Source organism: Oncorhynchus masou, chromosome 27, assembly GCF_036934945.1.
Source record: "Oncorhynchus masou masou isolate Uvic2021 chromosome 27, UVic_Omas_1.1, whole genome shotgun sequence".
Classification (NCBI taxonomy): Eukaryota; Metazoa; Chordata; class Actinopteri; order Salmoniformes; family Salmonidae; genus Oncorhynchus; species Oncorhynchus masou.
The window spans coordinates 24,995,072-25,067,160 of NC_088238.1; the positions used below are offsets into that span (position 1 = coordinate 24,995,072).

The 72,089-nt window shown below is 43.9% G+C and overlaps 1 protein-coding gene across 2 annotated transcripts; it reads right to left on the reverse strand.

Moving 5' to 3' along the window:
• Nucleotides 1-15,260: 15,260 nt before the first annotated feature.
• Nucleotides 15,261-53,245, reverse strand: LOC135515882 (neuroepithelial cell-transforming gene 1 protein-like). 2 transcript variants are annotated; one of them, XM_064939698.1, is made up of 10 exons: nt 53,003-53,245; nt 37,977-38,043; nt 33,660-33,722; nt 20,228-20,512; nt 19,346-19,408; nt 18,951-19,124; nt 18,491-18,748; nt 18,211-18,381; nt 17,649-17,835; nt 15,261-17,525 (listed from the first exon to the last, which is right to left on the reverse strand). In XM_064939698.1, the coding sequence occupies exons 1-10, from the start codon at nt 53,143-53,145 to the stop codon at nt 17,080-17,082; spliced, it is 1,857 nt and encodes a 618-aa protein (XP_064795770.1). In that variant the 5' UTR covers nt 53,146-53,245; the 3' UTR covers nt 15,261-17,079. The 2 variants fall into 2 exon arrangements, with proteins under 2 accessions (XP_064795770.1, XP_064795771.1); XM_064939699.1 differs by lacking the exons at nt 33,660-33,722; nt 37,977-38,043; nt 53,003-53,245 and adding an exon at nt 23,738-23,971.
• Between the last annotated feature and the right edge of the window lie 18,844 nt (nt 53,246-72,089).

A 72,089-nucleotide genomic window follows, 5' to 3' on the forward strand; every position in this document is an offset into this window, starting at 1 on the left:
AGGCACATGGGCTACTAACAGCTTACTACACAACATACACTTAGTACCACTTTCTTAGCTACAGTATACATATCTCCCTGTCACGATCGTCGTAAGAAGCGGACCAAAGTGCAGCATGGTGTGAATGCATCATTTTAATGGATGATGAAAACACGAAGTAAACTGAGCAAAACAATAAATGAACAACGACCGTGAAGCTATATGCCAAATGTGCTGACACAAACACTACACATAGCCAATCACCTACAACCCACAATGACAAAACAGGCTACCTAAATATGGTTCCCAATCAAAGACAATGACTAACACCTGTCTCTGATTGGGAACCATAGCCTGTTTTGTAATTGTGAGTTGTGGGTGATTGACTATGTGTAGTGTTTGTGTCAGCATGATTATTCATTAGCTTCATGGTTGTCACTTTGTTGTTTTGTAGTGTTCCGGTTTTCCATTAAAATGACGAACACTTACCACGCTGCGCTTTGGTCCTCTCCTTCGGCCACAGAAGAAAGCCGTGACACTCCCTGGCATATTACATCATTTATGCAGCGGCATACAAGACATTTTTGGACTCACCTTGTTGTGTTGTGCTCACTTGAACAGGAAGGTGGTGGGCGGTTCTTCGTGGCAACTTTTGTCATCAAAGTCTGGCATTCTCTGGATTTATGGTGTTTTCAAGACAACTGGGACCTCGGGGGGAAAAAGTTGTGAATCATGATGACGTCATTGATCTCCAGGTTGTAGCTCTAGAAAGAGGCCCGAGTTCCCAATTTACAATACCGAGTTGGAGTAATACCGTTCAAAACGTATTTCCCAGTCGGAGCAAACTTTTTTCTGGAATTCAAAGTTGTCTTGAACTCACTAAAGTCACATTTTTGCAGCTAACTGTTGTTTTGAGTGCAGCACAAATCATGCTTCATTGAAAGCATGGCCAATGTTGAATGTTAATCATTTTAAACATTGAAAAGAGAAACTTAATCCCAGATTTGGGACCACAATGTCACTCCACTGAATAGCAGACTAGTGATTGCTTTGCAGTGCTGCAGTTAGCCACTGTCACAGATTCCTTCCAAACAATATATTGTTGAATTTGCAATTTCCAACTTGTTGTGTAATGTCCATGTTCAATGGCCGATGAGCACTGATATGTTTAATCTATCATTTCTATTCATCATTTCTCTTCATATGACAAGGATTAAAAAGGTTTTGCCAGTATATTGTCGACATTTAATCAAACTACTGTAGATATAATTTGATTTAACGTAATTTTATCTGTGACCAATGACCTTGAGCCTTCCTGGATGGGCACTTCTAATGTAACTCTATTGCAACACCCAAGGACCTTGAATTTTCAAGCTCTCCTTGCAGATTGTCCTCATGAGTGACAGAACACTGAGTCAATCACGGCGTAACTAGAGAACATTACCAACCCCTACGCTCCGTATTTTCCTCTGGCCCAGCACCACAGAAAGCACTGAGCTAGGCTGAAACGCCTGCATTTTGGAGCTGCCTTTACTCAAGAAAGTAAAAGAGAGACCATGTTTGTTTGTGGCTTTCTTAACTCAATGCTTATTTGTATTTTTTTAATGTTGTTTGCAGACTGACATGTGTCACATATTAATGCCAAAATAACATGCAAAACAGGTAAGCTCCCCCCCCCCCAACAAATGTTTAAATATTAAATGTGGGGTTCAAAACAGGCTCTGCCCCACCTGCCCTGAATGACGTGTCGCCACTGTCACTGAACCATCCATATAAGAACCTGCTGAGGCCAAGACACCATTAGTCAAGACAATCTGAGCCTATAGATATTGAAGGAAATGTAGATTCATTTTCGGGGCCTCTGTGATTTGACAGAAAGAGCAGACTAAAACAAAGGTTTTAGGAGTTCTTTTAGCACTTCTCACCAATAACTTGTCTGCAGTGTGCGTGCCTCTAAAATAGTATGATGTGGATCTAGATGGATGTATGTACAGTGGGGCAAAAAGTATTTAGTCAGCCACCAATTGCGCAAGTTCTCCCACTTAAAAAGATGAGAGAGGCATGTAATTTTCATCATAGGTACACTTCAACTATGACAGACAAAATTTGGAAAAAAATCCAGAAAATTACATTGTAGGATTTTTTATGAATTTATGGTGGAAAATAAGTATTTGGTCACCTACAAACAAGCAAGATTTCTGTCTCTCACAGACCTGTAACTTCTTCTTTAAGAGGCTCATCTGTCCTCCACTCATTACCTGTATTAATGGCACCTGTTTGAACTTGTTATCAGTATAAAAGACACCTGTCCACAACCTCAAACAGTCACACTCCAAACTCCACTATGGCCAAGACCAAAGAGCCGTCAAAGGACACCAGAAACAAAATTGTAGACCTGCACCAGGCTGGGAAGACTGAATCTGCAATAGGTAAGCAGCTTGGTTTGAAGAAATCAACTGTGGGAGCAAATAGGAATTAGGAAATGGAAGACATACAAGACCACTGATAATCTCCTTCGATCTGGGGCTCCATGCAAGATCTCACCCCTTGGGGTCAAAATTATCACAAGAACGGTGAGCAAAAATCCCAGAACCACACGGGGGGGCCTAGTGAATGACCTGCAGAGGGCTGGGACCAAAGTAACAAAGCCTACCATCAGTAACACACTACGCCGCCAGGGACTCAAATCCTGCAGTGCCAGACGTGTCCTCCTGCTTAAGCCTGTACATGTCCAGGCCCATCTGAAGGATGTCAGAAGGTGAATTCACCAATTTGTAAGTCGCTCTGGATAAGAGCGTCTGCTAAATGACTTAAATGTAAATGTAAATGTAAGTTTGCTAGAGAGCATTTGGATGATCCAGAAGAAGATTGGAAGAATGTCATATGGTCAGATGAAACCAAAACATAACTTTTTGGTAAAAACTCAACTCGTCCTGTTTGGAGGACAAAGAATGCTGAGTTGCATCCAAAGAACACCATATCTACTGTGAAGCATGGGGGTGGAAACATCATGCTTTGGGGCTGTTTTTCTGCAAAGGGACCAGGACAACCGATCCGTGTAAAGGAAAGAATGAATGGGGCCATGTATCGTGAGATTTTGAGTGAAAACCTCCTTCCATCAGCAAGGGCAATGAAGATGAAACGTGGCTGGGTCTTTCAGCATGACAATGATCCCAAACACACCGCCGGGCAACGAAGGAGTGGCTTCGTAAGAAGCATTTCAAGGTCCTGGAGTGGCCTAGCAAGTCTCCAGATCTCAACTCCATAGACAATCTTTGGAGGGAGTTGAAAGTCCGTGTTGCCCAGCAACAGCCCCAAAATATCACTGCTCTAGAGGAGATCTGCATGGAGGAGTGGGCCAAAATACCAGCAACAGTGTGTGAAACCTTGTGAAGACTTACAGAAAACGTTTGACCTCTGTCATTGCCAACAAAGGGTATATAACAAAGTATTGAGATAAACTTTTGTTATTGACCAAATACTTATTTTCCACCATAATTTGCAAATAAATTCATTAAAAATCCTACAATGTGATTTTCTGGATTTTTTTCCTTCTCATTTTGTCTGTCATAGTTGAAGTGTACCTATGATGAAAATTACAGGCCTCTCTCATCTTTTTAAGTGGGAGAACTTGCACAATTGGTGGCTGACTAAATACTTTTTTGCCCCACTGTATATGTGTGTGTGTGTGTGTGCGTGTGTGTGTGATAACCATCTGTGAAGTTGTTTGTGAGCATTTATGCCAGTCTTGGCAGACAGTTGGGCCGACAGAAATCATAGCTCCTCTCATTGCTGGCCTCAATATCTCAGCATATAAGGGTTGGTTGATTACACACTCACTACCACAGGACAGCGTTACAAATGTCTGGGAAAGGGAAATGCTTGACGTAGCTATGCAGGCATCCAAGAAAAACTCCACTTCAGCCTGAGCAGAGTGAGTGGTTTAGACCCCTAAAGCCACAGGCTTTCACAGAGGAAATTAAAGGACTGGTTCAAGAGCAACATGTAGCCTACCTGGTTGTCACACCAGAAATGGGCAGAATACTGGGGGAATAAACACAGATTTGAACTATAAGGCATCTAATAATGTTCTGCCACAAAAAGCATGTATTTAATGCTTTTTTTGGCTGCATTACTAGTACATTCCCAAGATGCAGTTGGCTGGCGATACTGTACCAAACTTTGTCCCACCTCAAAAATCAAATGGTCTACATACCGTTTGATCTTAGGATCTTAATTTGATCACCTTGTTGCAGTAGAACTTTCCTGCCATGCAGGACATTTTAAACTTGAGGTTTAAAAAGTCTTCGTAAGCTTGCAATTTCCGCTTTTACATTTCAGATTTACGGAAAAATATATCAACCACCACAACAACAAAAAATCCATTAATCATAAAACACATAATAATTCACACTATGTCATATATGTGCAGATCATGTGCAGTTCGTCTTCTCTCTCTCTCTCTTTCTCTCTGCTGTGTCACTCATTTTACACCGAGTATACAAAACATTAAGAACACTCTTTCCATGACATAGATTGACCAGGTGAATCCAGGTGAAAGCTACAGTATGATCCTTATTGATTTCACTTGTTAAATCCACTTAAATCAGTGTAGATGAAGGGGAGGAGACAGGTTAAAGAAGGGTTTTTAAGCTATCAGACAATTGAGACATGGATTGTGTATTGTGTGCCATTCAGAAGGTGAATCAGCAAGACAAAATATTTAAGTGCCTTTGAACGGGGTATGGTAGTAGGTGCCAGTTCTTGTGTCAAGAACTGCAGCACTCAACAGTTTCCCGTGTGTTTCAAGAATGGTACACCACCACAAGAACATCCAGTCAACTTGACACAACTGTTGGATGCATTGGAGTCAACAGAGGCCAGCAGCCCTGTAGAACTCAAAATGTGCCACACAGCTTGCAGAAAACAATCACTTTCAAACTAGGGATTTCGTGGCTAATAGAGGAGGAGCAAAAAGATGGCTGCCCCCATGCACTCACCACAAATGCCTGGTTTGCTAAGTTTTCTGTACGGTCCATTTCTTCTCCTTTAGCCCTACTCTTCTTTGTATTGTCATTAGCCAGTGTACACCGGCAATATGAAAAAACTTTAAAAGTATATTGAGCTGATTTATTGGCATGTTGAATCATGTCGCTCACCATAGTTTAAAAACATTTAGTGGATAGTGGTCAAACAATGACCGTCTGAATTCAACATCTTTTTGCATTAAGGTAAAACAGTAATTCTGCTCATAGATTATGCATTTATGAACTACACATTGACACATCCAACCCATAGAGGGAGGTTTAAAAATAATTACTGTAGTCACCAAAATAGCCTGTGTCTCTTTAAAAGCAAAAGACACATTTCAGTTGAATGCATTTAGTTGTGCAACTGACTAGCTATCCCCTTTCCGTTCCCCATATTCCACAAACATTTCCCAGACATATTGAAAATCATTAGATATGACCTAAATGTGGGGGAAAACAACGCAACCTCTGCATAACACCATAGATTTATGCTCAACACGCTTATATAACACAACACTAGTAAAATGCCATGTGTGTAAAGAGGCCAGACATAAACCAGGACAGGGGTGTTGTGACTGGTATGAAAAATGGCATTGGCACAAAAGCAACGGGGGAGGAGACAGCAAGGGTCATGAGCATGCCATGCACTGCCCATTAGGCACTTGTGATGATGGCAAACTAATCCCCAATGGTGGAAAAAGTACTCAATTATCATACTTGAGTAAAAGTAAAGATACCTTAATAGAAAATGACTCAAGTACAAGTGAAAGTCAACCAGTAAAATCTAAAAGTCTAAAGTCTAAAAGTATTTGTTTAAAAAAATACTTAAGTATCAAAAGTAAATGTAGATTCTAAAATATACTTAAGTATCAAAAGTAAAAGTATGAATAATTCTAAATTCCTTATATTAAGCAAACCAGATGGAACAATTATCTTGTCTTTTAAATTTATGGTTAGCAGAGTCACACTAACGCTTAGACATAATTTAAAAACAAAGTATTTGTGCTTAGTGAGTCCTCCAGATCAGAGGCAGTAGGGATGACCTGGGATGTTCTCTTGATAAGTTTGCGAATTGGTCCATTCAAAATGTAACGAGTACTTTTGGATGTCAGGGAAAATGAATGGAGTAAAAAGTACATACTTTTCTTTAAAGCAAAAGTAAAAATTGTCAAAAATATAAATAGCAAAGTAAAGTACAGATACCCCAAAACAACAATTTAAATACTACTTTAAAGTATTTTCACTTAAGTACTTTACCCCACTGCTAATCCCTTTGGTTTTGTGAGTTAACCAAGGTGTGTTGTATCTGGGTTACTCACCTAAAGCCACACCTGCATGTTTATACCCTTATATACATCTTCCATTTAAACATTTTCTATTTATATATTTGAGAAGTGGGTGAGAGTGATTACACAGAAGTATCATGCTTCAAAAACTAGGTTGGAAAGATAATGCTGAGCATCAGATTGATATGAACCAGAAAATGTTATAGCTGTCAAGATGACAATTGGTTACATATTAAGTGTCATGTCTTTGGCTATGCCCGGATTAAGTGAGATGACATGCTAATCATGTAAACGTAATTAACTAGAGAGTCGGAAATAATGTTTATAGAGCTGTTATCTTCCGAATAAACTCTTAAAGACCTAGTAATATTTTACATTAATAGCAGTCAATATTAATCGTCATCTTAATTCAGTCTCATCTGAAAGTTGTAAATTCTTAGTTATCTGCACGAACCCTGGCTAACAAGTTGAATCAGCAATGCAAAATTGGGTTTAATTATGTATTTACTAAATACCTAACTAATCACACAGAATTACACATACACATAATTAAATCATAACTTGATTACAAATTACGTCATAAAGGAAAACGTCCCTAGCGGGCGGAACAGATATGACAGCTGGTTACACAAAAGAAAAGGGTCTGGGTTTGAGTGAAAGAGCGGGAAGACGGAGGAACAAAGGGCGAAGCTGAGCTATCGTAAATACAGTATCTTATGCATTCTAAATTACCGCCCATTTGGAAAAGGAAAATGCAATAAATATTTACTCTGAGCTGCGCTTCGGTAGGTTGGTGGTAGATGGGAGGCCGTGTTGCCCAACCGAGTCCTTGAAGAAGAATGAATTGAAGAATGTCTCTGGTTGTCAACCCCCAGGCCAACGTCATGACATAAGTTAGCTGAATAGCACACATGACTCAGTCACAATTAAGGTTATCCCATTGTCAATAGAGATTACTAGTGACCTTCTACACTTGAAAGCATGATTAAGGACTTCTAAATGTCAGTGGTGTTGAATTGTATTAATTTATTTTTTATTTAACCTTCATTTAACTAGGCAAGTCAGTTAAGAACAAATTGTTATTTACAATGACGGCCTACTTGGTATTTGGTGGTATTCTGCACTGTATCTTTTGGAGCTTAAGAAATTAAGGATTTATAACTGCCATTAGAGCAAGACAAAGTTGAAGTTAAATTTCAGACTGAAACAGGTTCATCTTATTTTGAGTCAATTTTGAGCTGTATTTCAGGGTGAATTCACTCACCTGAGGCGACTGTCTATGGCGGAAATCACTGAGACTGTTTGTCTTAGAGGAAAATGCATTTAGCTGACAGGTCCTTTTAACACGGTGTTAGTGGTGACTGAACGTGCCTTTTAATTCTACACTCTGATGCCCTGGTATGTTAGGGTGTGGACGGAGGACTGTCTTTGTGACAGAAACATGAAGGCTGGCTTTCAAATGGGGTGTCTGTGTACCCATGTGACCTGGAGTCCATAGAAGTTTCCTTAAGCACTGGTCTCAAGTCATATGTTATATTTAGCTCCAAACTATTTCAGTTTGAGGAAAACTGATCCTAGGTCTGTGCAAAGTGGGTAATTTATACCTTGAGAGTCTGACCCACTGACATAACAAAGAGTTTAGCAGTTTCACTCTGTTCTGACTCGCGGGCACTATAAGGGAGGCAACGCTGTTGAGGGCTTTTCATCAAACATAACCCTTGTTCTGTAATACGTATGTACTTGTGTGTAGGGGAGGCTGACCTTTTGGCTGTTCATGGGCTTCACTTACTACAATTCAGAACCGATTTGATTTCAAAGGACTCTTTGATGGTGTGTGCATATGATTTACATTTTTCACTGGGGGGTGGTGAGAATTGAGTTGGGGAGCTTGTGGTTGGTTGGTTGCACTCGAAAAATACAAAACAGTTGGGTCAAAGTGCTAGCCCGGGGGTAGTGCACTGATATGGGAGTGGGAGTGTGTATAGAGGAGAGAGTGTTATCGCCTTTCCCCATTGTAGTCTTTGTCAAGTTGGTTTGGTTCTGAAATTGAGTAACAGTGTCACTTCCATGGCACTGTTAAGGTAATATGTACATGTAACTTAGTCACTTAGTAGAAAAGTTGCTGCTTCCCTACCTGGTCTGAATCGTATCCCTGTGTCTCTTTGTCACCCCAGGGGTAATAGAGAAGTAGGCATTCTATCCGGAAGAGTTAGGATGTGTGCTGCATGGTGGGGGGTTTAGGATGAGTGTTACCGGATGGAGGCGTGATCAGTTACTGCAATGAGCCACAGCTGTCTATCTCAATCAGCTCCCCCAAGCTCTTTCAACTACATGTCCCCATGAGCTGCTGAGAGGAATATTTTTTTAGGGTGGATGAGAGTTTTCATATATGTTTGTTTGTGCATTCTTCAGGGTTCACATATCAACATTTAGTAGAGATTATATGGTATCATGCAATAGGGGATTTTTGCCATGGTTTGCGGAGGCGTACTTTGATAGATTGTTAGGGCTTCAACTACGTGGCCTAAAGAGACAACTTCCTGCCATGCTGGTTTCAAGCCAGCTCTGTTGAATGCCCCCTGACCCAATGACTTTGACAACTGATGCCACTGTGGTATCACAATCACTGTCTGATATGGTCTCTGCATATCTCTCCATATCAATGTCTTTCTCCATATCAATATCTACAGGTGGAACAGTATCCAGAGCAATGCTTTGACACTGTAGCCTCATGTAGAATAATATGGTGTAACTGTCTGCTTCAAAGACCCTGCATTGAATTGCATACATCCACACCTCAAAAGTACACACTTGAGACAAAGCCCTGTTACACAACCGCAGTTGTTACTGTTAATGGGGAGCTTGGCAGTTTTATCGACCACTTTAAGCCAAACGTTCCCTTGTTTGTTTAGAAACACCTTAAGCACAAAAGACAACAGCGAACGCCTGGGAGTTTTCTCCCGAGTGACTCCCCTCCTCCCTTCCTCTCTAAAGACGAAGTAAGACTGTGTATAATAGTGTTGCACAACGATGGATGTTACCTAGTTCTCCTTATTGGGGGTCAAAGGAAAACACAAGAAAGGAAACATGAGTTGAACACAGTGATGAGGATGTTGTAGCACTTTCAGCGAACTTGGAGCCTAACTACCCCTCAAGCAGTGAGTTGACACTGGTTCATGTTTAGTCTCAGTCAGAGTTGTTAAATGACAATCACTGCCAATCATTTCTTTTTTTGACTTTCTTTGTAGGAATCCAACCGAAAAAGCACAAAATATCCCTTTCCTCAAGCAGATAAAAACAATATAAGTAAATGTTTTAGTTTCTACTGACTACAGACGCTTGATAAGATCCTTCTTACATTACCTCACTGGCAAATAAAGTTAAGTGTCCATTCATTGAATTGTGACAATTATGTTCTTGTTTATATAGGGCCTGGGTTAAAGTAAATATGCAACAGCAGGTTTGCTTTGTGGAGAGAATGAGCGAATGCTCTGAGAATTCTCCTATCACTGAAAAGCAGACATGAGGCCATTTCTCAATAAAAGCTGAACCCGAGCTCGGCCCTGCCAAGCGGGCACTGGCTGCACAGAGACCAATTAAAATGGCTGTAAGTTAAACCAGTCTAACAAATGACTTTATGCTGCTGGACATGAATGTGTTTACAGTGATGTCTGCAATAAACTCCCTATCTCTCTCTCTCTCTCTCTCTCTCTCTCTCTCTCTCTCTCTCTCTCTCTCTCGCCCATAGCCCACAACTTAACTCCATACTTATGTTGGCACTATATTACCAATCACATTATTGGACACACACATTATACACTGACTATACCAAACATTAGGAACACCTTCCTAACATTGAGTTGTACCTCCCCCTTTTGCTCTCAGAACAGCCTCAATTCGTTGGGTCATGGATTCTACAAGGTGTCGAAAGCGTTCCACAGAGTGTTGCTGGCCCATTTTGACTCCAACGCTTCCCACAGTTGTGTCAAGTTGGTTGGATGTCCTTTGGGTGGTGGACCATTCTTGATACAAACGGGAAACTGTTTAGTGTGAAAAACCCAGCAGCTTTGCAGTTCTTGACACATTGTCTCAAGGCTTAAAAATCCTTCTTTAACCGGTCTCCTCCCGTTCGTCGTCACTAATTGAAGTGGATTTGAAAAGTAACATGAATAAGGGATCATAGCTATCACCTGGATTAAACCTGTTCAGTCTATGTCATGGAAAGCAGGTGTTCCTAAAATTTAGTATACTCAGTGTATATCTCCTCTTTCATAAAAAGCACTTGATTGATATCTAAATGTGTGAACAAAGGATTCCTATTTGACTCTGTCATGTCTTATTGCCCATCTAACATTCCCTCATCTCCCACCCCTTCTAATGCGACTAGCCCCGAGGCCGATCCCTCTTTTTCCCCTGCCCCGCTACAAAGTTTCTCCCTGCAGGCAGTCACTGAGTCTGAGGTGCTAGAGGAGCTCCTGAAACTTGACCCCAAAAAACCATCTGGTCAGATGGTTTAGATCCTTTTTTCTAAGGTTGCAGCCCCTATCATCGCCAAGCCTGACTCCGACCTTTTTAACATGTCTCTCCTTTATGGGAAGTTTCCCATTGCTTGGAAGGCAGCCACGGTTTGTCCTTTATTTAAAGAAACGTGCTATAGGCCTATTTCTATTTTGCCCTGTTTATCAAAAGTGTTGGAAAAACTTGTCAATAATCAACTGACTGGCTTGATGTCTATAGTATTATCTCTGGTATGCAATCTCCGCTCAGGCTATGGATATGTCACTGCAACCTTAAAGGTCCTATATGATGTCTCCATTGCCCTTGATTCTAAGCAATGTTGTGCTGCTATTTTTATTGACTTGGCCGAAGTGTTTGATAAAGTAGACCATTCCGTTTTTGTGGGTCGGCTAAGGAGTATTGGTGTCTCTGAGGGTCTTTGGCATGGTTTGCTACCTCTCTCAAAGTGTGCAGTGTATAAATTCAGAGCATCTGCTGTCTCAGCCACTACCTGTCACCAAGGGAATACCCCATGGCGCGATACTAGGCCCCATGCACTTCTCAATTTACATCAACAACATAACTCAGGCAGTAGGAAGCTCTCTTATCCATTTATGTGCAGATGGTACAGTCTTACACTCAGCTGGCCCCAAATGTTGTGTTAAATGCTCCACAACAAAGCTTTCTTAGTGTCCAACAAGCTTTCTCTGCCCTTAACCTTGTTCTGAACACCTCCAAAATAAAGGTAATGTGGTTTGGTAAGAAGAATGCCCCTCAGTAATCACCAGTGTGATTACTACCTCTGAGGGTTTAGAGCTTGAGGTAGTTACCTCATACACGTACTTGGGAGTATGGGTAGATGGTACACTTTTCTTCTCTCAGCACATATCAAAGCTGCAGGCTAAAGTTAAATCTAGACTTGGTTTCCTCTATCGTAATCACTCCTCTTTCACCACTGCCGCCAAACTAACCCTGATTCAGATGGCCATCCTACCCATGCTAGATTACGGAGACATAATTTATAGATCGGCAGGTGAGGGTGCTCTCGAGTGGCCAGATGTTCTTTACCATTCGGCCATCAGACTTGCCACCAATGGTCCTTATAGGACACATCACTGCACTCTATACTCCTCTGTAAAGTGGTCATCTCTGTATACCCGTCACAAGACCCGCTGGTTGTTGCTTGTTTATAAAACCCTCGTAGGCCTATTTGAGATACCTACTGCAGCCCTCATCCTTCACATACAACACCCGTTCTGCCAGTCACATCACATACAACACCCGTTCTGCCAGTCACATTCTGTTAAAGGTTCCCAAAGCACACACATCCCTGGGTCGCTCCTCTTTTCAGTTCGCTGCAGCTAGCGACTGGAACGAGCTGCAACAAACACTCAAACTGTACAGTTTTATCTCCATCTCTTCATTCAAAGACTCAATCATGGACACTCTTACTGAAAGTTGTGGCTGCTTCACGTGATGTATTGTTGTCTCTACCTTCTTGCCTTTGTACTGTGGTCTGTACCCAATAATGTTTGTACCATGTTTTGTTATGCTACCATGTTGTGCTGCTGCCATGTTTTGTTGCTACCATGTTGTTGTCATATGTTGCTGCCATGCTATGTTGTTGTTTTAGGTCTCTCTTTATGTAGTGTTATGGTGTCTCTCGTCGTGACGTTTTTTTTAAACGTTCATATCTATTTTTTTTCTCCCAGCCATCGTCCCCACAGGAGGCCTTTTGCCTTTTGGTAGGCCGTCATTGTAAATAATAATTTGATCTTAACTGACTGCCTTGTCAAACAAAGGTTTAAAAAAAATCCGGTCTCCCTTGTCATAACAACCTATATGAACCCCAAATTTCCACTGTTACCATGACCATGGTATTAAAAGGTTTTGATGGTCCGTCCGTTAAGTCCCCCCTTTCAGGGGGAGAATTTTCTGTAAATACAGTCAGTGGTGTTGTGAGGAATGGAAGATCTGGGGACAGACTGAGGTACAGTGCAAGCAGAAAGTATTCAGACCTCTTCTCTGTCCACATTTTGTTGCGTTACAGCCTTATTCTGAAATGGATTAAATAAACAAATATCCTCATCAATTTACACGCAATACCGCATGTTTTAAGAAAATGATCTAAATGTATTAAAAATAAAAAACAGAAATACCTTATTTGCATAAGTATTCAGACCCTTTGCTATGAGACTTGAAATTGAGCTCAGGTGCATCCTGTTTCCATTGATCATCCTTGAGATGTTTCTACAACTTGGAGTTCACCTGTGGTAAATTCAGTTGATTGGACATGATTTGGAAAAGCACACCCCTGTCTATATAAGGTCCCACAGTTGACAGTGCATGTCAGAGCAAAAACTAAGCCACGAAGTCAAAGGAATTGTCCGTAGAGCTCTGAGACAGGATAGTGTCGAGCCACAGATCTGGGGAAGGGTACCAAAAAATGTCTGCAGCGTTGAAGGTCCCCATGAACACAGTGGCCTCCATTATTCTTAAATGGATGAAGTTTGGAACTACCAAGGCTCTTCTCCTGACCCCTCCTGTCTCAATCTCCAGTATTTATGCTGCAGTAGTTTATGTGTCGGGGGGCTATGGTCAGTTTGTTATATCTGGAGTACTTCTCCTGTCCTATCTGGTGTCCTGTGTGAATTTAAGTATGCTCTCTCTAATTCTCTCTTTCTTTCTCTCTCTCGGAGGACCTGAGCCCTAGCACCATGCCTCAGGACTACCTGACATGATGACTCCTTGCTGTCCCCAGTCCAACTGGCCGTGCTGCTGCTCCAGTTTCAACTGTTCTGCCTGTGATTATTATTATTTGACCATGCTGGTCATTTATGAACATTTGAACATCTTAGCCATGTTCTGTTATAATCTCCACCCGGCACAGCCAGAAGAGGACTGGCCACCCCACATAGCCTGGTTCCTCTCTAGGTTTCTTCCTAGGTTTTGGCCATTCTAGGGAGTTTTTCCTAGCCACCGTGCTTCTACACCTGCATTGCTTGCTGTTTGGGGTTTTAGGCTGGGTTTCTGTACAGCACATTGAGATATCAGCTGATGTACGAAGGGCTATATAAATACATTTGATTTGATTCCTAGAGCCGGCCGCCCGGCGAAACTGAGCAATTGGGGGAGAAGGGCCTTGGTCAGGGAGGTGACCAAGAACCCGATGGTCACTTGACAGAGCTCCAGAGTTCCTCTGTGGAGAACCTTCCAGAAGGACAACCATCTCTGCAGCACTCCACCAATCAGGCCTTTATGGTAGAATGGCCAGACGGAAGACACGCCTTAGTAAAAGGCACATGGCAGCCCGCTTCAAGTTTTCCAAAAGGCACCTAAAAGACTCTCAGGTTATGAGAAACAAGAATATCTGGTCTGATGACACCAAGATTGAACTCTTTGGCCTGAATGCCAAGCGTCACGTCTGGAGGAAACCTGGCACCATCCCTACGGTGAAGCATGGTGTTGGCAGCAGCATGCTGTTGGGATGTTCTTCAGCGACAGGGACTGTGAGTAGTCAGGATTGAGAGAAAGATTAAGAGAGCAAAGTAGAGAGAGATCCTTGATGGAAACCTGCTCCAAAGCGCTCAGGACAACAACAATAAGCACACAGCCAAGACAACGCAGGAGGACAAGATTTTGAATGTCCTCGAGTTTCCCAACCAGAGCCCGGACTTTAACCCGATCAAACATCTCTGGAGAGACCTGAAAATAGCTATGCAGCGATACTCCCCATCCAACCTGAAGAGCTTGAGAGAATCTGCAGAGAATGGGAGAAACTCCCCAAATACAGGTTGTGCCAAGCTTGTAGCATTATAACCAAGAAGACTCAAGACTGTAATCGCTGCCAAAGGTGCTTCAACAAAGTACCGAGTAAAGGGTCTGAATACTTATGTAAATGTGCTAAGTTGAAAAAGAAAAAATCTACATTTGCAAACATTTCTAAAAACCTGTTTTTGCTTTATCATTATGGGGTATTGTGCGTAGATTGATGAGGGAAAATAAAACAATTCAACCCATTTTAGAAAAAGGCTAACGTAACAAACACATTGTATTTTTCTCTGATAAAGAGGGACGAGGGCTGGTTTGTTTGGGAAGAGGAATTCATCACAACTCTGAAAGTGAAACATTTTTGCTTGTAGTTGCCCATGTGAGGAAATGTGGGTGAATGTTTAGAGAAAATTTCCAAATTATGAGCTCTGCATTGTTTAGTGGGGTCATCACAGCTCCATGGAAAGTTAAGTCATTTGTCTGTTAAAACCAAGACTAAGAGATGCCATAATGTGTGTAATGTAATGTGTAATCATTGTCGTCACGCCATTAACTATCTAAACAATTCAGAGAACTCAAAAACAGTTGCCAAGACAGCAACCGAAAGCCGATGACGAGTGTGTTTACGTGACACGTACAGTTATTCAGTCCATTTTTTGGAAGAAAATAGAAAGATAGTAACTCAGGAAGTCAGATAGAACTCTTACACAGATCTTTATTATAGATTTTTGTGATGCTTTTACACCACTTACATACAGGCCATGGTAGTCATATCACAGCCATTTACTAGCTCGTCACTTTTCAGTACAGTTCTTTACCATCCCCTTTTCAAACAGTCAAACCCTCTACACTCATTTTCCTTCTACAAAACACTTTCACAACACCTTCATCTGTTTTCGCCCTCAAACATACATAGTCTTTCTTTAAATTTCTCTCACTGGCTTTTTGACCAGTGCCTCTAACCTCCATTTTGGACAAGGCACCACATCCCAACTCACTCGGAGCTCCATCATTGCGTGGCTAGTGGCTACACACACCTTGAAAAAAAACCCCCAACTTCTCAGTTCAAACACGTTCAACATTTCCATCTTTTTTCCCCCACATCTCTTAAATCTTCTTCTAACATACTTTTTTGCTTTTCTCAACCCATCTTTGTGGTTTCTTTCAGCTATACGTCATCTCCTCAGTAGATCCCAACCCATCAGACAAGTATGTACACGCTCCTGCCACTACCGTGGTTGGGTAGTGGCCGTGTCAAAAACTAAAGCTCCATGCAAGATTGCTACATTGAGTGATAGATTTTCATTCGGAAGAGTCAGCTTTTTAAACCAACATGGCTCAGTTTAAATTGTTTTTACATGGTAGTAAAACAAAATGTCATTTGATATGTTTTTTTTTCCCATTAAAATGCGATTTGATTAAAATGAATGCCATCAACTGCAGTAGATGCAAAAAGGTGTCCAGAACATAAAAAAATATCTGTTATTAGGAATGTACACAAATAAGACCCATCCTCCAGTACACCTACGAATCAGACTTATCAAATCGTTTAGTTTTCAGTTTCGTATACATCTCATCTATTGTGGGAACTCTTCCCTTCTATCCATCTCACATCCCCAAAAAGTGTTAAATAACTTTAGCTAAAAGCTAGAAACAGTGCTGTTTTTTATTTTATTTGACCCCTTTTCTCCCCAATTTCGTGGTATCCAATTGTTTAGTAGCTACTATCTTGTCTCATCACTACAACTCCCGTACGGCTCGGGAGAGACGAAGGTTGAAAGTCATGCGTCCTCCGATACACAACCCAACCAAGCCGCACTGCTTCTTAACACAGCGCGCATCCAACCCGGAAGCCAGCCGCACCAATGTGTGGGAGGAAACACCGTGCACCTGGCAACCTTGGTTAGCGCGTACTGCGCCCGGCCCGCCACCGGAGTCGCTGGTGTGCGATGATACAAGGACATCCCTACCGGCCAAGCCCTCCCTAACCCGGACGACGCTAGGCCAATTGTGCGTCGCCCTACGGACCTCCCGGTCGCAGCCGATTACAACAGAGCCTTGAGCGCGAACCCAGAGTCTCTGATGGCACAGCTGGCGCTGCAGTACAGAGCCCTTAACCACTGCACCATAAACAGTGCTGTTTTAAACAGAGCTACAGTAAGTTCAGATTGAAAAAAAGGGAGTAAAAAAAATATCAAACAGTAAACAGGACAATATGCACAACTTCTCTCTAATTACTGAAAGCCAAGCAGGCCTCTCCAGAATACTGAATGGCATGCACTTAGCCCCTTTGTAGACAAAACCAAACAGTGGAGGGATGGAAGAGTAAAGTAAATAGCTGCCAATGGGGACAGTAACACAAAATACTGTTGTAATAATAAAACACACAGACACTTAAATAAAAAGTCCCACGGGGAGGGAACACCCAGCCCCCCCCCCCCCCCCCACTCTGCTCCCCCCTCCTTATGTACAAACATATTGTCCGCTCGCCAAGGAGTCCATTTTCTCCCCTCTAATTACACCATGGTCTCCTTCCTCTTCCCTAAGGCACTGAGGGAGCGCTTGTCCTTTTTGGTTTTGTGTTTGGGCGACGGGGAGGATAGTGGTGATGAAGAGGAGGATGAGGAGCGGGAAGAGGGAGACGATGAGGTGGGACTGGGGGTCTCGTCCCCGCATAGAGAACTGGAGGCGGATGTTGCACCTGCGGGCATCAGAGGGCAGTTCTCGTCGGCTTCCTCCGTGTGGATGATGGAGGAGATTTTGGAGGAGCGCCGCTTAGAGTGGGCGTCGGCTGCCGGGGAGGAAGTGGGCGTGGTGACGGCGGCATCGGCGGGGTGGTGGACGGAGATGGCGCTGCGCAGGCAGTTGAGCCACTGCTGCTTGTGGAAGACGTCGTTGACCTGCAGCGTGTGGGACTGGCCCTGAGACGGGTCATGGAAACGCACACGGAAGATGTTCTTGGCTAAGGAGATGAACAGAGAACAAGACGTTAGATTAACCATCAGTTTCAGTTACAGGCTTTAACCTCCAGATAGACATGGAAGGTCATAGGGGAGGGGTCATCGGTGAGGGGTCAGGGACTCACCTTTGTCTGAGTTACTGAATGCTCCTCTGAAGGAGCCACCCATTTTGACATCTCCATCCTGCAGGTCCTCAAGCACCAGGTCCTGCACCGGGATTGGCTGCCGGTACACCTGGAAACAGTGGTGCTCGTTCCGCGTCACAGACCGGGTCATCACCAACAGCTCTGTGAACAGGAACACATGCAGCTTCTGGAGGGAGGGAGGACAAAGGAAAGAAGATAAAAAAAGAAGATTAAAATCAGATCATTGCCAACGTTTTGTTTAATTTCAGGCATAGTTTCTCACATTCTCATCTGCCAACAGATTATTATTATTTTCCTGAGGACTTATCATTGATAGATTCTCATGTGATTATGTAATTAATGTGTTATTCAGGTTAATTTTTAATGGAAAAAGGTCCAAGTTTTGGCCCCGACTGCCTTATTTGGGGGTGCAGAGCTCAAGTTTGTGCATGTGAGGGTTAGAACGAGCCAGGGAAGAATCATTGCTATAGGTGGATTGCAGTGCGAGTGTGCATATTTTAGCATTATAATGTGTGTGTATGCGTGTGTGTTCTAAACTTACTGTTCCGCTCTTGTTGCGTAGCTCGCCGTGACACAACAGACTCTTGCACTGGTCGATACGCGGGTCTCTTTGCCTGTCATCCAGATACTCCAGCTTGTCTATGTAGTACTGGCTCTCTGACTCACCCTTCTTCATGTTGATGTCAGACAACACATCCTGGATGATGGTGATCTGGAGACACACACGCACACTGTTATAGTCACAAACGGATAGGATACAATGACATATTTGATGTTTCAGAACGCTGAATTCATAAATGTTTGTGGGCGTCTCCACTCACCGCTAGCTCCAGGTGGGGCGTGTCAGGGTGCTCGGGCGCCGTGTGTTTGAGGATCTCCTTGAGCAGGAGGGGGTATTTAAACAGGCGGGAGCGGGGGATGTCAAGGAAGCTCCACAGGTCCAGCTTCCTGCTGAAGGGAGACTCCAGGCAGCGCTGCAGGAAGTCCTGCACCCTCCGGTCCTGTTTCTTCTGGTCCAACAGGGCCTTGGCCGCCACCTGGTTACTGCAGTAGTCTCGGTATGCATTCAGCCCTGGCAACTGGAGGGGAGAGAGATGTACCGTACCGTTAGCACCGTACCGTTGGCCATTCTCTGCTAGATAAACATACAGATACGTCATGTCATAAAGGGGCATCTTTATGACATCTTCAACACGTTGGTTCCTGCTAGATAAATACTTATACAGGTAGAGGAAGATAGAGAGAGGGCAAAGTTGAGTGGGCACAGGCCCTGGTACGTACCCAGCTGACGACGATTTGTCCTATCTGTCCCGCGGTGCCGTCGGGGCCGGTGGCTGTGGCCAGCTGGGCCAGCAGGTCCTCGTGGAGGGGGATGTAGGCATCCAGGTCCCCGAAGATATGGCTCAGCTCCTCCTCCGACATGATACTCAGCTTCAGCATGGGGTCGTGGTACGCCTGGAGGAGAGAGAAAATAGAGCCGAGCGGTCATTCAACGGCTAACGGTTTGTTTAGAAAGAGAGGGGGAGGCTAAGTATAGCTCTGCAGGAAAGGTTTCAGTGAGATAGAAATGGAATCCTTGCTTTTTATAGCTAAATGGGTAGAGGAGAGCTGCCAACTAGTCATATTTAATCTGTTTGCCTGGTATGTACTCTGAGGGTTTGAAATAAAGTACGAACCTTGCGTGCAAGCTGGAGGTCCTCAATCAGGTCCTGTTCTCCGCGAGTCAACTCAAATATGGCCTGAGGGGGAAGGAGATGAAAGACATATTTAAAACACCATGGAAAAGGATGTCACGCCAAATTAAAACACAGTACATATTAAACTGTATCAAACTAAAGAGGACACCAAATTAAAACACAGCACATATTAAACTGTATCAAACTAAAGAGGACACCAAATTACTGAGTACATATTAAACTGTATCAAACTAAAGAGGACGCCAAATTACTGAGTACATATTAAAGTAAGAGGACAAATCAATGCCAAATGAGTTGCCAAATTCTTGGGTCCCTTCTCTCTCAATTACTCTCTGTCTCTCTGTGTTGTTTATGGTTTAAGATTATTCTGACAGTTGGTTGAGAGGTCTGCCAGGCCAGGGGTACATTAGTGACGTCAGACACCAGCTCTGGAACAAACTGGTGACAGACTGGGCCCTGACCGCTTCTAACCCCACTTAGCTCACGCAGCACAAATACCGAGGGGTCTTTCAAAACAAACAAAAGTCTGAACTCTTGTATGAGAATCAAAAGAGAAAAACAGAGTGAAAGGGGGGGGGGGGGGCAGGAAAAGCACCCAGCCCTCTGGCTTTAATAACTCTGTCCAAGGCTAGGTTGAATACCGTGGCGTCTGGCTATGTGACCTGGAGCGCACTCAGTCATCTGGAGTGCTTTAGCAGGGCCAGCAGAACTAGACATCAGGTATGTGGTTCAGTCTCTCACCTCACACTGTTCTAAGCTAATCAAACCATCTATTGTTGCAGCCGAGTTCCCATTCTTTCTCTATTGGGATTTCTGTGAAGAGAGATTTGAGAAGCCTATGGTGACGGTGTTGACTCTCACCTCCTGTCTCTTGATCTCCTTGGTGGAGAAGGTGCCCTTCTGGTGGACGTCTAAGGTCTCCGACCACAGCGTGCTGTTGCGTCTCTTGGGCGGTGTGGGCGCCGCCGCCTTATTGCATGGCTTCTGGGGCACGCCCGGCGTCTTGCCACCACTGCCATCGCCCCGGAAGGACATGGACTGGATGGTCTGGCCGAAGCGCCGGACGGCCCCATTCCTCACGGGGGAGATGAGGTTAGCCAGTGAGCTCACCCTGCCGAGAGGACGGACACGCTTGTTGCTGGGTTCCTGGAGAGAAGAGAGAGAGAGGGGGGAAAACACAGATTAGGCTTAAAATCCTCAACTTCCTTTATCATTTACCATAAACCCAACCATCTGAAGTCCAACTCTTTTAGCAGAAGCCTCACCAGGAAACAGCTAGAAGCTTCCCCATGACTGTTATCACATGGCCCTCATGCCAGCCATGAATCCCTATTGATGACACTACCTCCACAAAGGACTTGGTTAGGAAACTGTTACTAGGGAGGAGGGGTTTGGCGCTGGGGTCAGGCCATAGAGACAGCAGGCAGGAAGAAGCAACAGCCCCAGCAGCTGTTGCCTCCATCATGTGAGGACTGAGGAGCCCAGGGCAGGCTGGGGGAGCACAAAGACCCTCTTTCAGACTGCAGCCCAGAGGCGCCGACCAGAGAAGGGGCCTGGAGGCATGCCAGGAATGCACCCCTGCTCTCAGCTGTCCAACACACTCACACTACACACACTTACTCTGTCACACACACACACACACACACACACACACAACTACTCAGCATTATGGCCTGACTACAGCAAACGGGCCGTGAGACTGGGACTGTTCAGTCACTCAAACATGGGAAGACAAAAAGGCCTCATCGTTTAACTCCCGTCTCCCAGAGTTCAGGGAGGTATGGGACAGGACGGTACTGTGTTTAAACAGCTACAGTAAAACTGATGTGTGACTCTGGACGGAAGACCACCGGCGAGAGAGAGGAACTAACAGGCCTCGTCTTAAACAGACACCAGAATACTGGAAGTCTCAGTCTTTTTTAGGAGTCTCAGGGGGGAGGTTGTGGGTGCGAGTCGGAACAGGCCCTGGAGCCCTCGTCGCGTGAGTGAAGCACCACACCTGTGCCAGGTAATCCCGCTTCAACCCCCTGTACTGAGCCCTGAGGCAGGGAGAGCGCAACACTCCCCTGCTAATGCACTGGCTTGTTGCCAACAGCAACAAACATCACACTAGCAGATCTGAGGTAATGAATTCATAGACAGAGAGACCTCTTCAAAAACAACCATAAATATCATGCAATTAGACATGTTTTGTGAATAAAATAATCAGTCTTATGAAATCTATGCTGCATGTCTATTGGTACCCCTAAGCTCTTAAACTCTCTGAGCCTTCTCCTGACTCAGGATGAATGGGGTTTTGCCTTGGCTCAGCGAAACAGAGAGCCATTCAGGCTCCTCCTGGCCCCAGAAGCAGACCACAGCTGCAGAACAGATCCACCCCAGAGTCTGGCGTGAAAGCCACAGTGGCTGCGGCCAGCTAGGGTCATGGTCCAAATGTGGTCGGGGTCTTTGACCAGGACCGCCAGACAGTCCAGGAACTTATCTAAACCACAGAGCCAATAACCCGAGAGGACCAACACTGACCACATCCGAACCGCTCTGACGGTGGTCCAGAAATGGTGCGGTCAGAAAGGAATCCCAATCCTAAAACGCAGGCCTGCTTTAAACCTCTTTAGACTTTATTTTAATTGGCCTCATTACTAAGTGGAGAGAGGACCATAACGGCCACACTGTGACCAACTAGTTCTGCTGTAAACCCCATTGGACAATGGAAACAGAGAGAGGGTGAATTTGCTTTGGAAATCATGGGGTCTTCCAATGTAAACTTTGGAAACGTGTGTTGCCCATTGTGCCTTTCCTGTCATTTGGGGACCGGCCCTGGAATAACAAAGGCCACTCGTGCTGTTCTTTGTACGCCCACCCAGTGTTACTATCAGCAGGAGAGACAACATGCAGACTGATAGAAACTAGTCTTGGTCCAGGCAGTTTGACTACAGGGAACTCCCTGGAATACTGTTCAGTCTCGCTCCCTTCAGGAAGCCAGACATATCCGGGGTTTGTGCTGCTGGACTGTATCGTTCTGTACCGTCTTTGGAACAATCCCCCCCACCACAACACAGATTGAGGGACCATGGGTACTTACTCAAATCTTCCCCAATGCCCTAAATTGGCCTCCGGTGATATTTTAATAACCCCCACACACAATTCTCCTTCTACCTCGTTATCTCCAACCAGAGAGCCAAGGGCTCATCAACTAAATGTATCCACTTTTTCAGCCCACCCCCCTAAAAGCACCTTCCTGTGCCCCTGGCCTCCCTTTGATGTAACCCCACATGTTAATCCCTGCTGGCTTGGCTGTCCCTCCCTGCTCCTGCAGCTCGCTCACTGATTACAGCATAGCTGATAGCAGGGCTCTGAGGGAGTGGAACACCACTGTTTACCCTGGATTCCAACCAAAGAGCTCATCAAAGAGTAACTGTGGAGTGACTTAGGTTTAAAAATGGGTGTCACAATCATGAACATCTGTTGAGAAATGAGACTACTCACTTCATTGAAGAACTCAACTTCTCCTTTCTGATTTACCGACAATGTAGCCGCTGGCTTCCCCCTGAAACCCCTTCTGAAATCTAACCACAAAAACCTTGAATGGGGGAAGGAAGGAGACTAGAGAAGTGAGTAAGAAAGGCTGCTGCTGACCAGTGGCTCTGTGTGAGTCAGAGAAGAAGAGGCACACCTGGGTTCTACCCCCCCTCTCTTTAATTGTGTAAGGAATGCTCCCAGCCTGCTGAGCCACTGCACTCACTGCCCCAGGGCTCTGAGAAAAGGAGGGGGGAATACCAACTGGCAAACTAAAAATGTGCAATAATGTTGGCATTAAGTTCCAACTTCAAACCACACACACATTCCAAGTTAGAATGTTATTGGTATGAAGAATTTGGTGAGAAGTCGCAAACATGGTGCTGATCTCTGTATGGCTATTTGTCCCCTGCTGTTACAGTGCTGATGAGGTACTACTCAACCCCCAGGGTTAGGATACATTACCTGTCTGGGCAGATGGATTCACACAAAAGCAAGCAAAGCTAAAGGGATGGATAGTTCTATGACCTCTGACAGTATCATGGAACAAATATCTCTAAAAGTTTGAATTGAACAGAGACTAAACACACCACACACACCTTACTAAGGTGCAGTGTTCAGGTGAGATACAAAGTATGTGACAAATACGCTTGTGACGAAGCTGTTTGCGAAGCACGGGACAAATTGTTTGATTTGATAGCAGAAAGAACAGGAACAAGGTGCTGATTCACTCAGATCTGATAAGAGATCAGTGGCTATCGCAGCAGAGAACAAGTTCCTATCCAACTGATACCAAATGACAAAGCCAGCAGAAAGAACATACTGGGAGAAGCAGTGATTGATCTAGTATCTCACCTCTGAGTCTTTGCTGGCTCGGTTCTGACAGTCTATAGCTTGTAGAGTCCGTTTGATAGGCACCAAGCTACCCAGTTCATCGTAAGCCACCATAGCGTTGAGTAAAAAAATCCAACAAGGTTTCTGCTATATCCAGTTAGTCTTCATTATTCCATATGAAAGAGTTTTTAATTCTTCAAAATATCTTTGGAAGAGTAGAACAAATTCACTCTACCGCTCTCTCATTCTAAACTTTGGTCTGAGGTGGAGTTAGGGAGGGGGCAGTTTAAATACTCCTTGGTAAAGGGAGGAGCAAGCTATCCGAACCCCTCCCACCATTTAGAGGGGTTACTGTTGGAGGAATCAGACTCTTCTTGAAGGGCTATACAGGTGAAGAAGCCCGTTTGTGTGTGTGAATCACCAAACAAAAAGCACACACACACACACACACACACACACACACACACACACACACACACACACACACACACACACTAGTGCTAGGAAAATTCCATATAGTGAGGGTTGTTGTTAAAGTGAATGGAAAAAGGTATGCATCATGTGCATACAGTATAACAGAACAATAATCTCTGAAAGTTCAGGTTTGAACATGGCAGTCATCTGCCAGAGACTAAACACACACACACCCTGCCAGAGACTAAACACACACACACCCTGCTAAGGTACAGTGTCCAGTAGAGATAGCAGAGAGAACCGGGACAGCTGCTGATTCACTCACAGATCTGATGAGAGAGATCTGTGGCTATCGCATCAGAGAACAAGTTACAGTACGAAAATATGGGCAAATAATCTAATTTCAATTATTGAACCCAATATTATGATTGCGATTTTACTTCCGATTTAAATCAAAACAGTAAGAATCATAGAAATAAAATGAGTATTCCAATTCTATGGTTGGTGTTGTTTGGCACGACAACGAATGAAAAAGCCAGGTACAGTAGACGTTGTTGTGAAAGGGAAGGAACCCAAAGTGTTGGTCAGAGTTTCCCTGGAGACTCGAATTACATTTGAATGTTAAATTCATGGCATAATAAATGTAAAATGCAGCATCTTACAATACTACAATTTCGATTTCAAATTAGATTAATTGAGCAGCCCTAACTAAGAGAAAACTTGCTTCATGTGTTTAAATGGGTTTTAAAACCAAAACAAAATAGAGAAATGCCTTCTGCATTTCTACTTCAGATAATTAAGTCACTTTCTTGAAAACAGCAGTTGCACATTTCCACCTATAGAATCTAGTTCAAACAGAACCTATAACTACAGTGAACCATCATGTAATAAATATCCCATCCCATTGAGTGAGGAAATATGGAGCACTTCTTTGTCCCCTGGCTTTCTGGTGTGAAAGGTGTAAAGTGCACCAGTGTTTGTCGTCTGCTTTAGCTAACGGCAGAGAGCTGTTACCAGGCCCTGATCAGCAGGGGATGGGGAAGATCAATTAGAATATCAATAAGAGGGACGCACTCATTCACCTCCTTATTATATCACACACACACGGTCTGCACTAGATCCTGTGTATTGAGGGGAGAAGTGTAGTGTGTGGGGGTGGGGTGGATTTAAATGAAGGGTGTTTAGTTCGTTATTACCCAGAATGCTAGTAGATACTACAGACTTCCAGTCATTGCGCTAATCAACTTCCTTCAAACTGCACACAGAGACATACAAATGGTATCCACAAGTTCATCAGACTCCGGGGAAGTAGATAAAGGGCTTCATTGACAAAATCCTAAAGTATCCCTTTAAAAGGGGGCAATTACATCTGCACCCAGTTTAACAGTAGGAAGAAGTGAGAAACTAAACTCAGGTCATTCTGAAACAAAGCTTGCTTCCCTTTTCCTGCCAGACACATTCATGATCCATTTGAATAAAAGTGAACTGAGACGTGATTAGAGACGTGAAAACACCTGTGGCAAGCCATTAAACCAGACACATTGCTACATAGCCATATAACTGCTGCGCAAATGGACTTCAGAATCCAAGGTGTTGACTGTGTGATGGACTGGATAATGTGCTGAGGTGCTATGTGGTAGAAGGGATGTAAAACCTTGCTAGTTATTTAGCCAGTCTGTGTGTGTGTGTGTGTGTGTGTGTGTGTGTGTGTGTGTGTGTGTGTGTGTGTGTGTGTGTGTGTGTGTGTGTGTGTGTGGGGCAAACAAATTAAACCAATGTGAAGGCTCGAATTCACCCTCCTGTATCAATACTGAGGTGTGAAACAGGACGTATGCAACTAAGCATGTGTGAGAGTGAGAAAGTGTGAGTGTGTGAGTGTTTGGTAACAGAAGTGAGAGAGCCCAGATGGGTTATTGTTGCTAAACTACATGAGGACTGGCACCATGGTTGGGAATGTGTTCATCAGGACTGTTCACTCTCAGGTAAAACCGATCATGTTATACCGACCAAGTGGTCTCTGACAGTCTGGCATACATCACTCCACAAGCAGAGTCCACTCCACAAACTAACCCAACTAGTGGCTAGGATTCACACCTCCGGGCAAGGAATCAAATGCTATATAACAGCCCACGGGGGAAAATCTCACTACATGTTGATTTGGGTGATGACTGGATTACTTGTGAAAAAGGGAGAGCAGTTTGCCAGAAGGGAGGATGGTGTGAATGATTATTCAGATAAGACTGAATAATAACATTTACTAAATGTCTGTTTGCTGGAAAATGAACCAGGATACAGACAATCTGGAGGAGATGGACTATAAAACACAACACTGCCCCAGTGCACATTTTCAGTGCAGAAAGTCATGATTGATTGTATGCGAATGTCTGTGTATACAGGAAAATAGTATTTTTTTCATGCAATCATCCAGACACAGGGAAGACAACGTGGTGCATTTCAGTGTTAGTCACTCCGTGTGGGGATACCGGAGGCTGAGCCACCCCTCTGTCTGGGCCATCACCCGTGGGTGGGCTGTGAACGCAACAAACACAAAAATCGCTCAACCCGCCGGGCCCAAACGCCCAGTCAGCTCTAATAAAAGGTCTGACAAACAAATGTGTATTCACACATACTTACTTAATACTACCCTCTCACACACACACACGCTTTACTATCATCCCCACACACACACACAGAGGCAGGCAGGAGTGAGTCACCCCAGCCATAGCGTTAGCCTCTATTCTTCTGCGGTACCTCCCTGCCAGGAACAAACAGAGCCCTGGGGCTTACAGTTCGGACTGAACTGAACATGCCCTCCACATCCGCAGTACAGGAAAAGGCTAGTGTTTAATTAGAGTTCTGGGGAAAGCATACCAGCCAACACTTTCCAAGGGGCCTAATTCACTCAACAAGTGGTGGAACCATTGCCCCCTGGTGGTGGGAGTTTGGTGCAGGAGTTCAGGTACAATAGATGGAATGAATCTGATATTAGTGGATTATTCCTCCCTATAAACATTTGGTCTGTGAGTCCTTATTTGAGCAGGCAGGCAGAGAATAGGCCTACGGGTGTTCATATACTATAGTGAATCACGGCTTTAGTGTGATCATATCAAGCCCAGGCACTGCCAGATTGTTTCTCTTTCTCTTGGCCCACTCAAACAAAAACAGTTTCGTTTCTGTTACACCAGCTCCTGTATTGCCCCATTTCTTACTATTTGGAATTTGCCTCCTTTGTTCTCTCCATTCTTCCCCACCTCTACCTGTCTCCCAATTTCCTGTGGTCTTCATTCCTCTCTCTGTCCCTCATTCCTCTGCCTTACCGCCAACCAACCTATAACAACTAAAGTAGTCTGTCTCTTCAGCAGCTATTGGAGGGGCGCTGAGGACAGGGCTTCTTATCTAGCAGTGCCCCACTAAAACCATCCCAGAGCAGCCATTAAACACAATACAAGTGATAGACTTCACACCAGACAAACATCCCCAGCTACTCAATAGTTTACTTAAGTGAGTTTTACTCAGTGCACACAACCCAGGCATCTCTGGTTGCTACCAAACAGTGTGGAGGTAACCAAGAACCACAGGTTTGTCATGACACTGATCAATGGCACATTCATAGAGAGCACGCGCACACACACACCACACACAAAAAAAGGGGCGGTCAAAGAAGCTTGGAAAGTTACAACTTGTGGCTTCATGTTTTTCAAGGAACCCCGATTCCAGCCAGGACTGGCAATACACAATACAAGTGTGCAGCATTTACAGCAAACACCTTCTAGTCAGGTACTCAACCCCCCCGGACGGTTTTTATTGTGGCAACATTTCGGTTCTCTGGGCGAGCGTGCAGTTGGCAGGTCAAACCTGGACGGGTAAGGAGGAGGGGGGGCAGAGAATTCTAGAACAATAGAAGCAGCCTATTGTTCATAGATTGTTTACCTGTCTCAACCTCCTCCACCTGGGCCAAAGAGCCAGACAGCAGGGGGGGGGGTTGAAGCTGGATATGGGGACATGTGCAGCGGATGGGAGCAGATCTGGTGCAACAGGTTTGAGAATAGGCCGAGACTGAGAATCTAAAGGTAACTGCTCCGTCCCTGCATAGATCCTTTTCCCCAGAGCTGAAGATCCAAATCATGTTCGGGGGGGGGTGAAACGGCCAGCTATTGGATCTCAATCAGTTTCATGAGGAGAAACATTTAGCTCTTCTGGAGTTATACAGCGTTGTCCTGAAGTAGCCTACAGTGTGGTTTAGAATTATGGACAGCGGGCAGATTTTCCAGCAGATGGGTTAGCAAACTGTAGCATGCCTGTGTTTCGTTTCAAAGCAAATGCACATATTTAGCCCATTGGAGCACGTTGTTAAGGTCTGGCCACATGAGAGAAAAAGGCAACAAGTTGCACAATCATCCTGAAATCTCATAAGAAATGAGGTTCTCTTTCTCTTGGTCCACTCAAACAAAAACAGTTTTGTTTCTGTTACACCAGCTCCTGTATTGCCCCATTTCTTACTATTTGGAATTTGCCTCCTTTGTTCTCTCCATTCTTCCCCACCTCTACCTGTTTCCCAATTTCCTGTGGTCTTCATTCCGCTCTCTGTCCCTCATTCCTCTGCCTTACCGCCAACCAACCTATAACAACTAAAGTAGTCTGTCTCTTCAGCAGCTATTGGAGGGGCGCTGAGGACAGGGCTTCTTATCCAGCAGTGCCCCACTAAAACCATCCCAGAGCAGCCATTAAACACAATACAAGTGATAGACTTCACACCAGACAAACATCCCCTGCTACGCAATAGTTTACTTAAGTGAGTTTTACTTAGTGCACACAACCCAGGCATCTCTGTCGGGGTCTCGACTTACTTTCTAGAGTTAAAATACTAGAATAAACAAGGTGCGGTTTCAAAATGTGGTTGTGCATCAGCAGTTGCTCTTATGTCAGTCACTGAGTCAATTAGCTCATGTCCGCTAATATTTTTTGAGACTGCTAAATTAGATTAGCTGTCAGCTATCTGAACTGAACATGTCCCATGTTTCATGAGCTGAAATAAAAGATCTCAGAAATGTTCCATACGCACAAAGCGCATTTCTTTCAAATTTTACACTCAAATATGTTTACATCCCTGTTAGTGAACATTTCTCCTTTGAAAAGATAATCCAGCCACCTGGCAGGTGTGGCATATCAAGAAGCTGATTAAACAGCATGATGTTACACAGATGCACCTTTTGCTGGGGACAAATGTGCAGTGTTGTGTCACAACACGATGCCAAAGATGGCTCAAGTTTTGAGGGAGCATGTAATTGGCATGCTGACTGCAGGAATGTCCACCAGAGCTGTTGCCAGAGAATTGAATGTACCATAAGCCGACTCCAATGTCATTTTAGAGAATTTGGCAGTAAGTCCAACCGGCCTCACAACCGCAGACCACATATTTGGCGTTGTGTGTGGTCGAGTGGTTTGCTGATGTCAACGTTGTGAACAGAGTGCCCCATGGTGCAGATTATGCCATGCCTTGTCTCTGTTGCTTCATTCATTCTATGATCCTTGCCTGAGGTTCCAACACTTTCGTGGTTGAACTGATTTCGGTTGTGCTGATTTCAGTCTGCTCGTGGTATTATGACGGGATGGACTATGGTGGAATGGAAGTGTGGATACAGACGTAATCCTGTCTGTCATTCAATGGTATAAAAGTCTTATTTTTCCACTGTGTTATTGGTGAGTTGTTAGACTGTCAGAATGACCACTTCGCGATCAGACTTATTGTAACACAAGGTACATCCATGCCTCAGTACAGGACAGCCATGCTGTGTACTGAGATCTAGCAGCCAGAGTCACTTGGAAATTGGGCATCCATCCATGTCCCGAGGATGTCGGGAGATGCCTTCAAAACCTTGCTAGGGCATTTTGGATGGAGATGGTGGTTGGGCGTAAGCCACAAGCCGTGTGTTGAATCCCAGTGCTAGACAGTCATTTAACATTTGTTTGTTTTAACCATATCCCAAACCTTAACCTTATTAATCAGTTTCTTGAGGAGAAACATTTAGCTCTTCTGGAGTTATACAGCGTTGTCCTGAAGTAGCCTACAGTGTGGTTTAGAATTATGGACAGCGGGCAGATTTTCCAGCAGATGGGTTAGCAAACTGTAGCATGTCTGTGTTTCGTTTCAAAGCAAATGCACATATTTAGCCCATTGGAGCACGTTGTTAAGGTCTGGCCACATGAGAGAAAAAGGCAACAAGTTGCACAATCATCCTGAAATCTCATAAGAAATGAGGTGGTGTTTTTTTGTCTTACAGTAAATCTATAATACACTATTATACTAAGTTATTTTAGAATCATGATGTGATCTTGTATGCAGTAGACTGTTCACCTAGCAGCCGTATGAGTTCATTTGACATTTTTTGTCATTTAGCAGACTCTCTTATCCAGAGCAATTTACTGCAGCAGTTAGGGTTAAGTGCCTTGCTCAAGGACACAACAATTTTTCTAATCAGATTAATAATTAGTACCCTGTTCAATTTGTCCCAAACCTCTATGACAGGCCACATTTCTAGTAAACACATACTTTTGATGACACAGGAGGGGTTCAGTGAGTCATTCCTCTCTTCATCCTTGCCAAACTAGGATTTCTATGAAATATCACTTGGCAAGTTCATTGTAATTAGTCCGTTCTTCTCCAGTGTAGCATAATCTTGTTTTGATCGTGTTTAGTGTGAGTCAGTGAGTGGTTTGACCTCAGTCATACACTACAAGAGCCTTCAACCTTTGCTTAAAAAAAATAAAATAAAAATATAAAAAAATATTTTAAAAAAAATCACTGCACTGCAAATGTTTCTCCAAATGTAAAATTTAGAAGTTGCGCCGAACATAAAAAGTCTAAGTGTTTTGGACACCCTGGGTTTCTCCTACTGGAGCAGCTGCATCTGGGGTGGCACTGCTGTGGTCTCTCATTCTGAACGGTTAAGTTAAGAGTTAGCGATAGGTTAAAACAACAAAACACAACTCAACAGTTAAGTGTAGAGAATCATTGTACCATTTAAACCGCTGTGAAATATATTATTAATAACCTGAAAATATTGTATTTTCAGCTGTTTGACGCTGGTGTACAAAGCCGAAAGTAAAAGACACAAAAATGAAACTCAAGAATGGGAAGCATAGAAATAGAGCACATATACACTACGTCTTAAACCTGATTTCAATGAGAATGACAGATCTAGAACTAACAAGGTTAAGGTTTGGGATATGGTTAAAACAAACAAATGTAAAATGACTGTCTAGCACTGGGATTCAACACACGGCTTGTGGCTTACGCCCATCCACCATCTCCATCCAAAATGCCCTAGCAAGGTTTTGAAGGCATCTCCCGACATCCTCGGGACATGGATGGATGCCCAATTTCCAAGTGACTCTGGCTGCTAGATCTCAGTACACAGCATGGCTGTCCTGTACTGAAGCATGGATGTACCTTGTGTTACAATAAGTCTGATCGCGAAGTGGTCATTCTGACAGTCTAACAACTCACCAATAACACAGTGGAAAAATAAGACTTTTATACCATTGAATGACAGACAGGATTACGTCTGTATCCACACTTCCATTCCACCATAGTCCATCCCGTCATAATACCACGAGAAGACTGAAATCAGCACAACCGAAATCAGTTCAACCACGAAAGTGTTGGAACCTCAGGCAAGGATCATAGAATGAATGAAGCAACAGAGACAAGGCATGGCATAATCTGCACCATGGGGCACTCTGTTCACAACGTTGACATCAGCAAACCACTCGCCCACACACAACGCCAAATATGTGGTCTGCGGTTGTGAGGCCGGTTGGACTTACTGCCAAATTCTCTAAAATGACATTGGAGTCGGCTTATGGTACATTCAATTCTCTGGCAACAGCTCTGGTGGACATTCCTGCAGTCAGCATGCCAATTACATGCTCCCTCAAAACTTGAGCCATCTTTGGCATCGTGTTGTGACACAACACTGCACATTTGTCCCCAGCACAAGGTGCACCTGTGTAACATCATGCTGTTTAATCAGCTTCTTGATATGCCACACCTGCCAGGTGGCTGGATTATCTTTTCAAAGGAGAAATGTTCACTAACAGGGATGTAAACATATTTGAGTGTAAAATTTGAAAGAAATGCGCTTTGTGCGTATGGAACATTTCTGGGATCTTTTATTTCAGCTCATGAAACATGGGACATGTTCAGTTCAGATAGCTGACAGCTAATCTAATTTAGCGGTCTCAAAAAATATTAGCGGACATGAGCTAATTGACTATCAGTGACTGACATAAGAGCAACTGCTAATGCACAACCACATTTTGAAACCGCACCTTGTTTATTCTAGTATTAACTCTAGAAAGTAAGTCGAGACCCCGACAGGGTTCCCTGGTATAGACAAATATAGACTAGCTTATAATCCACCTCAAAATGTCAAACATACGATGTTACAGGACAATAACATGTATCTGTATAGAGACTACCAGTGAGATGGCTCAAATCTGATTGAGCATAATGATGTGGGGTTATTTAGAAACTGATGGTGCAAATCTTTTTAATGCACTACTATCAACAGTCTCATCAGGCCACCCTCAGCTTTCAAGTAATCTCTGACCCAAACATTTTACTGAAGTAATTAGAAGCGATCAAAAAACACAAGATTAGGCTCTGCTGGGTAGGAACGGACTAATGTCCTCCATTTTGTCATCAAAAGCAAAAAAAGTGTTCACTGGAAATGTGGCCTGTCATAGTGGTTTGAGAGAAATTGAATAGGGTACGATTAATCTTCTGATTACTTTGTCTGTCCAAACGTTGGTTATTCAATAATGGCGGCTCTCCTTGGGTGGCTCTCCTTTTCTTTACCAAGTGTTCTACTCTGCTAGCTAGCACCTCACCTAAACAAGTGTGTTTTACCAACGCCTCCAGATCGAGAGTGATAATGAAACCTCTCTGGAAACTAAGAAAATCATCCCACGTTGGAATACTGGTGACAGGCCTAGGGTGTGTCAGAAACACCAATAGACAATAGACCCACATTACAAGGACGTTTTCCAACAAACGAGTTCTGATCGTCAATTGACTAAAAACATGAATCATAGTAACTACAGTAGATTGGGTGATAAAAGTCCCCGAACATGAGTTGATGAGTGTTGTGGTGGTTGCTGTAAACAAACACGGTCCTTATCTGGATGGTTTTCAGTGATATGCTCAAGTATCACAAACAGGATGGGGCTAGACTTTGGATAGCCTATAGACCTAGCTTCTTCAGACCTAAGCCAAAGATATACAGAGGTCAGGAAACTGTCCTCCATGTTGGCACCAAATGATCCATTGCAATGACATTCTACGTCTAGATTGCAATTTCCCGTACATTCATGAATGTCAACAACTCTTGGAGACAACAAGAGTTTACAGAACTGTGTGCGTCACCTTGACAAACTGATCTAGGATCAGTAATGCGGGTTCAGGGTATCTATATTGTGAACACAATATAGGGTTCAGTGTTATGGGACGGTTCATTGTGCGTTTTACCTTGAAGTCTAAGCTGCACAGGCTGACTGCATCAGAGTCATCCTTCTCTCTGATCTTCCGCTTCTGGGGACAGATGGAAATTAGATTATTAGAATTATAATCAAATTTAGAGACAGATAAACTTACCACAGACACCCTTAGGCAGATACCCAACTAGCTACACACAGACACTCATGAGTGGGACTCCCAATCACAGCCGGATGTGATACAGCCTGGATTCGAACCAGGGACTGTAGTGATGCCTCTTGCACTGAGATGCAGTGCCTTAGACCGCTGCGCCACTCGGATGCCCAAGTCTCTCCAATTCACACAAAACGACTACATCTCGTCTGGACTCCAGCTGCTCTCTGATGTCAGAAATAGTTCAACAAGAATAGACAACCACCCCATTTCCCCATTACCCTGTCCCATCCTGGTCTCAATGGTTTGAGAATAGCCCCAGTGAAGAGAAGAACTGCCCCATTGCTAAGCCCTATTGCCCCAGGGACAATGTTCACCCCTGGAGGTTTCATTGGGAACAGGAAAGGGTTAATGAAGCACAAGAGCACTTGAACACCTGGGGAGAAGACCAGCTGGCAGGTGAGATGAGGTCTGGCCCAGAGTTTGTGTGTATGCGACTAGGGTTGTAAAGGCTGGAGGAGCGCTGGCATCGCCTGACTGCAGGGGCTCTTAGGGTGCTGTCATTAGGGTGCTGTCATTAGGGTGCTGTCATTAGGGCACATTAACCACGGAGGGAGTAGAGGGCCATCACAGGGCATTTAGGAAGCCAAGAAGTGACCACCAGTGTGTGCAGGGTGACAGACCGGACAGGGTAGGACTATGTTGAGGTAGTTATGAACAGTTGGTTTTGAAGGGGGTAAATGGCCATTTCTTCCTCAAACCTGTTAGCTTTCCTACAGAAAAGAGAATACATTGTGTAATATAAAAGAGAACACCTTGTGCAATATCTGATCACACAAGGTGAGAAAATGTGAATTTGCATGGTTCGCAAATTACAAGGGGACACAAGGGGTCTACATATGCAATGCTCCAGATGAGAGAACGAGGCTAGATGATTAGCTAGCCCACTAAGGGGAGTGAACAGTGCTTTGGCAAAGACAGAGTTGTGCAACACTACAGCTCCTAATCAAGGGATTCTCATTGAGTGCTACAGCTGTTGAATACAGTAGTTTCCACACAGTCGGTTTTTTCTAAAAGGTAGTCTAATTGAGGCAGTTAGGACCTTTCCTGAAGCTAATGAGGGAAGTGGGATAATGGATCGATCAATTCAACTCTTGTTTATAGTAGAGCAGACGGTAAAAGGAGAGGCTGAAACTGGAAATCTGATCAAAAGACTACAGTGTAGCCATTCATCAACTAGCTAGAAAAAAAAGGCTCATTAGCCAATTCGACTAGTGTCTAATCAGCTGGTGACTGAACGACTAATCATTAAGCTGATCCCCATTCGAAAGGAATTCAAGTGATTGATCAGAGAAAACTCCTTTTAATAATGTTTTGTTATTATCATCAGAGGGCTTAACTGCATAGTGCTAGGCTAGCTTTTAAAATAACGATAGGTTTTGGGTCAGTTTTTTGATTAAATCATCAAAAGGGTGGGCCAGGTTAGATGGAAAGTTTACACTGGACTAGAGGCATAATGTAGAAGTTCCTCAGCTCATTTTTTAAAAACTAGGCAAGTCAGTTAAGAACAAATTCTTATTTTCAATGACGGCCAAGGAACAGTGGGTTAACTACCTTGTTCAGGGGCAGAAAGACAGATTTTTACCTTGTCACCTCGGGGATTCGATATTGCAACCTTTCGGTTACTAGTCAAACGCTCTAACCATTAGGCTGCCTGCCGCCCCAACCTAGAACCTAATGCCGATGCAATGGAAGTCTGGGCTAGAGGGGTCTTCTCTTCAGAGCCTCCCCCAGGCAACGGGGCTTGTTTGAGGGCAGTTAGTTGAGTCTATGTTGACTGCTGTCGCCCATGCAAATGATACAGTTTTACATTACCACGGTGTCACAGGCTAGGCTAAACTGAACTTTTAAACAAACCCAGCGTAGGCCTGAGAAAAAAATGGACATTAATGTCACGTGGGATTAGCTGTAAAGAACTAGGTGATATTTGTTAAGCATGTTCTGCTTGACACAGTGAGAGAAGGAGAGAGTGGTAGAGGGAGGATGGAGAGAAGTGTAGAAAGGGCAGAGTGGGGGTTGGGACGGAGGCAACAGTGGAGTTCTTTATTCACACACACACACACACACACACACACACACACACACACACACACACACACACACACACACACACACACACACACACACACACACATTGTGCTGGCCTGTTTGTGTGCGTCATGTGATAATGGCACCATAAAACCATGACCTGGTCAGCTGCCAGAATATACAACCTGGCAGGCTCTATGTAATTACCAGCGCAAAGCAAAGCTATGAGGTAGGTAGGCCTAGAAAAAGGTGGGGGCAGTGGGGTCGACACTGTGTTAAGGAATGCCATGGACTCTCAAGAGATACTAGAATAGAGACTATGATAATCAGTGATCATACTTAGTGCCCCACCTCAGTCTTTTGGTATGTGCTGGGTAGGTGAATGTTGAGGTCATTGAATTAGGGTGCTTGCACTTACACACAGGGACACGCATATAGGCACATCAAAATACAAATCTCAATTCCCAGGCACACACACCTGTTTGAAGTGGGAACGTTTGCATGGAAAGCGATGCGGACTGACATTCTGGCTGTCTGAACACGTCGCTGGGAGAGACAAAAAAAGCTGCCATCCTTCCTATTAATTACCTGCCTACATTCATACAACAGCAGTTGGGTTTGATCTGCAGTTTTTTTTGCAGAGATGGAAACCTAAATCACATTCTCAACATTACAGAACTGCCCTGAGGCCTTGCTAATGTAGTCTGAGATAATATGAAAAACACTACAGGCCCACCCCCACCTAAACACTGCTACCTAAACTGTACTATGCCCGCCCCAGTCTCCAGAAAGTCCCCTACCTACCCCCATCAAAGCACAGGATCCTCCTGAAGGTAGAGATAAGAGGGGATGGGAGACAAAGGAGAAGAAAGGATCCCACAGTTTCTTGTCTGTCTATACTTCTCTCTCTTTGGGTAGATTTATAAAGGGGAGATAATAGTGGAGTCGTTGGGGGGGGGCTAGGTAACAAGCGCAGTATGCTTGTAGTCGTTGAGCTAAGCGTGCCAGTTAAAGAACATTTGTGGAATCAAAGGCAACGTTTGGCACGAGATGAAGAGCCTCTGTCCTCCTCTCCTCTATCCCTCCTGCTTTTCATCTCCTCTCCCCGACTCTGTTGAACGATGGATAGGGTTTCAGCCGGGGTTCACTCATAAACCCTGGAATAGTCCAGGCCTTGTCGTTCAGTTCCTTTCTCTAATCTCAACTCTGTTTCCAATCAGCGGTCGTATTTAGGTCTAGGTTTTACTGTAAACAGCAGGCCGTCCAATCTAAGAGGAACAATAGCTATGTTGATTCCATTATGTTGAAGGGGAAATAGAAACGGGAAGATGTTTCTTGTTTGTTCACTGTAGGATCACTGGGTAGTGTGGGGAGTCTGTCCTGTGCCTGGCATCAGCTGTGAGGGTGTCACGCAATTAAAACGCTCCTGAATGGAGGGTCAGATGGACCTGCAGAGGTGATTGCGAGTTGCCTAAACAAACTGCACTGGCATGCATGCATGCATAGTTATCATCAGTTTACAGGGTTTCTGATGCTGCATGAGCGATTCAAGGTTTAGTTCGAATGCCTTTATTTTTGGCGATCAAGGTTATCATGAACTATGCAGATTCCAGATGAGTAATACATGTGTAATAGTGACACCATCATCCACTATGGAGTAATGGACTATGTTCTGAATAACGATACACAGGTGATGCCGGATGCATCCAAGATGCAGTCCAAACCTCCCCTCAAAAACTTAAGACCAAAGTGGATCAGTCATTTGTCGTCATCGTTTACTAATAAATTACTTTTTCCTAAACTTAAGTGCACAGAGTCAGTATCTGTGGTCCAAGTCAGAGGAACTTTACAGCTTTGAGAATGAACAGGTCCATTTGCTTCCGTGCCTGTTTAAAAACACCAAGGCCAGATTTGAAGCCAAAACAGACAGTTATGACAGAGTTATAACAGGGACAGGCACTCTCTGTCCGCACAAACAGGCCGGATAACCATAATCGTCCCAAACAATGCCAGGACAAAATGGGGAGGATAGTGGAATAAGCCGAGGTACCGGTCCTGTGAGGGAACAGGGAGACACAAAAACAAGAGCTGGATGGAGGCTGTACTCACCAGACTGAAGTCCCATTGAGGTCCAGGGGTGAGGAAGGTGAAGGAGCTCCCTCTTCTCAGTCCAGGCCTACAAGACGAAGATGGGAAAAAAAAGGAGCAGGAAATAATTGCTTGTTCAACAAGTACAACATGAATAGCACCATACCCTACACCCAAATTCAAAAAGGTGACACTACTAAGACCTTTACATCTCAGGGCACAAGATGACATAGCACACCACCACAAGTCCACCAGGTAACAACCACACAATGTCCAACGCTGCATACAAGAACACAAGCTCATCCCTGCCTTGTGAACGCTCAATCATGGTAGTGCAGGAAGTGCCTCAGAAACACAATTACTCAGTCATTCAGTGCCTTCCCCAAAGACCCATTCAGACAGAGAGAGTCATGCTCAGGTGCCACCGTATCCGTCTGTGGCACACGGTGTATGGGAATATCGGCTCTGGTACATACAGTGCCTTGCGAAAGTATTCGGCCCCCTTGAACTTTGCGACCTTTTGCCACATTTCAGGCTTCAAACAAAGATATAAAACTGTATTTTTTTGTGAAGAATCAACAACAAGTGGGACACAATCATGAAGTGGAACGACATTTATTGGATATTTCAAACTTTTTTAACAAATCAAAAACTGAAAAATTGGGCGTGCAAAATTATTCAGCCCCTTTACTTTCTGTGCAGCAAACTCTCTCCAGAAGTTCAGTGAGGATCTCTGAATGATCCAATGTTGACCTAAATGACTAATGATGATAAATACAATCCACCTGTGTGAATGCACCTGCACTGTGATAGTCTCAGAGGTCCGTTAAAAGCGCAGAGAGCATCATGAAGAACAAGGAACACACCAGGCAGGTCCGAGATACTGTTGTGAAGAAGTTTAAAACGGATTTGGATACAAAAACATTTCCCAAGCTTTAAACATCCCAAGGAGCACTGTGCAAGCGATAATATTGAAATGGAAGGAGTATCAGACCACTGCAAATCTACCAAGACCTGGCCGTCCCTCTAAACTTTCAGCTCATACAAGGAGAAGACTGATCAGAGATGCAGCCAAGAGGCCCATGATCACTCTGGATGAACTGCAGAGATCTACAGCTGAGGTGGGAGACTCTGTCCATAGGACAACAATCAGTCATATATTGCACAAATCTGGCCTTTATGGAAGAGTGGCAAGAAGAAAGCCATTTCTTAAAGATATCCATAAAAAGTGTTGTTTAAAGTTTGCCACAAGCCACCTGGGAGACACACCAAACATGTGGAAGAAGGTGCTCTGGTCAGATGAAACCAAAATTGAACTTTTTGGCAACAATGCAAAATGTTATGTTTGGCGTAAAAGCAACACAGCTCATCACCTTGAACACACCATCCCCACTGTCAAACATGGTGGTGGCAGCATCATGGTTTGGGCCTGCTTTTCTTCAGCAGGGACAGGGAAGATGGTTAAAATTGATGGGAAGATGGATGGAGCCAAATACAGGACCATTCTGGAAGAAAACCTGATGGAGTCTGCAAAAGACCTGAGACTGGGACGGAGATTTGTCTTCCAACAAGACAATGATCCAAAACATAAAGCAAAATCTACAATGGAATGGTTCAAAAATAAACATATCCAGGTGTTAGAATGGCCAAGTCAAAGTCCAGACCTGAATCCAATCGAGAATCTGTGGAAAGAACTGAAAACTGCTGTTCACAAATGCTCTCCATCCAACCTCACTGAGCTCGAGCTGTTTTGCAAGGAGGAATGGGAAAAAATTTCAGTCTCTCGATGTGCAAAACTGATAGAGACATACCCCAAGCAACTTACAGCTGTAATCGCAGCAAAAGGTGGCGCTACAAAGTATTAACTTAAGGGGGCTGAATAATTTTGCACGCCCAATTTTTCAGTTTTTGATTTGTTAAAAAAGTTTGAAATATCCAAGAAATGTCTGTCCACTTCATGATTGTGTCCCACTTGTTGTTGATTCTTCACAAAAAATACAGTTTTATATCTTTATGTTTGAAGCATGAAATGTGGCAAAAGGTCACAAAGTTCAAGGGGGCCGAATACTTTCGCAAGGCACTGTACCACAGCCTGCTGTAGCCATAGCGATGTCCCCTTCGCTGCATCCGCAGACGGCCAGCTAGGATAGACACGCAGCAGAGTAGACCCAATCAGAGAACTGTCCTTCACCTCTCACTCTCTGTGCAGCACACACAGGGTTACCAGGTCTCCAAGATGTCCTCACAATACTCTTCTCTCTCGCTATCTATAGGACAGACAGCCTACCCCTCTCACATGTGTAGGAGGACCATACCCACCCCTTTCCTAATTGGGGGAAGGAAGCAACTGTTGCCTCCTGTCGGAAGTTTGTTTGCTGAGAGTCTAAGCGGGGGTGCTTTTTAGGAAACACAGATGATGCCGGCCCACTACTCCCACTACTCCATACTGGTCACCACCAACCTCATGTAACACCTCAAATACAATACTCGCCCTTATCAGGATCTCAATGATTAAACATCAGGTTATATTTGATCATTGACGATAACCCGATGAGGGCGAGAACTGACTGTGGACTTCAGGAAACAGCAAAAGGGAGCACCCCACTATCCACATCAACAGGACAGCAGAGGAGAAGGTGGAACGTTAAGTTCCTCGGTGTACATATCACCGACAAACTGAAAATGGTCCACGCACAAAGACAGACAGTGTGAAGAATGCGCAACAGCGCCTCTACAACCTCAGGAGGCTGAAAAAAAGTGGCTTGTCACCAAAAACACTCACTAACTTTTACAGGTGCACAATTGAGAGCATCCTGTCGGGCTGTATCACCGCCTGGTACGACAACTGCACCGCCCACAACGGCAGGGCTCTCCGGAGGGTGGTGTGGTCTGTACAACGCATCACGGGGGCAAACTACCTGCCCCCCAGGACACCTACAGCACCCGATGTCACAGGAAGACAAAAAAAAGATCATCAAGGACAATAACCACCCGAGCCACTGCCTTCCATCCAGAAGGCGAGGTCGGTACAGGTGCATCAAAGCTGGGACAGAGAGATAGAAGTTGTTTTTCAATCCCAAGGCAATCAGATTGCTAAACAGCCACCACTAGCACAGAGGTGGCTGCCTACCTACAGACTTGAAATCATTGGCCACTTTAATAAATGGAACACAAGTCACTTTAAGAATGTTGACATATCTCGCATGACTCATCTCATATGTATATACTGTATCCTTCACTATCTATTCTTTACCATCTATTGCATCTTAGACTCCTGTCACTGCTCATCCATTATTTTATACTTATATATTCTCCTCCCATTCCATTACTCAATTGCGTGTATTAGGTTTTGTTGTGGAATTGTTAGATATGACCTGTTAGATACCGCTGCACTGTTGGATCTAGAAGCACAAGCATTACGCTACACTGGCAATAACATCTGCTAACCAGTTCTATTATGGCCCTGTCACACGCTGATACTGACCCACATGAGTGATGGAGCCAAATTTGACGGCTTTCAAAAAAGACCCGTTTCCACATGGTTTGGGTTTGAGTTAATGTCAAGGTGTTACTTAGATATCTTCTGAAACAGTCAACAATTTGTTTTTATTTTACTAGGCAAGTCAGTTAAGAACAAATTCTTATTTTCAATGACGGCCTAGGAACAGTGGGTTAACTGCCTGTTCAGGGGCAGAACGACAGATTTGTACTTTGTCAGCTCAGGGATTCGAACTTGCAACCTTTCGGTTACTAATCCAACGCTCTAACCACTAGGCTACCCTGTCGCCCCAATATGTTCCAATATAAACCAGATCATATCTGAAAACAGATTAGTGATAATGGTGTTCATATATTGAGAGACCTCAAAAGGAAATCAACCTCTACAATCCTGACATTCTTTCCCCGATTCCTCTGAACCACTTGTCTCTAGCATGTGTTCCTGTTGTACTGCTGTTACTGGGCCAGGTCATTCCAGTGATTCCGTTGGCCTGCCTGCCTCGTTGCTTCAGGTGGCATTGTGCAGTGACACAGCACTTGTCTATAGTGAAGGGCAGACTGCACTGACCACAGCTGTAGTGTCAACTCCACCGCTTCCTATGTGGTCTGCACTCAGAATCAGTACGGCTAGTAGTGGAGGCCTAGAGGACAGTGGAGGAATTCCCTAAGTGTGAGTGAGTGAGAAAAAGAGAGAGCGAGAGAAAGAGAGTGAGAGAAAGAGTGAGAGAGCGAAGAACATAGGGAGTTCAGACAAGTCAAATAGGAAGAAAAATATAGGACTAAAAAGGTGGAAAGTATATTATAGGGAATAAGGGCAAAGAAAAAGAGAGGGATGGAAGAGCAAAGTCAACAAGAACAAAAAATGAAGGGAAGCTTTGACTATGTACTGACTCAGTGAGCATAGCTTTGCTATTGAGAAAGCCAGGTCTGCCTACGGCGGCCTATCAAGAAAAGGCAGGCTATGTGCACACTGCCCACAAAATGAGGTGGAAACTGAGCTGCCCTTCCTAACCGCCTGCCCACTCTCATCTCTACTGGGTGAAATATCAGTGTGCATCACAGCAGCAAGATGTGTGACCTGTTGCCACACAGGCAAGCAGTGAATACAAACACCATAGTAAATACAACCAATATTTATGTTTATTTATTTGCACATTGTTACAACACCGTATATAGCCATAATATGACATTTGAAATGTCTTTATTCCTTTGGAATTTTTATGAGCGTATTGTTCATTATTTGTTCACTTTACTTGTGTTCATTATCTATTTCACTTGCTTTGGCAACGTAAACATATGTTTACCAAGCCAATAAATCCCTTTGAATTGAGCGAGAGAGAGAGAGACCTGGGCAGAAGAGAGAATTGTGTCCGAGTGGCACTGGCGGTGTCAAAGGTCACTACAGGTGGTCAGCAAACACCACACTCCTCCCCCATTTTCCATCATGAGGACTGTGGTCAGTGGCAGTCGTGGCAGAGACCATAGAGGCATTGTGAGCGACAGACCTACGGCAAGCAGCGCTGCTCCTGCATGAGTCAAGCAGTAAAAAACAGTCACTTTCTACAGAACCACAGCCTGAACTGGATGATCGGTTTGACTCAACATTCAACGGAACAGACCATAACGTGGGGAAAAGGAGGGAGAGTTTAGTTACTGGATCTGCTGCGGCCTGGAGGTGAGGAGGATGGTTATGACGACTGTCAAGGAGAACGCCTTTGGGTGTGTGTGTTAATGTGTACATTAATCCAAATGTCATTCAATCTGACAATGCGCCAGGATGTGAAATAAATCCGAAGAGACACCAGTAATAACTAGGCTAATAGGTCTAGCAACAGTATGCTATGAGAACGTCTCTGCTCAGTGAGACATTCCTGTCCAATAGACATCTCAGTGACATCTGGCAGCCAACGAGCTCATAAAGTGAGACGATGCTTTATGTTGTGGGAACCGGTGTGTTCCGTCGACACCAGGAACACCGAGATGTGTGAGGAGATGAAGCGATGCTGAGACAACCTGGGTGGTTCACTGGTGTCTGCCTGGTGGTGGTGTCTAAGGAACGCAACCGGGCTTCACAGGAACACCAGACAATCCCAGTGGTGCCTTCAGGAGAAGCCAGGGGACGGCCAGAGCAGGGCTATTTCTCAGACAGTGGTCAAAACATACAGGGAATGGAGGCCTGAGCCCAACACGGGGTGTGTGTACAACAACACACATATCACCACCAGTCTCTCATTCTCCCTCCGTCTCATCTTTCTAAACAAACACAGTAAAAAGGTACATTATGTAATAATGCAGTATAGAATGCCTGAAGAGCTCCTTAATAATAATACATAATAATAATAATAACACCTACCAGAGACTGGGAAAGGTGTCTCCTAAATGGATTTAGGTCTCATCATGTGATGTTTTTGAAGGTTCTTCCTCTTTGATGCACACTTTGTACAGTAAATTACATCAAATATGTATCATCCTCGAGTGATTAGCCCAGCATTGCTTTTACTCACATTTCTGACCCACACACCAGATAACAGTCACACCTGAGCTTAGACTAAATCGATTATTTCAGATGCTGTAATGTTGATGGGATGTAATGTTGTTTAGAGGGTAAATTAAAATAAATATATTTGTATTTATTCATTTAACTAGGCAAGTCAATTAAGAACAAATTCTTATTTACAATGACTGCCTACACCGGCAAAACCTGGACGATGCTGGGCCAATTGTGTGCCGCCCTACGGGACTCCCAATCACGGCCGGTGGTGATACAGCCTGGATTTGATCCAGGGTGTCTGTAGTGACACCTCAAGAACTGAGATGCAGTGCCTTAGACCGCTGGGCCACTCAGGAGCCTGGGTCATTCAAATGAAAAAAAAATCATCCCAATGACAAAACAAATGATTATTTTAGACATGATTTCCTTTTATCTGACCTTACCCGTGTGGACCGGATGTTTACAGATGCTGACCTGCTTTAAAAACAGAGATTGCTAGGCTATGTGGTGCACCTGACAGACTTCTCGATCATAAAAACCCCTCTGACTGTACATGCCTGAAGGTCATTTACTCTGAAATCTTTACCTGGGGCAAGAGACAGTTCTTCCCAGGTGAAGTAAACTCATGAGAAATACTGGAAGAGTGGAGGCCGGGGGAGCGGGAGGTGGGGTGGTACATAAACTAACCTGGCAAACAAAGGCAGGGCCTACTCTGATGCCTTTCCACTGACTCACAGCACATACAGCTCTCACACACTGGCACAGTGAAAGTGGCCTTTGCCCCCAAGCTGACTGCTAAGACCAAGTGAATACGAAGTGACATCAATCACGTATGCATAAAAAGGCCCCACACACCAGCACAATGGCTGGTATCAGCACAATGGCTGGTATCAGCTTTCTGAACAGCTCATCGTGGTTTGGAAATGTGACATTGGATACATTACATTGATACACCTGAATGCTATTATTAAATAATTAAAGGGTCTAAAAACTATAGATTTTACAATCTTTTACAATCTAGGTTTGTAGGACATTATAGAGTTAGTTGTTTATTTTTCTAGAACATTACTGACCATTCTGCTCCCACGACACCTGTCCATTGTAAAAAAGGACAAAGGTCGGTCCCTGGGGCTTGTGATTGGACGTCACGGGCAGGGGTATGATTCTTAAGCAGAGGTAGACCCGTTACACACTTCTGTGGGTCAATAACACCTGAATAAGCTGGAAGCAAGTAACAGTCAGAAAATATTGACATAATTGAGGCTGAAGGACAGCGAATAACGATTGAGACAGGAGCACGCAGCACAATAGTTACAAAAGGTGACATTCAATCACACACCTATTACCTAGTCGTCCAAAGTCCACTGAGCAACACGCTCCTTGTTTCCCTGCAGGGTTGGCTATTAGGGTCATATTTATATAGTCACAGTTTTCCCAACAGTGTGCAGGGGGCTTTTGGCACAAGGCATGGAAAGTCTACCAGTGTGCCACTTGCCAACATAAACATTCTCAGTACTGATCACCCCAAAATAAAAATGGATGTTTGGCTCTATCAGTCTGCTGTCTGACTGAAAAGATAAAAGTCTGATTTAAAAGCCTAGGGAAGTTCACAAAGACTATTTCTGTCATAACGCGTATATGCAAACAGGAAAGGTTAAAAAAGTATAAATAAATCAAGTAATTTCTTCCTTACAAGATGTGGAACAGTAGAGGTTGGACTCGGAAGGGAACATTATCTTTATGAGACAAAAGTGCAAAGTCCCTTCATGAGACATCATCTGCTGTTCTGTAGGCCAGAGAGATATGCAGAATTCTGTAAAATATCTGTGTACAACGTTAAACACCAAATAATGCATGCAGAGCTGATTTAGGCCGATACCCGCTAATGATCAAAATCCAGAAAAGAGCCGTTCAATTCGACAACCACCTAAATGGAAATAGATTCCCAAACCTTCCATAACAAAGCCATCAGCTACAGAGAGATGAACCTAGAGAAGAGTCTCCTAAGCAAGCTGGCCCTGGGGCTCTGTTATGGATATTCTACCCCCAGTGGACATTTATCATTGCTACAGTGTAAATATGTAAAGTATATAGTATTATTTTTTATATTACTGTTTCATTCACTTTTACACCGCCCCCACAGTTGTACTAGTGTATATATTATCATCATCTTTATTTTGTCGCACTCTCTTCTTTTTATTGATTTTTTATTTGACCTGCACTGTTGGAGCACAGCACATTAGATTTTCACTGTACCCTGCAATTACATCTGCGTCCCTATACATGTGACTAATAAACTCCATGTATCTATCTATCATCCATCAAACGCCTACACCAACTGTTATTCATGGTTCCTTGATTAATTTGTTGGTATTTACCGCCACCCTGTGGTCAACTAGGGTGTATTACAGTATTGCAGCAAACTCTCGGTGGTGCACAATTACTTGCAGTACTAGATATCTGTAGCCGACTGTCTGTGTAAAAGTTCACAATTATGGCATGTGCTGATGCAAATGGATGATTAGGTCGGGAACATGCAAAAGTAACCAGCTAAAACATTTTCCCAAGGACTTGGACTATGCAACCAGCACTCCATTCTAGCTGCAATATAAGTTTGTTTGCTTGTTAACAGGCTTTAAGTGTAGCCAAAATAACTAGCAAGGTAGCGATTTACCTAATAATATATTCTTTAAAATTATTTACTTAACTATGACATAGCTACCCAGCTAACAAACTTTAGAGAACATTCAGTTAATAGTCTCATTAAGTCATTAGCAAAACCTTTTCATAGGAATGTTCCAATGATGTGTCAAACAGAACTTACCCAGAACCCCATGTTCTCTGAATGTTCAATATTGATGTTCAAGACACGTTTCATTGGAACATTGAAAAAATATTCCAGTATCCAGTTCTGAGGGTTAGGAGATATTACATCAATGTTACACAGAAAATGGTTACTAGAAAATAAGATAAATATAATAAAACGACCACACCAGTAGAAATTCAGTTTTTAGAGCTGAAAGGTCAGATGTTGTTGCGGGAAGATTTAAAAAGGTGCAATATGCAAAAACCACTCTGCCATTTCGTGGTTGCTGAAATTGTAGTTTGCCTAATTTCAGTTTGTGACAAAACAAGCAATATATATAGTGAAATACAGTATATTTTCAATAACCCAAAATATTGTATTTTCAGCTGGTGTACAACGCCTAAATTAGAAACAGGGAGCATAGAAATAACACACAAAAACATATCTACCAGACGGGGAGCATAGAAATAACACACAAAAACACATCTACCAGACGGGGAGCATAGAAATAACACACAAAAACAGATCTACCGCATTCAATGAGTGACAGATCTATAAATCAAAGTTTATTTGTCACGTGTGCTGAATACAACAGGTGTAGACCTTACAATGAAATGCTTACTTCCAGGCTCTAACCAACAGTGCAAAATAGGTATTAGGTGAACAATAGGTAAGTAAAGAAATAAAAACAACAATAAAAAGACAGTGAAAAATAACAGTAGTGAGGCTCTAACAGAGGAGACTATATACAGTAGAGAGGCTATATACAGTAGAGAGGCTATATACAGTAGTGAGGCTCTAACAGAGGAGACTATATACAGGCACTGGTTAGTCAGGCTGATTGAGGTAGTATGTACATGTAGATATGGTTCAAGTGACTATGCATATATGATGAACAGAGAGTAGCAGTAGCGTAAAGAGGGGTTGGCGGGTGGTGGGTGGCGGGACACAATGCAGCTAGCCCGGTTAGCCAATGTGAGGCAGCACTGGTTGGTCGGCCCAATTGAGGTAGTATGTACATATGTACATGAATGTATAGTTAAAGTGACTATGCATATATAATAAACAGAGAGTAGCAGCAGCGAAAAGAGTGGTTGGGGGGGAGGCACACAATGCAGATAGTCCAGGTAACCATTTGATTACCTGTTCAGGAGCCTTATGGCTTGGGGGTAAAAACTGTTGAGAAGCCTTTTTGTCCTAGACTTGGCACTCCGGTACCGCTTGCCATGCGGTAGTAGAGAACAGTCTGTGGCTGGGGTCTTTGACAATTTTTAGGGCCTTCCTCTATAACTCACATTTCTATGTGAATTTGGTCAGGTCGCACAATAAAAGTAACATATTGCAGCTTTAAGTCAGTGAGTCATAGTTTTAGTCAAAGTATGATACATTTGTGCATGAAGTGACAAATCCAAACTGCACACTTCCTGCACATCCATGTGAATGTGTGGTCTATGTCATACAAATTATTTTCAGTCTAAGTTTCCTTTCAGGGCTGGGTTTTATATGACTGTTACCACCAGTGGCGACCCGTCATTCAGCGCAGGTGGGGAAGAGCCTGTTTTACATGTTATTTTTGGCATTAATAAGTGACACATATCAGTTCGCAAACAATGTATAAAAAAAAGTTTTAAAAGTCATTGAGTTAATGAAGCCGCATACAAACTTGGTCTCTTTTTTGCTTTCTTGAATAAGGCAGCTCCAAAATGCAGGTGTTTCAGCCTAGCTTAGTGCTTTCTGTAGGGGTTGGTAATGTTCTCTAGTTACGCTGTGATTGACTCAGTGTTCTGTCACTCATGAGGACAATCTACAAGGAGAGCTTGAAAATTCAAGTCCCTTGGGTGCTGCAATAGAGTTACATTAGAAGTGCCCATCCAGGAAGGCTCAAGGTCATAGGTCACAGATAAAATAACATCAAATCACATTATACCTACAGTAGCTTTGATTGGACTGATGTCAACATCTTACTTTCAAAATCCTCATCATCATGAATCAAGTCGACAATCTACTGGCAAATCCTTTTCAATCCTTGTCATATGAAGATAAATTATAAAGAGAAATTGCAGATAAAACGTAATGTGACTCATCGGCCATAAACATTACACAACGAGTTGGAAATCGCAAATTCAACAATGAATGGTTTGGAAGGAATCAGTGGCTCACTTCAAGAGTTGCAAAGCAATCACCGGCCTATTATTATGTGGAGTGGATGTACGGTCCAAGTTTAGGTTTAAGGGTATTTTTCCACAGCTTAAAATGATAAACATTCAACATTGGCCATGCTTGCAATCCAGCATTACTTCTGCCGCTTGCAAAACAACTGGAAACTCGAAACTGGGAAATCAAATCAAGTTTCTTTGTCACGTGTGCCGAATACAACAGGTGTAGACCTGAAGACCACTAACATCATGACTCAACTTTCTTTTTCCCCACCTAGAGTTTCCAGTTATCTTGAAAGCACCATAAAACCAGAAGAATGCCAGACTTTGATGACAAAGTTAGCCCAAGAAGGACCGCCGGGCCACCTTCCTGTTCCAAGTGAGCACAGCACAAGGTGAGTCCAAAAATGAATTGTATACTGCTGCATAAATGATGTAATATGTCAGGGAGATATGTAATCATCAAATATTGTAAGAGCTTTCATTGTCTGCATATATTCCCTCTTTATTTATACTACAGGTCTGACTGAGTGTACAGGGAGAACACTAAGATCAGCCTATGTTCTGAATTCTGTCACCGTACGAGTGGCTCAGCAGTCAAGGCACTGCATCTCAGTACAAGAGGAGTCACTACAGTCCCTGTTTCGACTCCAGGCTATATTACATCCGGCCGTGATTGGGAGTCCCATAGGGTGGCGCACATTTGGCACAGCGTCGCCCGAGTTTGACCGGGATAGGCTGTCATTGTAAATAATAATTTGTTCTTAACTGATTTAGCTACTTAAATAAAAGGTTAAATAAAAAAAAAACACTTCAAAAGTGCTGAACAAATAGTTATATTGACTATGTCCATTCTAGCTCATTAATGTCGAAATCGAAATTACGGATTGCCTCTTATCCACATTTGTTTGAGCAAGTCAGTCATATTAGCTATGAATTTTTTTAAAGGCAGTAAACGAGGCTGAACTATTTCGCTGCCAGACAACTCTCCGCTGATATCCAGGTGTAACAGGGATAAGGTGTTGGGACTGCTGGGACTCTACAGTTTGTGGGCACCGTTTGTCACCGTTATAGTCCAATTAATGTATTGTGGTGTGGCTTTGCTGGCATGAAAAACATTTTTTTCTGGTAGAGGTTGTCCCACCAAGATTTACCTGCTAAAATCGCCACTGGTTAACACCCACCAGCATGGCATTGCTTATTAAATCAGAAACAGCTGCAAAGTTACTCCTCTTCACGATAGATGAGCCAAAGAGCCTTGTGTGCACTTGGCCGCCTGAACCAGGGAGCAAATTAAAATAGAGGGTGCAAACATATGTTATTGCACCTACACTTAAAAAAAGGAAGAATTTGGTAATTTGTCAGCTTTTTTAAATATTGTGTGTGTGTATAATATATATAGATATACACATACACACATATACAGTTGAAGTCAGATGTTTACATACACCTTAATCTGTGTTTCAATGTATTTGGCTTTCACAATTCCTTACATTTAATCCTAGTAAAAATTCCCTGTCTTAGGTCAGTTAGGACCAACACTTTATTTTAAGAATGTGAAATGTCAGAATAATAGAGAGAATGATTGATTTCAGCTTTTATTTATTTCATCACATTCCCCGAGGGTCAGAAGTTTACATACACTCAATTAGTATTCGGTAGCATTGTCTTTAAATTATTTAACTTGGGTCAAACATTAATGTTTTTTGGCCCATTCCTCCTGACAGAGCTGGTCTAACTGAGTCAGGATTGTTGGCCTTCTTGCTCACACACACTTTTTCAGTTCTGCCCACACATTTTCTATAGGATTGAGGTCAGGGCTTTGTAATGGCCACTCCAATAACATGACTTTGTTGTCCTTAAGCCATTTTGCCACAACTTTGGAAGTATGCTTGGGGACATTGTCCATTTGGAAGACCCATTTGCAACCAAACTTTAACTTCCTGACTGATGTCTTGAGATGTTGCATGAATATATCCACAGAATTTTCCTGTCTCATGATGCCATCTATGTTGTGAAGTGCACCAGTCCCTCCTGCAGCAAAGCACCCCCACAACACAATGCTGCCACCCCCGTGCTTCACGGTTGGGATGGTGTTCTTCAGCTTGCAAGCCCCCACCTTTTTCCTCCAAACATAACGATGGTCATTATGGCCAAACAGTTCTATTTTTGTTTCATCAGACCAGAGGACATTTCCCAAAAAGTACAATCTTTGTCCCCATGTGCAGTTGCAAACTGTAATCTGTTTTTTTATGGCGGTTTTGGAGCAGTGGCTTCTTCCTTGCTGAGTGGACTTTTAGGTTATGTCGACATAGGACTCATTATACTGTGGATATAGATACTTTTGTACCTGTTTCCTCCAGCATCTTCACAAGGTACTTTGCTGTTGTTCTGGGATTGATTTGCACCTCTCGCACCAAAGTACGTTCATCTCTAGGAGACAGAACGAACACGTCTCCTTCCTGAGCGATATGACGGCTGCGTGGTCCCATGGTGTTTATACTTGCGTACTATTGTTTGTACAGATAAACGTGGTACTTTCAGGCATTTGGAAATTGCTCCCAAGGATGAACCAGACTTGGGGAGGTCTACATTTTTTTTTGTCTGAGTCTTGGCTGATTTCTTTTGATTTTCCCATGATGTCAAGCAAAGAAGCACTGATTTTGAAGGTAGGCCTTCAAATAAATCCACAAGTACACCTCCAAATGACTAAAATTATGTCAATTAGCCTATCAGAAGCTTCTAAAGCCATGACATCATTTTCTGAAATTTTCCAAGCTGTTTAAAAGGCACAGTCAACTTAGTGTATGTAAACTTCTGACCCACTGGAATTGTGATTCAATGAATTATAAATGAAATTATCTGTCTGTAAACAATTGTTGAAAAATTACTTGTGTCATGCACAAAGTAGATGTCCTAACCAACTTGCCAAAACTATAGTTTAACAAGGAATTTGTGGAGTGGTTTAAAAATGAGTTTTAATGACTCCAACCTAAGTGAATGCAAACTTCAGACTTCAACATATATGTGTGTGTATATGTATGTATGTATGTATGTATGTATGTATGTATGTATGTATGTATGTATGTATGCATGTGTGTGTATATGTATGTATGTATGTATGTATGTGTGTGTATGTGTGTGTATATGTATATATACACACACACACACACACACACACACACACACACACACAATTTATACATACACGACAATTTTATAAAATGGTATAATTGCACGTTATGACAGGATTTCGCAAAACAACTCGCCCCTTCGTTCCGAAATGAACGGTTTTATGGAAAATGACAAAACTTGAGTTAACACTAAATGGCGAAGTCAAAGATAGGCCAGTGGTTTCCATCTGTGGTGAAGTTTTCCATAAATGAATACTTTTGACAAATCCAACAAAACCAGCCATAGAGGAGGGGGGGGGGGGGGTATTTAAGCAATAAGGCCTGAGGAGGTCTGGTAAGTGCTAGTTCTTACGCACAACGCAATGCGGAGTGCCTGGATACAGCCCCTAGCCATGGTATATTGGCCATATAACAACCCCTGGGGCTGCCTTATTGCTATTTATTATAAACTGGTTACCAACTTAATTAGAGCAGTAAAAATATGTTTCGTCATACCCATGGTATACGGTCTGATATACCACGGCTGTCAGCCAATCAGCATTCAGGGCTCAAACCACCAGTTTATAATAGATATTAATAAGATATTAAATGTTCTAGACACGTTTCAATAAGGGAATCAAACACCAAAACAAATGCATATTGGTTCTCAGGAGGTTTTTGCAAACATACGTAGAATGTTCCTGTAACTAACTGAAACTGGACACTTAAACATCAGAGGGACATTACAGGTAACATGAAAACGTCCCCTCTCCCTAGATTTGTTAGCTGGAATATGTAACAATGACTACGTGCTCGAACTATAACGTCAGCCAGCCACATGCTAGCCATTGAAACAAAGATTCAACTGACGTTACAGAACGTAACATTAGCTATCTAAGTAATGTTAACACCACAGATAAAGTTTACACATTTCTATTCGTTTCATAGCGTGCATTCAATAGTTCAGGCAGCGTTAGTCTCACCTTGATTTGGTATTGTTATTGCTCTCGCCGGACGTCTCATCATCGACAGAGAACTTCCTCTTCTTGTTTGCCTTTCTCTTCGGTCTGTCATTCTGTTTCTCTGGTATCGAACTTTGGACCTGTGCTTCATTGGTTTCCTCCATTTGAAATGCAGAACCAGAAATCAATGTTGAAGGTGAGAATAATAGCTAACTATTTATTTAAAAATAATAAGAACAGTAGACAGATGTTTGAAATTCTTTGAATATGGCGGATATCTGAACAATGACCAATAAGGAAAGACCTGAGGTTCTCGTTGCTAGGATATATGGTTAAATGGGCGGGTCATACTGTAAACAGACGACTCTGGGCGGGGCCAGCCCCTCTAATAACAATTGGGAATGCTGTAGTACAATGAATTCGCTTCTATTATCTGCACAAAACAACAACCCTTTGACACAATTTTCCTGTTATGTTAAGCATTCACTGCAGACGGCTGGAAAGAGAGGGACGGGAGAGGCGCTGGGTGCTCACGGCCATGTCTGACTAGCGGCCCGAGGCCTATGCTTGCCTGACCAGGAATGTACGAGTACTTTGGGTTGTCAGGGAAAATGTTTGTAGTAAAAAATATTTTTTTTAGGAATGTAGTGAAGTAAAAGTAAAAGTTTAATATAAATATTTAAGTAAAGTACAGATTCTCCAAAAACTTCTTAAGTAGTGCTTTAAAGTACACACACACACACACGCACACGCACACACACACACACACACACACACACACACACACACACACACACACACACACACACACACACACACACACACACACAGTAGCTTGATATGTCCCAAAAATAATTTAAACCATAAAGTATTTATTGCTGAATTTCAACACATGGTTGGCAAACAGCTATTGCGTGCATGCATTGAAAGGTCCAGGCATCAGAAGTCATGGCGGCAGTTCACAGCTGTTGGTCACGTTCCAGTAGGCAGTCTGTCCGTAGCGGAACGCCCCCTGTCCTGGTGCTGTTACTGTGACTGCAGTCTCCAGCAGGGCCGAGAGAGTGAGGGGCTCACACAGTTCACTGCACTGATCTTTGACCTCAGTGCTCTGGGTCAGATCTAGGGCAGTACCTAGATACAGACACACACACACACAAAATATTTACATCGTAATCATCGTAATCATCATCATCACCAAAATCAATGTCTTGTGCATGTCATGAAATACCTTTTTTTATTATTTTTTTTATTTTTTATGATTTATTATTTTTAAGAACACAAGGAAGGGGTAACATTAAAGTATTGGAACATGAAGGACACACAATACAGGATCAAGACACTATCAAACATGTATCAGTCTTTCCGCAACAGAGCCATCCTTATGCGTGAGGGTGCATGTGCATGATAGTGATATAAAATACATGTCATAGTTTCCCTTTTCATGATCACAATCTTGTGAAACCCAAACACTCCAAGATCCCCCCACAGTTCCCCAATACCATTCGAGACCCCGCCCATAGTCCCCCCCCAGAAGGGAAAAAAATAAAATAATAATTCCATTCCCCACCCCCAAGAACCCCCCAATGCACCAAGAGAATGAACTAAAGAGAAAAAAGACAGGAGAAAACAGCAAACAATAATGCAAAATAAATAAATAAATAATAATACATTTAAAACAAAGGACATCATGGACAACTGAAATCATAACAGCAATGCCAACTGTATATGTTTGTGTGTATGTCTGGCACTATTACATGTATGTGTGTGTTCTTGTATGTGTTTATTTGAATGAGAGTGTGTGTATATGCACGTGTTTCTTACACCTGCACGGCATCAGCCTCAGGCAAACTGGCATTCAAATGTACTTTTATTATGTTTTATTTTGATTTTTTTCCCTTTATCTTTTGACCATCATTCTCTCTCTCTCTCTCACACAGCAACTCCACTCCCACTTGTCTCCAATTCCACATACCAACCCTCAGCTTCCCTCCGCCCATCCTATCTCTGCTGGCCACCCACTTCATGTTTCTACGCAACACATATCTTTCAACTATGCCATGATGTTTAACTTACAATTTCAATCTATCTAATCGAATAGAATCTACAGATTGCATGTTGAAGATAAATACCTTTACTAAGGGTATTAGTATATTAGTAATTGACTGACCCGGTCTCTCCAGACCTCCTAACAGTACTATTTCTAGGGTCGTTTAGATCAATGCTATGCATTTTCAGCCATTCCTGAACCTGAGACCAGAAACAGGCTACCTGAGGACAATACCAAAATAAATGCTCTATTGGTTCTGTATCCTCACAACAAAATCTGCAGAGCTTCGATAATTTTAGGCCCCAAATATTCAACATGTGGTTGGTGGCAAGAATTCTATATAATAATTTTAGCTGAAAAGCACAAAGTCTTGAATCTTGCATTGTTTTATATATCAACTCATACACCCTTTACCATGGAATCAGTACATCAAAAATCTCTTCCCAGCTATTTTGCAATCTGTATGGCACAGTTGTCAACATCCTGGTCCTCAAATGAAACTGGTATACTTTCCTACTTCCGCCAAGTTTGATCCTTTATTTTGGGTAGACAGACCAGTTCCCTACCTCCTCCCGCTGCTACCCGCCTCCTCCATTTTTGGGGCAATGCTGTAATCAATTGGTTGTACTCTTGGATTGAGCAGATCTTCCCGTACAATTCTGATAACTCCATGAAGGACATAACTCTACCATTACAATTTACAATATCATTTAAGAACAAAATACCCTTTTCAAACATCTTTCCCATAAATACAGGTATTTTATCAACCAGCACATTTCAGTTCAGCCATATTTGTTGAAATATTTGTTCTATCTTTTCAGGGGGATGAAATTGAAATTGTAGCCAGCTCTGCAATGCAAGGAAATACCTTCTTGCCAGTTGTCCCTGTCTGAAAACGTTGACCTATCCTCAGAGAACTGCACACAGAGACTCGTTTGCACCCATGATGGAGCTCTGTGGGGCCACAAAGTGCTGCCATTCATCAGCATCCCTAACTATACATAGTAATGGAGAGCAATATGATGTTTCAAATGATTTGTGACAACAACTCAAGACCACTCAACTCTTTCCCAGCACACCCACCTGCTGCTCCGCTTGTTGACATCTCTTCTCATCCCAGATGGCAATTTAAAAGGATGTTTCAGAGGAGGCAACCCACTCAGACGACCCCGAATGGCTTCAAGCCTCTGAGGGAACAGCCAATTGATCAATTTAAGAGCATTCAATATTCAAGATTTCCACATTACTCTTGGTTTATGATCAGTCAGGCTTGGGGGTTTTGCTCAACATCACATTATTTTTTTTAATGGCCTCTGACCTTGGCGGGGGCGGGGGGGTTGCCTGGCAGGTATTTAGAGGGGCTGTCACCCTCCTTCAGGTTATGGAGGTCAGGCAGGGGGTTGTTGGCTATGAGTAAGGCTGTCCTGTCCAGGTTGGCCTCCGAGGCCTTGAACATGAGCGCCACTCGATTCTTATGGCGGCTAGACTTCCCTTGCCCCTGAACCTCCAGCAGCTTCTGACACTCCATCCTGTCATTAAACGCCTGAGAGAGGGAGAGAGAGAGAGACCGAGAGAGAGAAAGAAAGAGAGTGGAAATCTAATCTAAGCAAGTATCTAGAAATCTACTTGTTGGTTTTTCATTCATGACTGTTTTTATAGACAACAAACAGAGTTTGCATTGGTTGAATATCTTATAAAGATGACACAGGTCAGGGTTGGTAACGGTGTGTGACATTGTGACAGGATGTGTTCTGTGTGTAGTATCAGGGAAACCTTGATCACTGAGGGCCCGCCAATGGCTGTCTCCATTATAGCCAGTTTGGACTCAGACTCCTCCCTAAGAATGTTCCAGATCTCTTTGGAATCAAGGACTGTTACAGACATATTGAAAATATGTCAAACGTCATCGACTTCAACACACAATACTGCTCATTAGTACTGTCGTCTGCCTACTGTAGTCTGCCTACTGTATCAAGGATAGCAGCAATGTAGCAAAACCCAGATACAGATAAAAATGTAATGGTTGGTATTGTGTTTCAGAGCATGAACTCGGTCATATATTTGCATTGTTAGAAGGACTCTCTCACCTTTTGCTTTCTGATAGATCTCACGGGCCTTTGGAGCAATAATCTCATCCTTATTCACTGGCTGGAGGAAAGCCTTATTCCCTAATGGCCTGTAAATCAATGCATGGACAATCTCACTACAGCCAATTCATATTGCAAACAATAAGCATTATAACAACAAAATCAAATCATTTATCAAATAAAACCGTACTTTTTGGCCTGCATGGAGAATTCAAAAACAAGTTGCGACAATGAGAATACTGACATTGTGATTCAGAGGCTTAAGTGAAAGCAGTTCCATCATATTTAGAATGCAACAGTTCATTCTACAGGTCTTTGGTGATGTCATAGTGTACTGTAGAACTGTAATGTAGAACTTTGCATTGTTGCTGAAACACCCCCAAAGTTGTATGTTGTGACATCGAACCAGTAATATGCTAGGTTGAAGATACCCAGGTTAGGAGGATTTCTAATATCCCATAAAGCTTTGCGTAAATGTGGAAGATGTCTAAACAAACAGACCAGCGATGCTAGTTATCAACTAGAATAAACATCAATCTGTTTAATTTCAAAAGCTTACGCACATGAGTCATTACCTATTTTGTCTTCAACCTAGCCAATACGGGCTCCACAGGAGGCTGGTGAGGGGAGGATGGCTCATAATACCACAGGTTTGATGTGTTTCATACCATTCATTCCATTCCAGCAATTACAATGAGCCTGTCCTCCCCAATTAGGGTACCACCAGCCGCCTGTGAAAAGCTCACCTACGGGGTTATGAAACACCCATACAATCAGGAGATAGGTAACACACTGGGAGCATTGATGTCTGTTTGCATTTGACTCATATAAGACCATCAAGGTGAAAGAAAAAGTGTACTACTGCAGTGCCCTAGGCCTAGGGCAACGGGAAAGGTGCAAGGACAACTAGGCCCCATTAAAACCCCATTGATTTGAGGGAAATAGCTTGTTACGGAATAATGGCAGGTTTTAAAATAATGATATGAGTTGAAATTACATAGTATCTCAGCTAAAAATCATGTCCACAGAATGACCTCTGGTCAAATCTGTTCCTCTGTAGCATTTGAATGTGGAGAGGCACTTATTTTTCTTCCTTCGCCTCCTCCTCTTCCTCTCCCAGTTCAACTGCATTCTCTGGGATGGTCTCCCAGTTCAACTGCATTCTCTGGGATGGTCTCCCAGTTCAACTGCATTCTCTGGGATGGTCTCCCAGTTCAACTGCATTCTCTGGGATGGTCTCCAAGTTCAACTGCATTCTCTGGGATGGTCTTCAAGTTCAACTCCATGATCATGTTTATACTACAATGCTAACTACCATCAATGCCATCGCCCACACCTTTATCTAGACCCAACAACACACTAAATACACTGAATAGATACCGGTTGTGCACAGCATGTCTCGTCAGATCCGGGGAGTGACATGGTAACACAGGCGACAGAGACGCCCGAGCAGAGATATGATAAACTTCCACAACTTGAAAATCTTATTGAGAACATCAGGCTTCCTTGGAGCTCATTCATCCCACATTACAGAACAGGAACTTTCCCGATTTAATTAAGATTCTGCCCTCAGTTGACTACTGTGGTTCTGTGCGGTGTCTGGTACAAGTCCTGCAATAAAATGCCGTTCCTGTTTCCATTATCATGTTATAAAGTAAGTGTTGGATTGTGTTGTGTGCTTCTAGGTATAACAGTGATTAAATCTGTTGTGAGTGAGGGTATTGTGAAATGACTTGTTTTGATCCCTTGAGCTCTGATAACTTTTATACAGAGCAGAGCGGGGTTATATAGGGTTACATGCAGGTGTACAACCACGGACACAAATATAATAACATACACACAGGAAAACGTAAGATATCAATTCAGTTTCATTGAACATTTATTCAATAAACACTTTAAAACTGTCCCACTGGAAATGAGCTCCCGTCCAACTCATTTCGATTCCAGGATCTGTAGAGCAGACCCTGTGACACGTACAATATGAACATCCATCCAATTCATTTCCTGTCTGCTTGACTGTAGGGTTGACATGTAGACACCGTGAAGACATTGAGGCATTGATCCCCAGTCATTATAACCGATTTCAAATGGTGCTAGAAGGCTGTAAGGGGCTCTAAACACCAGAAGAAATCAGTCATCCTTTAAAGGGGAGAGAGAGAGAGAGGATGGCTCTAGTAGACTGATTGACACTACCAGAGACCCAGTGCTGTTCTCCTGTCCCCAAGAACACTGATTTCAAATGGTGCTAGACACTGAGAACATTAATCTAAACCACCATGTGAAACCAGCCTCTGGGGGAAGACTTTCCCTGCCGGACAATAGGGATGCAGTGGACGCGCAGCAGTAGCAAATGATTTTGGAGGACACTTTGCTTATTTCTCTTTGGCCGTAATGACAAGTAGAAACTCTGTGTAGCAGTTGTGACACGGATGACAAGTAGATTTACAAAGACAGTCCACTCATTTGGCTCAGCATTTTATGATTAACCGTAAACAAAACACCAACACAATAAGTATCCGTATGAAGTGATCTGTCAGCACAGAAAGTGATCGTGACAGTGCTTTGCTTTCGCCGGAAGTCATTCTGATGAATGCCGTTGCCATGGTAGCCCAGCTATGAGGACAGCTGACCGGTGACATCCTCCTCCACACTTCAGACCCTACCCCTCTTAACAGGAGCGCTGTGAAGAACTGCAGTAACCTTATACAAACAATACCGTTATCTTTAGACGCTATTCTCTTCACATCAACATAAAGAAAACATAACACATTACAATATTAGACAGTATAGGACAATGATACAATTTTGTATGCACAATTCAAGACAACAATCCTTATCTATCAACACCTGTAACAAATAGGTAACAACTATTTGTTATCTAACCAGTCTACTAGTCTTCTATTCTGGAACTCATCCAACAAACAGGAACATAATGTTACTCATCTACCCACCTGACTGTTGTTCTCAATGCTCAGCAACCGCTCTGCCAACCAAGGGTCCTGCGAAAACACAGAAACACCACATGACCACAGAGTGTGTGTTTGGACAAACACTCCACATCCATGAGTAACCAAACAAACTACTCTCACAGCCACGAAACACTAGCCGTGTTATTCTACCTGTTTTACAGTGCTTGCCTCATAGCCTTACAATAGCTTCCTTATTGTGTCCTGCTTACTGTACCTGTCCTGCAGGTATCTATGAACACGGTAGGGCACAGGCTGCTGTCCATGTGACAGGGTGACACCACTCTGCACCTCCCCGAGCCCTATTTCTATTTACAATGGGGCTAGTGTTGACGATAACATCATGACCACACACACACACACACACGTCTTTCACGTAGGGCGTGGCAGGTAGCACACACACCTGTGTATCCCACCTGATCTTCATTATATCACATTCAGGTGGAGGAATGTACAGTGAGTGAACAGATCACAGCTGGGGTGTTCAGTGTCGGAGAAAACGACCGGGACACAAAGAGCTCTGTGCTGTGTGATTATGAGAACCGGGCCAAAACACTTAAGTAACCATGGCGTCACCATGACAACACAGCTTAATAGCAGTTGGTCCCAGAGGTTCTCACAGTCAATCACAGGTGTCTGAATGCTGGGTGTTGGATGACCTATAATGGCCATATAGCATAGTATATGTCAGAGCATGTTGTAAAGAAAGAAAACAGTTGGATGGAACAGTATCATCACCACGTGACACGTTTCTACAATCCTGCCTTTGGACACCAGGGGGCAGCATAACATCTCATAAACCACACAATACTTTGTCACCCACCAGCACCAGTCCGCGGCATGGTAGGGAAGAGGAAAGAGAGAAGCCAACCTCAAACCTAACAACAATAACACCCTGTGGGATGAATGAATAAGTAAGAGACACGTTTCATCTCTACCGCTCTCTTTCTCTCTCACCCCCCCCACGCCCCCCCCATGTGAAAGGAGCCCTTGTGGAGCGCTGGCCGTTGCGCTCTCCCAGGAAGTGACATGCAGAGACAGAGACTCCCACACACCGGCCCGGCAGGCCCTAGCTGCCGCGGGTGACGGTGATGTCACTCAGGGTTTCAAAATGATCAAGAAAGAGAGAGAGTGACGATGGTGTGTTTATATAACAGCCTGGAGGGGGTGGTGGGATCATTTTCCTGAAAATTATATGAGATTCCTTTTTCAGGGAGAGGCCGGCCTATTCGTATGCTGGGTAGACTAGCATCTTTCTTTTGTCCAAACTTGTATGGGCACATCTGCCTTACGGAGCACCTATTTCATGAGATTAGACTTAATCTTATACACATCCAAAAAAGTGACAGAAGGTTATTCATTTGTTAGTTTCAGAAAAGGGTGGAAACGGTGTGTGCTGCAAGTTGTCAAACACACATAAACGCCTCTGTGGACGTGGGGTGACTGTGAGAGGGTAGACTATGGTCAAGGTGCATAAGAGGAGGATGAATGATAAAAGGAGATGGGGGATGATGGAGGGTTGACACTGATGGACAGGATGTTCTCATCATTACACAGGAAGAATTACTCACTGCTAGTATGATATTCAGACGACAAGGTTACCCCTCCTGCCGGATTTGGAATTACTTACCTACGGTATGTTTGTGTGTGTGTGCGTGCGTGCGTGTGTGTGTGTGTGTCGATACGTGTGGGAGGGTAAAGGGACTATGAGTCATCAGTCAGAGCATCTTTCCCACCTTCATGACAACACATCTAATATAATGCAAATCAGTCATTTGATAAATGTGAGAAACACTGTTCTGATGGGACTCACTATAGCGGAATAGAGAGGACACACTGCTGAGGTGTTAAAACAGTGAGTCATCCAGAGCTTTATGAGGCCTGATGACTGACTAAGTTCTCCTGTCTTCTACAGGCAGCACGTCAAACCCCTCTATCCCCCTGGGACGACATCATCACTGACCTGAACGTATCCTTCATTCCCGTAAATATAGCATCTGAGCCATTATATTGGCATAACTGTTCCAGGAACTGTGTAGCGGAATGCAGTGCTGAAGAGGCTCAAAGGAGTGACTGGCATTTCAGTGATTAATAGCTTCTGACTACTGATTAATACTGTAACGACCCAGGGTCGTTACAATACCTTCCCTCCTAGTCTTTTCAGAGCCCCTGGAAATTCTGGCTTAAGTCCCTTAATTGGATTCCTGATCAAGAAAGTCAATGGAAAGTCAATGGGAGAAGCTAAAGGAGGAGGTTGCACATTGAAACAGATCTTTCATGATAGAGAACACAGCCAACATGCACAGGTGTCCATGATGTGAATATTGGGTGTGTGTGTTTCTGTGTATGCGTGTGCACGCGTGTTAATGTGCGTAGGATGTTACAAAACAAGAGTGCCAACTGAGTAATGATATTGAAGGAGACTGCAGCCCCGTCAAAGCCCCTGTGCTGTACAGTATGTGAACCGTGACAGATGACGCCATACGTTCAGTACAGATGTGGTGATAAGGCATTAAACTGGATGATGGGGCCATTCTCTGAGGGCCATTCCTGGAGTTAACCAATAAAGACCCTCCATTACTGGATAAGTGTCTCTGTCAGTATCTCTTTCCAGATGATGCTGTTAAGCCTAGCATGTATCGCTGGGCTCATGTGTGTGTTAATGTGCATTAGCACGTGAGCGCTAGCTGCGCTATGGGTTCATGCATGGGCCATGCAGAGTAATAGGCAGTACTGATGGCAGGTATTAGCCCCTTGTGTGTTTGGAGCTATGCTAATGGGAGATCAGTGTGATGGAGGGAGAACAGAACATCCATCATGGTTGTGGAGTAAGTATACTATCTAACAAGCATCTATGCAGTAAGCGAGGAATACAGTACAGTGCCAGACACTTGAATGACACACACACACACACACACACACACACACACACACACACACACACACACACACACACACACACACACACACGAAAATAAGCCCACGTCCTAAGACATGATTTAAGAGTTCCTGGCTCTTCAGAACACACGTAAGGCAGGCTGACGTTTCTCCATAACCCTCCAAAGTATTTTTCCACTGTCAGAGAAAAAAAGGACAATAACAAGTGTGTCTCCTCGCTTTCTAGAGAATCTTAAACATCTGGCTTTGTTTGGATCCTGTTCCGGGAACGGGACGAACTTTGGTCCACTTTCTGTGCCACTTTAAGCCGGGAGGACACGTCTTTCACGGAAACAGATAAACAATCTTAACAGCCTAATTGGAGGAGGGTTAAAAAATAGCCCTTGTTTTTCTGCGGATGAGACTGAAAGGCTCTGGAAATGTGCGAGAGGGAAAAACAGAGGCTCTCTTCACCTCCGGCTCAGGAGCAGGCTGCCAGGAAGCCAGAGAGGGATGAGTAGGCCATAGAGAGAGGGGGAGGGGGGGCAAGCCAGGAAGAGGGGGTGTGTTGTGGGGTTCTAGGTGACGTGTGTGACCCCCAGAGGGGCTGGATGACGGCAGGGTGAGTCACTAAACCCGGATGACGGGTGGTAGCAGAGATTATGAGGCAGTCAGGGCTGCTGTGATCAGCCTCCTGTTTATCTCCACACCTCCCAACTGACAGGGTGTGTGTTTGTGTGTGTGTATCGCAAGAGAAGGGAAAGGGGGGAACCATCCCCCTCCTTGGAATTAAGCTGAGACAAAACTCACACATTTTGACAAAGTGGTTCACGTTTACGGTAAACAAATTATACACAGATGTGCTATCGTAATTTGATCACTGTGTTGTCACAGAGAATTTTGCATTGCAACAGGAAATGCAAATTGTAGTGTATTCAATGTTTAAAAAGGCTTGTTAAATTTGTAATTTCCGCTTTAAATTGTCAGACTTAATAAAACATTTTTTAAATGAAACAACCCCTCCAAAAATGTCCATTAATTACAATTTACATAATAATTCACATTTCCTGTTGCTGCAGGATTATTTTTCATTACATTCTTAGTCTCTGACAAACTTCTACCGCAGCAAACTGAGGACTGTTATTTTTTTACTAAAGTGCTTAAATCCATTTGCTTTCAATTTTGACACAGTTCTCTACAGCCCACAAACACTGAGTCACAACAACACTCAAATGTCAGGAAGCAGAATGTCTGTCAACATGGTGGCAAATAACAAAAACTCCACACACACACAGACATACAGACACACACACACACACACAGTCCAAAAAAAATGACCGCAGGCGCACTCCCTGTTGGCCCATCGCCAAGGCAACTTCCCAAAAAGAGAGCTCCTTTTTACTGTAAACTCATTTTCCAGGAAACCCCAGCCGGCTTCAACAGCAGCCACGCTATGAATGTACAACATTGTTTATCAAGAGAGAAATCTTCAAGTTCAGACATCTGATAGTACTGTGTGGGCGTGTGTTTGAGTGAGTGGGGAATGGTAGATGATTAGGCAAGAACTTTATGTCATGGTCTCCAGAGAAGAATATATAATTTCTCTATCGTTGGAAATGCAGATGGAATATGAGCCAACTATTTTTGACCTCCCCCCTCCCTCCCCACCTCCTCTCTCTCAGGTGAATGCCAGCACCATAACGGTTCTCCTCAAAGACACCCAGTGTTTGCTTGCTGGCTCACGGCCAGTCCAAAGCCCTCTGAGTCTGAGCACTTCTCTCTTCCACCTCTAGAACCAACGCCAGTACATCTGAAGAGCATTCCTCAGGCTCCTCTTCTTCCCTACAAATCGTTCCTCAGGCTCCTCTCCTTCCCTACAAATCATTCCTGACGCATCTCTCCCACGCTACAAATCAACGACTACAGGAAGGTTTTGATCTCTGCCCGCCTCAATATCTAAAGGTTCAATCACTCTGTGTCGCAGTGCCACGAGAGAGAGAGAGAGAGAGAGAGAGAGAGAGCGAGAGAGAGCGAGAGAGAGAGAAACGCTCGTCTTCTTCTTCCGACAAGGAGTAAGAGATATCAGACCAACTTGCAGCGTGGTAAGTGTTCATAGCTTTTAATATGTAAAACTGAATACTACAAAATACAAAATAACAAAGTGAAAGAACAAACGAAAATCGACACAAACGAAACAGTCCCGTGTGGCACAAACACTAACACGGAAAATAAATCACCCACAACTCAAGAGTGAAAGACAGGCTACCTAAGTATGGTTCTCAATCAGGGACAACGATTGACAGCTGCCTCTGATTGAGAACCATACCAGGCCAAACACAAAAATACCAAATAATAGAAAAACTAACATAGACAACCCACCCAACTCACGCCCTGACCATACTAAAACAAAGACATAACAAAAGAACTAAGGTCAGAACGTGACAGAGAGAGAGAGAGCCATAGGTGACACTAGCCATAGGTGTAAGAATATCCACGTCCCAGAATGTTCTTTTGCCAGCGTATATGTACGTGGCTCCCAGCATATGATAAGCTTTGTCATAATATCATCTTTATCTGATTATTCAGTTTTTAGTGCACTGTAAGTTCTTTATAGGGCCCCTCCTCTAACGGTCATTAGAGTACACAGGTAGTGTGACGCAGGTAATCTCAGCAAAAAAAGAAACATCCTCTCACTGTCAACTGCATTTATTTTCGGCGAACTTAACATGTAAGTATTTGTATGAACATAACAAGATTCAACACCTGAGAATAACTGATCAAGTTCAAAAGACATGTGACTAACAGAAATTGAACAATTTGTCCCTGAACAAAAGGGGGTTCAGAATCAAAAGTAACAGTCAGTATCTGGTGTGGCCACCAGCTGCATTAAGTACTGCAGTGCATCTCCTCCTCACAGACTGCACCAGATTTGCCAGTTCTTGCTGTGAGATGTTACCCCACTCTTCCACCAAGGCACCTGCAAGTTCCCGGACATTTCTGGGGGGAATGGCCCTAGCCCTCACCCTCCGATCCAACAGGTCCCAGACGTGCTCAATGGGATTGAGATCCAGGCTCTTCGCTGGCCATGGTAGAACACTGACATTCCTGTCTTGCAGGAAATCACACACAGAACGAGCAGTATGGCTGGTGGCATTGTCATGCTGGAGGGTCATGTCAGGATGAGCCTGCAGGAAGGGTACCACATGAGGGAGGAGGGTGTCTTCCCTGTAACGTGCAGCGTTGAGATTGCCTGCAAAGACAACGAGCTCAGTCCGATGATGCTGTGATACACCGCCCCAGACCATGATGGACCCTCCACATCGATCCCGCACCAGAGTACAGGCCTCGGTGTAACGCTCATTCCTTTGACGATAAACGCGAATCCGACAATCAGCCCGGTGAGACAAAACCGTGACTCGTCAGTGAAGAGCACATTTTGCCAGTCCTGTCTGGTCCAGCGATGGTGGGTTTGTGCCCATAGGCAACGTAGTTGAGGTGAGGACCTGCCTTACAACAGGCCTACAAACTATCAGTCCAGCCTCTCTCAGCCTATTGCGGACAGTCTGAGCACTGATGGAGGGATTGTGCGTTCCTGACGTAACTCGGGCAGTTGTTGTTGCCATCTTGTACCTGTCCCGCAGGTGTGATGTTCAGATGTACCGATCCTGTGCAGGTGTTGTTACACGTGGTCTGCCACTACGAGGACGATCAGCTGTCCGTCCTGTCTCCCTGTAGCGCTGTCTTAGGCGTCTCACAGTACGGACATTGCAATTTATTGCCCTGGCCACATATGCAGTTCTCATGCCTACTTGCAGCATGCCTAAGGCATGTTCACGCAGACGAGCAGGGACCCTGGGCATCTTTCTTTTGGTGTTTTTCAGAGTCAGTAGAAAGGCCTCTTTAGTGTCCTAAGTTTTCAGAACTGTGACCTTAATTGCCTACTGTCTGTAAGCTGTTAGTGTCTTAACGACCGTTCCACAGGTGCATGTTCATTAATTGTTTATGTTCGTTGAACAAGCATGGGAAACAGTGTTTAAGCCCTTTACAATGAAGATCTGTGATCTATTTGGATTTTTACTAATTATCTTTGAAAGACAGGGTCCTGAAAAAGGGACGTTTCTTTTTTTTGCTGAGTTTAGTACATGAAGCACAGGTACATGGCAGCACAACCTGGTGGTGTCATAAATGTACACACATGCTTTTCCAGTACTATAGTCATTTATCACCGCTGTTTACCTTGTCAGAAACATTTGTTACTGGGAATAACTATCATACTGCTTGTATTGATCACCACCTCTTGTGTTTACAGTGTGCTGTCTGATCAGAGAGGGAATAAGGAAAGAGGAAAGAGGAAGCCTACTCTAAGACATGCAAACCCCCCCTTGGCAGCGAGCCAGAAGGAGAGGAGACACTCCATCATGCTCAGTGTCATGTAGAACATCACGCCGGCTTCCTCATTTCATAGAAGGACATAGATTCTCTAAGTATACAATAACGTATGTCATCAGCTGTGATGACGTCATCTGACTACCATAGAAGAGTGTGTCACCACTTTGAGGAGGAAAACAGTGTGGAAATATTACAGCCCATATCTATTTCCAGACTTGAGGGTATGTTCTGGAACAAAAGGCCAGAAGCACTGAGCTCCAGTCTCCCTCACAGGAATTGTCCTCAACATTCTGCAGTTGCTAAGTGACCCCTGACCCTGTTGTTGCCAAGGGAACAATGATGCTAATAGGAGCTCTGACAGAGTGATGGCTACGGAAGGGTGTGTGTGTGGGTCGGGTGTGTCTATGGAACAGGCTGGCCTGGTTTCCCGCAACACTCAGGACCTGATGTGTAGACACCCTTGGGGTCAGCCAAACAGTGACCGCGCTCCATCATGTGTGGGAGCGAGCTTCACCTCTTCAGAACTGAGAAGTCGTCCCAGGTGAATTTGACTCGTAAACATGGACTACCACACATAAACACACCCGATGACATTAGCAAAACCGTTTGTTCCAACGGAAACAAACTGTTCTGGACAACCCCACATGGAAGTGATGTCATAGTCAAATCAAGTCACTTCCTGTGCTATTCTGAGAACACTCAATTGACGCCCACTGATGCTTTGTGTCTCTGTGTAAGGCCCACAAAAAACACGTCCCACGGAGGTGTATTTATCAGAGGTAGCAGAAAAGGGAATTCTCTGTTTTACAGTTACAGACACCAGTATAGGAGAAGAGGGAGACATAACTCATATTTGCTAATTTGTTGACCTTCCCTTTACCCTAACCACAGTACTGGCCCCAACTCCCTCCATCCATCACACCTAAACAATCACCCCTCAATCTCTGTAACACCAACTTCTCTCCCTCCCTCCCTCCCTCCCTCCCTCCCTCCCTCCCTCCCTCCCTCCCTCCCTCCCTCCCTCCCTCCCTCCCTCCCTCCCTCCTCCCTCCCTCCCTCCCTCCCCCTCCCTCCTCCCTCCTCCCCCTCTCCCTCCCTCCCTCCCTCTCTCCCTCCCTCCCCTCTCTCCTCCCTCTCCCTCCCCTCCCCTCTCCCTCCCTCTCCCCTCTCTCCCTCCCTCTCTCCCTCTCTCCCTCCCCTCCCTCCCTCCCTCTCCCTCTCTCCCTCTCTCCCTCCCCCTCCCCTCCCTCCCTCCCTCCCTCCCTCTCTCCCTCCCTCTCTCCCTCCCTCCCTCCCTCCCTCCCTCCCTCCCTCCCTCTGAGACGTAACAGGTATTCATTCCACTACAACAGAGCTGTGAGACGTGGCAGAGTGTGTGTGCATCACCAGAGGGATGGGTCAGAGCAGGCCAGATTTGGTTACCATCCACTGACGCACATTCACACAGAGACACACACACAGATGTAAACAAATACACACACCCACAAAAACGCAAATGCGCATACTCTACACAATACCAACATACAATGAATAAATGCAGGCACTGACAGACACACAAATAAAAACATTCAGAATGGAAATACACACACACGCACATGCACACACACACACACACACACACACACACACACACACACACACACACACACACACACACACACATACGAGTCATTAACAGGACATGACAAACGTATGGTCTTTAGTAAATAAATAGGTTTACTCACTGTCCCCTGTGGCGTACAGTAGAGCTGTTAGTCTGCTGACTTGATGGCCGCTTGTCATATCCTCCACAGCCTCCCATTTCCTGAGAAAGCACAAGGATACCAGCCGAGTCATCAATGTGTCAGTAGCTTTGATTTTGCGCTTGCAAGAATACGATGTATGGCTGGCTACACAAGACAAGAGGGTCAGTGGTGGGGAATATCAAAATGACCTTCCTCCATGGGTGACCCCTCCGTCCACTCCTACCTCTGTCCACCTGGGTGAGTCTGGCCCCTCTCTTGTCCTCTCCTTTCTCTCCTCTGACTTCTGCTCTACCAAACACAGAGGGTATGTCTTTCTCAGCGACCAACAAAAACTGGTAGAGAAAAGGAAGCCCACAACCATGTGAGAATGTATGGCACTGCTAAGTAGTGTGTGTGTGTGTGTGTGTGTGTGTGTGTGTGTGTGTGTGTGTGTGTGTGTGTGTGTGTGTGTTTGAGAGAGACAGTACCTTTACTCCACCCCCTCTGACACTCCCTCTCTCTCTCCCACACACACATTTCATGCCCACAGGCAGGGCTGCAGTGTGTGTTCCTGGGCACAGCGTGATGCCAAACACTCCACTACAGGAAGCTGGAGAGGAGCCCAGCCACGCCAGGAGAACTGGGAATACCTTGGAGAAATGGGAATAGCCACAGGCTTGGGCACACCACAGGGCTGTTGACAACCAAACAGTAGAGACACTAACCAAACAGCGAAGAGGAAGTTTAAACATCCACATATTATTGTCAATCCCACCTTTCAGTTCCCAAGTGTTAGCTATTCCTTAAAGAGCATAATTCCTCAAAGTACTGTGGGCGATTGTTGGTCAAGTGGGGCAATTCCAATGTAGCCCCAATTTAGTCTGTCTGTGATAACAAAATGAGAGGCCTGTTTCCGTGGTGATGTAGGAACAGTGGAGGGTTCCACTCGAGTGACCACGTCTCATATCTTTGTACACACTTGGCATTGTGGCAAACACACACACACACACATACAAAACACACACCACCAATGCAAACACAAAACACACCCACACAAACATCTCTTAAATCAACTCATGTACACGTTACACATACGTAAACAACCATGCCATTGACCCTGACTTGTCTACCAACCCTGAAGTGGAGACCCAAGCTGACCTGACTTAATTTGGGCCACTCCAGAGAGCCACAAAGACAACTCCAGCCCCCTCAGCCCCCATACATCCAGAGCCATGAGAACAGAAGCTGCATTCTCAATTAGAGAGACATGCTCTATGGCCATGATTACACCCCACAAACACAATGCTAAGTCTGACCAGCAGAGATAAGAGTGTGTGTGTATGTGTATATATATATATACATATGTGTGTGTGTCACCTAAGAGTCGAGCAGGCTTTAAGCTCCCCTGGCCTCCCCCGTACAGTGAATCAGCCATACTGACAGAATAAGGCCTTTGTATTACAGCAGACAGACACACACACAGTAGGACAATCCAGGTGTGTTCCTCTATCATCTGAAGGACAGAGAGAAGGAAGTAGCCCCTACCTGAATTAGTCCAATATAAATCACAAACTTTGCCATGCCCTTACCTTGTATGTAACAGTGTTGCTTGTGAAGATAAAGGTTTACGAGTGTGTGGGCGTTGTGGCAGGTGTTAGGTCAAGGTACAGTGGTGCGTGCCACACCCACCCCTCCCAGCCATTCACATGCTGATTCCAAGAACATACGGAGGCGTGGGGATGAGCCTCGCAAAAACACAAAACAAGCTGAGTCAACAGCTATAGTTACCTCAGGTGTAGGTATGTGTGTGTGTCTCTGTGAGTTTGGTCTCAGAAACCAGAATGTTGCGCAATAATAAATCGCCTTGGAATGTCATGCCCATTCCAATGTCCCTTGGAGTCCCTTTCTAATTGATATGGGCTCCTAACTGAGTTGACCCGTTCACAACCATACAGTAGGTCGGTTAACTCCCTCTCTAGCCTCTCGTATTCCACAGCAATCAGAGGAGGAGGAGATATAATGAAGATATAATACCTCTGTCATTATCAGCAAATAGACAGACTACATCATAGTTCCTTACTAATGACTAAGCACAGAGCTGCACCATATCATCACTAACCTAGCCAAAGGGTAGCCTAAAGCCAAGCTCTGGCAGTATGTGAACAATGAGTTCTGAGAATAAGCGGCAGCATTTGAGTAATCACACGATTGAATAATCACACAATCACCTTATTAAGATCAAGACCTGCATCTCCTCTGAATCTGTTCTGACTTGCAGTAATATGTTCCAATATGACTCCAAGTCCTTGAAACGAAAACACACTAACAAACTCCTGTTATATATTATAAACACAGAAAATGAAAATAGAAAAAGTAACCTACTGTTGCTGTGAGACTGTCAGCCACCTGCTCTCTTCACATTCTGTGTCCATTCTGAGAAAGAGGGAGAGAGACAGAGAGAGAGAGAGAAGGAGAGAGGGAAAAAGAGAGATAATGGGAGAGAAAGGGGAGAGAGACTGAGTGAGAGAGAACAGACAAAGAGAGAGAGAAAGAGAGAGAGAGAGAAAAACAGGTAAAAACACAGTAAGTTCCAGTGAGCTCGAGGGGGGGGGTCCCTACCTGTCTCTCTTCCCCGGCAGAGTCCCTCTAAGTCCCTGAGGCTGTGCTGGAGCTCACCACTCAGCTGGTAAGTGTGTCTGTGGAGAGAGAGTGCAAGAGAGAGAGAGAGCGTGTGTGAAAGAGAAAGCGTGCACACTGCTCAGTCATACAGATCACGACCGGTCAAGTCATTCCTGCTCAGTGAGTCAACAGGCAGTGAGCCTCTCTCTCTTTTTCTTCCTCTCCCCCTCTTCCACTTATCCTCTTTTCTTTCCAATTCCTTCTTTCTCTGCCACTCTCCAAAACACTCTCTAAGATTCTCCCTTTACTCCTCTCTGTATATAAATTGGTTGTCTTCCTCAGTTGCAGTTCTTCTAACGCACAGCAGTCAGTACTGTTTCTGAGTGAAAACATCCTCTG

What these genes read in the sequence shown, in the direction of transcription:
- LOC135515882 (XM_064939698.1), bottom strand. Translation starts at nt 53,145, where the DNA reads ATGGAGGAAACCAATGAAGCACAGGTCCAAAGTTCGATACCAGAGAAA. An exon ending in AATAACAATACCAAATCAAG is followed by an intron (nt 38,044 to 53,002) that starts GTGAGACTAACG and finishes TTCGTCTTGTAG; the next exon opens with GCCTGGACTGAGAAGAGGGA. An exon ending in CTCAATGGGACTTCAGTCTG is followed by an intron (nt 33,723 to 37,976) that starts GTGAGTACAGCC and finishes ATCTGTCCCCAG; the next exon opens with AAGCGGAAGATCAGAGAGAA.